Source organism: Mytilus edulis, chromosome 9, assembly GCF_963676685.1.
Source record: "Mytilus edulis chromosome 9, xbMytEdul2.2, whole genome shotgun sequence".
Classification (NCBI taxonomy): domain Eukaryota; kingdom Metazoa; phylum Mollusca; class Bivalvia; order Mytilida; family Mytilidae; genus Mytilus; species Mytilus edulis.
The window spans coordinates 81,271,241-81,343,329 of NC_092352.1; the positions used below are offsets into that span (position 1 = coordinate 81,271,241).

At 31.7% G+C, this 72,089-nt stretch overlaps 2 protein-coding genes across 2 annotated transcripts; both read right to left on the reverse strand.

Moving 5' to 3' along the window:
* Positions 1 to 499: 499 nt before the first annotated feature.
* On the reverse strand, positions 500 to 23,463 carry LOC139490213 (QRFP-like peptide receptor). The gene is made up of 4 exons (XM_071277062.1): positions 22,672 to 23,463; positions 1,897 to 1,997; positions 1,181 to 1,271; positions 500 to 850 (listed from the first exon to the last, which is right to left on the reverse strand). The coding sequence occupies exons 1-4, from the start codon at positions 23,461 to 23,463 to the stop codon at positions 626 to 628; spliced, it is 1,209 nt and encodes a 402-aa protein (XP_071133163.1). The 3' UTR covers positions 500 to 625.
* Positions 23,464 to 57,584: 34,121 nt separating this feature from the next.
* Positions 57,585 to 58,242, reverse strand: LOC139490214 (allatostatin-A receptor-like). Its single transcript, XM_071277063.1, has 2 exons — positions 57,942 to 58,242; positions 57,585 to 57,694 (listed from the first exon to the last, which is right to left on the reverse strand). The coding sequence occupies exons 1-2, from the start codon at positions 58,240 to 58,242 to the stop codon at positions 57,585 to 57,587; spliced, it is 411 nt and encodes a 136-aa protein (XP_071133164.1).
* Positions 58,243 to 72,089: the final 13,847 nt, after the last annotated feature.

Here is a 72,089-nt window from a genome sequence, read left to right on the forward strand (position 1 = left end):
TAATGCATATGTTATTTATTATTACATATATGTTATTTATTATTACATATATGTTATTTATTATTACATATATGTTATTTATTATTATATATACTAATCAGCTCATATATTTCTCGAAATCAAATGTTCATTCCCACGAAAGTGTTAACATGTATTAAAATGGTATCAAATGGAGTAAAAAAAAAAATTTACATAAGCAAAACCATTTACAGACTCAGATGAAAAAAAAATATGCTGGTACAAATAAAACAATGTGTTGGTGTGAATAAAATTATCATAGGCAAAATTGGAACTTATGTGAAAAGTAATGATAAAAATAATCGCAAATTTGTCAAAATTCTTTTTTAAAAATCTACTCGTCCAAAGTAATAAAAAATGATTCGTTGTATTCTAAAATATGTCCTAGTTTAATCCTTCTGACGATACATATTCTTAAGATTAAACAAATAATTCGAAAGAAATTTCCAGTTACGTCTGTACATGTATTACAGTATACATCGTGATATACATTGACAGTTCACCCATATGTTATTGTTCATGGACAAAGTTTTTTTTTCGAAAACCATAAATAACTATATTAAAATAACGATTTTGTGTAACGCTATTATCTTCTCTATAAGAAAGTCTATATTTTTGTTGATTGAATATAGGGTTTCGTAAAACCATTGCTTCGCTTCCGTTTCCTGGAATTTCTGAAAGCATTGCTACTATCACTGCCATTAAACAGGATACTTGTTTTATGATTTATATCCTCGGATGTCTCATAAAAGAAATAACTAACATACTTCCGTTTTCTGCCGCAACAGGTACAAAGTCGGCATAAGTTTTTGAATTCACGTTTAAATTTCTCCTGTAAAAAAATACAGAAAATCTAAATATGGAATTCAAAAATGTGGAGAAAAAAAATCATATAGATGTATGCATTTTTTTTTCGAAAACTTAAATCCGTATTTCAGATCTACTGAACTTTTGAGTTATACCAACCAAACACAAGTCAAATAAAGAATGATATCAATTAAAACAAAATTTAAAAAAAAATATAATTTGTTGATAACAACCCCTAAAAATACAAGTTTGTGAAAGGCGATAATGTAACACAAAATCCATCAAAAACAAAGGTTGAATTAATTTGCTGATCAACAGATTCTGGTTCACCTTTGAACATTCTAATAATACTTACATTCAAAAGTCCATATATGAAAGGATTGTAGCAGGAGTTGCTCATGGCCAACCAGTTTGAACAAAACCAAATTATATTTATATGTTGATATCTAAAAGAATTAGAAGACTGTAACATCACTTCACGTATGATCAATACATAATTGAGTGGACAAGTATGAAACATGATTACGTGTTTTCGTAGTTGTTATAATTTACAATAACAGAGAATGATTCGATTACCCTTCCTGGGCACCTTATTACCCACGTGTTTGTTGAGTTGTTCGAATAGTTCATTTTTAAGTGTCTTGTATACTCATTTTTACCTTTTTTACTCATGAGTATAAATATCGCGTTGGTACCTTTAGCATCTTCGTTGACACATATATTACATCATGACGAAATTCTAGAATACACAGTATATAACATGGTTTTGTATTGGTTCAGTCTTTCCGTCCAATGATCATTTCGACATGTAAAGTAGGGCGAAAACTTATTAAAAAGACATAAATTGGAACTTGCTTTGCAGAAAACAGACTTTGAAATTGATTTAAACGTTTTTCTAGTTGATATGTGTGTAACTCATAAATGCTGCGAATGCGAATTTTCAGGTGTTTAGTTTGTACATATAAAGGATCGTACCAATGCCATCTAGAAATGAAGGCGAACACGCCTTTTAACATTTGTGGAATATATATTGTCAGTATCATGTCAAACTGTATAGAAAACACTACTTACTCATTTATAATGGGATACACTGCTGATATGAAGTTATATAGCTGAAGTGGTAACCAGCAAAACGCAAACAGACTTACAACAATGATGAGCATTTTTACCACCTAAAAAATAAACAAAAAGCTGTTGGTAACAGACAAACTACATTTGCAAAAGATAAATTTAACAGTCATTATCATGTACAGCTCTGAGTCTGCGCTAGTATAGATATATCTAGAGTTGTATCACGGTGTTGTTTCAAAGCGAAAGAAACACGTCATATTAGAATTTTAAACAGCATGGGAACCAACAAATTCAAATGACTTACAACAAAAAAATCAGAATCTTCACTACTCAAAACAAAAGATAATGTGATTAAAAACATACACACTATAATGTTACTCTGATGTATTGGCTGGCTTCAGAATGTCTGATATCAGATTCCATAATAAACGTGGATTATAGAACAGCGAAATACTAACAGTCAATGATATGCAGCTAAACATTTTGAAGTACAGGACATGATCAACAGCTGATAAATCTATTCACAAATATAATTGCGTCCTTCATTTCTGAATTTTGACATGCCGAAATTAACATTTTATTTAGCGTAACTTTGTGACAAAGAATATGACTTTAGTTGTCCGCTGTAATTTCCTATATAAGTAAATTCCTGTGTCAATTCACGAATACGACAGTTGTTTTTTATTCGTTGTATGTGTCTGAGATTTAGATTTTGCCGTTTAGTAAAGCTCGTTTTCCTTTACCTCACCTCGGAGTTTGATATTAACATCCCAAAGCTAAACAGAGTGTTATCTCCAATAGCATTGGGTTACCTTGACGATTAAAGATTGTTTCCAAAATTGTTATATTACACATTGAGTTTTACTCGAATCTACAGTACTTTTCACACTGATAAAAACAGATACTGGATATTGCATAGCAAAACAAAATATCACTGTTCTCCTTCTTCGGTGCATGTAAGTAATAATTGTAACAACGTTTTATCAATTGACACAAAATTAAACAGTTGATAGTGCATGTAGTGTCATTGCATCTTCTCTCGTTCATCTATCTGACCATGATGATACTTTCTTTTATTAATAACCTTTAATTTCACACGGAGTAGATCTACTTCGTTTAGTTTTGACAATGTACGTAATATGTTAATTTCATTGGTAAAAACAGGAAAAAGGAAGCTTATTTTTTCAATGTATTTCTTTATTTAAATAATGTAAGAATTTCTTGACATTTACTACACCGATATAGATCAATTAAGTCTGCTACTCCGAGTTGCATGTTTTGGTTTTGTGACTTTTGTCAATTAGAGTGAAACATGCCACCGGGTGGGATTCGCAATTAAATAAAGGTGAGTTGATATATAACAAATATTTCAGATTTTTATGTTAATCTGTCAAATTGGATACAGAAAATGTAAAAACTATAGGACATTTGACTAGAAAGCAATCATTTATATGCGCAATCATTTCTAAATATTTAGTATAAGAATACACAGAAAGATGAAAACATAATTTAAGTATTTATCTCGCTCGCTCGAAAATATGACAACTCTTGAAATACATTGAAATAATGATATTCTATACAATCATGCCAGATTTTCTTTCATTGAATTCAAATTTATCTATTGCTTTCTGTAAATTATGTATAATTAAAATTTTATTTAGAATAATTCTTGCCATCAAAAAAGCCCTACCACCGTTTTGTGTTATAAAAACGATGGTTTAATTTGAAGTGTCATTGATAGTTAACTAAGCTGTACATATCAGTTAATATTGTTATCGAACTTGGATTGTCATATCAATTGACTGTTAAGTATAACTGTGTTTACAATGCATGTCTGACATACTTTTTTTCTTCTCTGAAAAGTCGTTTAATTGAAACAAAGTAATGATAAAACAAATGTGATAGACCAATGCCAGGACATTTCCCCCGGCATTTCAGTATCATTATCAGAACAAAACTAATTTGGGCAAATTTTCGGTTAATAGCTATTGAATAGATTTGTCCTTAATACCATTACCTTGTCATATAAATTTCAGCGCATTGATAGTGGTACAATTTATTCCTACTTTGATGTGATGTCTTTTATAATAATTGCTGTCTGGTCATTTCAGATTTTGACTAAATGGCAAATGACTTATATATTTCTCAGTGCTATTTGATAACACCGAATATATAGCAGAAAAAAGGAAAAGGTAAAACATTTATTTAATAAAAAGTTATTAGGAACCACAATAATAAAAGGAATTCATTACAATTTAATTATGATTTGCAGTCCTTATGGTGCAACAAAGAAATAAACAGATCACAATTGGAAATCTTAAGTAATCTTCTTTGTAACATAGTTGTGTTCTTAACCGACTGTTGCTTTAAATTTCTCGATACTATTCCTTAAAGTCATATGAAACGAGTGACTGGTGAAAAACATGTCTATCCAATTCTTGGACCAATGCATGTATATACCAGGAATTTAGTTTTCTGTGCACGATTTTTCAATTCTTACGCCAAACTATCGTTTAATCGTAAACTATTTTTAGTCTGTCTGTTATGATTGAACAAATATGGCAGCTCATTAATTGCCTTGTTTTAGAGCCGTAGTTTACCGAGTGTCACCTTAAAATAAACAATCAACAAAGAAGCATGGATACTGAGAACGTGTATAACATGAACAATCAGGTAATAGTTTTTTTCAATGACAGACCCATGCGTAGTGCGATCACCGGATTTTTATGATAAGGGTCACGCTTAGGTTACTTGCATACGGAACATATTTCGGCACAATGCTTCCTGGAAGTATTCAATTTAAAAAAAGTAAACGTCTTCTTAATGTGGACAAATTAAAAAAAATCTTCCAAAAAAGTTTATGTACATCAGTGTTATAATGAAAACTATCCATTTAGTTTTAAAAAAAACATATGCATCATTTTTTTTTTAAATTTGAGGTTTCATATGATTTTAATAATCCTGTTAATTAAGACTATGACCGATTTCAAGCTTGATTTGTTTTTATAGCAATTACTGTTGTAGACAATATATATACTGACATCAACATTGATAATTTTTATACCATTAACAGGAGAAGTCGTTATTGGCTTGGTAGGTATACTCAACACATGGTTTTATCCATATTTGTTAATACAAGGACTAGAACTACTTGACGAATTCTTTATCATAGAATAACAGCCCTATGTTAAAACGGAACGGAATAATTGTGACAAGCATAACATAAATATAAACATTTAACAGTTTGGAAACCCATTAAAAAAATACTAATACCAAAAAAAAAAAAAAACTCACCTCTAACAATTGTCAAGGAAATATGTAGAGAGCAAAAACATCGAGATGTCGAAAGATAATAAAAAATATATCAAAAAACCATCATGATCTCCATCAATAAGCAACATGAATCCATCCCTACAATAAAGTTACCTATAAGCACCGATATGAAAACAATTCAAGTTCAGCCAATCCCTGTCACACGCTTCTTGACCAGAATGAAGAAGTACTTACAAAGGCTAACAACATATAGTAAACATGGTCTTATATGTCAAAGACAAACCATGTAGTGAGTTTCAGCTTATCTTATGCGCAAACTAACTCTTCTACCTGTTGCATATCGGAACCATTTCGTGCATGATTCAAGTGAACAGACAAAACTTTGTCATAGATTACCTTGTACTAAACTTGAACAACGCAATGTAATGTAAATCAATATGTTTTTTTCTGTATAACTTTTTCAACTTTAGTGATATCAGAATAAAATGATATATATACAACAAGAAAGTAAACAAATAGCATTTAGATTGAAAAGCAGGTTTGAAATATATGTCTGAGATCTGTTAAACGAAGATAGCTAATGTAAGTTATATATATCTGTAGGTTAAATAATCTAGCTGAAGAAGCATTCAATTTACAACGCTCATTACGGGGTTTATCAAGTTTCATGCTTTAAACATGTTAAAGGACATTAGCAGTGTAAGTGAAACGCAACTCATTTATGTCAAATTGTTAGACTATTGGAATAGCATTTAAACGGAATGTGTTATGACCTATCAAGTAATAAGGTTTTGTTGTCGACATTTGATGTCGGAATAAAGATTTAAAACAAAATCGAAGTTGATTTCTATTTATGACTTTGTGATTGAGAGTTGCATATATATATATTATTCTTTAATGTTCTTATCAATGTAGACAATTACCGATTTCAAGCTAATGTATCAATATTGTTCAGAAGTAATATAAACATCTACATTTGTTTTGCTTTCATATGATTCATATTCGTTGTCGTCAAGATAGAGCGTGGATCGATATGGCTTTCTCTTCAAAAAAACAATAAACCAATCTACATTTAATTTGTAAGATCTTAGTTGAGTATTTAATAAATGTAATGTAAAATATTTCCGTGTATAGTATTCAAGTAAAACATTTGCATTTCAATGGGTAGATTCGCTTATCATCTATTTATTGACCGCACATTCTATATGTAAATTAAAATAACAAGCGAGTTTCCAAAATTCAGACAGGGGTTTTCAGAAATATCTGTTTGACAGGCGGAGAAAGATTATAGTGAACACAAAACACATAGAATTAAAAAAAAATTGTTAAGGAAGTAAATTACAGTCAAATATGACACCTGTCTGGACAGATAACTACGGAAGCCATTATTCTATATAATTATAACTACGGAAGCCATTATTCTATATAATTATGCTATTGAAAAATTGTTGACATATATTACATAACTATTACAGAGGAGTAACCATCTTCTAAAAAGATTCTGTCTGATCAACACTGCCATTTAACTGTTAAACATTCAATTATCAAAAACGAAATGTATACGGCTCTCCTTTAAAATACGGGAAGGTTTTTATCGTGCATAGAGCATGTAGAGATAAATGATTGTTTATGAAATCTGTCTTCATAACTATTTGTGTCATTCATTATTATAACTGCGTTCGGAAGATCAAGTACATGAGCGTGAGTTTTCTACTCGGAAGGATTTAATCATTGCTGACATTTCGATTGAAATTTACATTCGAATGGGTTTACATCGTTTGATATCATAAGATGAAAAAAATGAACTGTTAATCCTAAAAGCAAGACACATTAGCACTATAGCTACCTTTAACTGGTTAAATAATAGTCGGCTTACAGCTTATTTTTCATGTAGTTATTTATAAGAATGACCTTAAGCGATACTGTAAAGCCATCAGAGACGAATGCGTATCGTATAATGTCTGTTGAAAATATTTAGTTTAAGTACCATCAGGATATTACATGTAACTATATTTAATTAATATCTCGTAAAATACTATTTTTCGAGACCGAAAAAACAAAACGTACTATAAGAATTGTTCGGACAGAAAGATGATTTCGATTACAAATCCTGCCAATAGATATGAAGATGTGGTATGTGTGCCAATGAAAAATCTCTCCATTCAAGCAACAATTTATAAAAGTGAACCATTATAGGTCAAGGTACGGCCTCCAACACGGAGCATTGGCTTACGTCGAACACCAAGCTAATGCAGTATCAGGAAGAACGCACTGTGAACCTGAAAATGCGTTCTTTTGAAATTTTCTGTTCAAATTTTAACGTTCGATGGAATTATTTATAACAAAGTGATATTTAATTTAGAGATATATAAATTATAAGCTAATTTCTAATACAAAATAAGGCCATCCTAGGCTGAGGTGACCAACAACCAATAAATCAACATGATAGTTCTCCAACAAAGCAATTGTAATCATGTCAATATGTGCATGATGTTATAGTGCATCTGGATAGATTAAAGATATTGACTTATCAATCGTGCACAGAGCATTCGTAATCAAGTATGGCAAAAGTAGACCTCAGTTATGTAACATCACTGCTAAATGCACTCAGCCATTTAACTTTCATATACGCTCTGAGTTTACACATTGAGTATTGTACCAATGGGTAAAACGCATTTTTCACTCTCACTTAACGTCATATTGTTTTTTGTATATTAAATTGTTCAAGAAAACTTAACTACAGCCATGTGCATCAGTAATGCATAATGCAACAAAAATCCGTAGTAAAAAGTAAAATCTCAAAAAATCTGAATTCCGAGGAAAATTCAGAACGGAAAGTTCCCAATGAAAAGTTGAAAGCAAATGATAAAACACATCAAACGAATAGACAACAACTGTGATATTCCTGACTTGGTACAGGCACTTTTATATGTAGAAAATGGAGGATTGAACTTGGTTTTGTAGCACTCAACCTCGCACTTGTATGACTAATGCGTTAATGCTTAAACATTACTTAAAGCAAAGTACAAATTTACGTTAACTATAATTATACTAGTTCTATCGGAACGGTCGATGGTTTATTGATTGGAGACACGTAAGCATAAAAGCTAAGTAACAATTTGCATCAATCATTCGTATCTATTTCCGGGTATGTACCGTATTTACTCTTTAATATAGTTGTGTAAAACTAATAGATCAAGTGTACAAATTATTTCAATTTATTCATTAGAGTAACAATCTATATTCAATTTAAAGTGGATGTCCTACATAGAACACGTTGTATTTCAAACATGAATGCCAAATCAATCAGTTTGCTTCAATGAATCAGTCTTATGGGGGGCTAATGTGATTATGTCGTTGTCATCGTGGGAGCATCTGTCATTTAGGATCACCAGATTTGATAAAACGTTGCGAGTACATTTGTTAAATGTCCTTTAATCAGGTTTATAATTGTCATACATTCAGTTTAGGGAGACAACTAATTTGCACCTTGAGACATGATACATTTATGACAAAAGAATGCGCAATTTATCAAGTATATGAATTAGAACCGTATGATACTGACATTATGTGTTCTGTCTTATTCCAGACTGGTTCGCCTGTCTATAGTCGCCGCCAGCTGAAATTCGTAGCGATTGTCGGTAAAAATAATCTAAACTATCGATCGCGTTCACTCGATATATAGTTTATCACATTCCATTCACATGATTCATAAATTGTCAAAAAAAAAAACCACTACTGACCTACCCTTTAAAGAATTGCACTGTAATAATCCTGACCTTTACATTTTGCAGAGTGTTTTCCATCGTAATTCCGCCATCTTCGTTTCTATAAGGATCCTTTGTTTACATTTGACACACGTCACTTTCGGAGTTTCCTGTAATGGTCTTTTCATTGATGTGATCAAGTTTCCCGCGCTTTATTCAAATTTTATGAAATTGAAGTCCAAGAAAACACTCCCGGTAAAAACAATGGCGAATTCCATCATTCAAAATTGTCTTGGAAAATGTAAAGGTCGGGATTACAACAGTTCAATCACTTAAAAGGTAGGTCAGGAGTGGTTTCTTTTGGCGATTTATGAATGGAACGTGAAAAACTATATCACGAGTGAACGTGGTTGATAGTTTAGATTATTTTTACCGATAACTAATACGAATTTCAGCTGACGGCGACTATAGATCAATGTTCATATGACATATTTCATATATCAAGACAGGTAGGGTTCAACGCCATCTTTTTATTTGAAATCGAGGTTGTTTATACAAAATGTATAATTATCAGCCCTTTAAATGCCATTATTGAAGGGCAGACAAGAAAGCTGGATAGAAAGGCTGTTAACGTAAATGCAGCGTAACAAATAGTCTTGAAGGTATTTTTAATATTCATCTCCATTCTTAACCGCAGCGTCAATGAGAAACTTTTTAATTTTAGGTAACTAGAACAAGGTGATTATATACAGCGGGATCATAGTCTTTGTCTTTTTCTTTTGCATATTCATCAAATCACGGTCAAACGATAGTAATTGCGACCCGGTTGTGATTGTCAAGGGTAGGACGTTCGATATTAATTAGGTGTGAAATAACAAGAAAATATCTCAAAATTAGAAATGTAAAAATTGTCTGAAGTGCATTAGTTAGCAGCTTGATAATTGTGTAACGTAAGCAGTAAGGCTAATAGTGCAACATCCACAGTTCAATGACAAACTGTAATAATAGTTTGCATAACCCTTTGTGGAAAAACTTCAATTGTCAAACGAACGGTAGTAAACGATTTGAAATAATAACATCTTATTTTATTTAATATTTATTTCATTAATTATCGTTAATGGTGTATCTCCTAGGACAAACCCGATCAGTGTCATATAACCTCACATTTAAATGGAACACAACAGCTGTTGCTAATCAAGTATGGTATTCATTAAGATCCATTTTTTGAGAATGTATAAGGGTTTAATAGTCGGCGGCTATGAAACAAACTTGAAAAACAATATGCAAAGTTCTTCCTAATTGACTTCTTTTACCCTCACACTTTTTATCTTTTAATTAAAATGTTTTTTGTTGTTGGTTTTATTTGACAGTTTTTAATCTGCGTTGTTAGACGTTGTTAGGCGTATTTTATATAATATTGTATTCCTTTATGTGATTTTGTACTTGAACTAAGTTAGTTGTTAGGATGTCAGAGTCCATATGGGTACAAATGTACCTTAATGAAGACATATTTGTACTATGGCAAACGTGACCAGATTTGATTACTTCATTTATCTATAAAATAACTTTGAACTTAATAATAAAACATGACATTTCAGAATATCAAAATATAGGAATAACATGTAGTGCTTTGTTATATTAAATGTGTTACAGTTTTTGTTGACTTGTTGTTCTTATAAATAAATGTGAATCATAGAAAACTATAATTGCACAGTAATTATTCTGTATATAAAATGTAGTTTTAGCGGGAAAATGTACACAGATCCCTGATTCAAGATTATATAAAGTGAGTATGACAATGTAAATACAGTTTCAAAACTACTTAGACAAAAATCTACCCATTTATTTTAAAACAACAGTTTTGACATGTGGATGTGTTACAAAAAAGAGACGAAAGATACCAGAGGGACAGTCAAACTCATAAACCGAAATTAAACTGACAACGCCATGGCTACAAATGAAAAAGACAAACAGACAAAACTATAGTACACATGACACAACATAGGAAACTAAAGAATAAGTTACATGAACCCCACCGAAAACTAGGGGTGATCTCAGGTGCTCCGGAAGGGTAAGCAGATCCTGCTCCACATGTGGCACCCGTCGTGTTGCTTATGTGATAGCAAATCCGGTATATAGTCCAATTGGGTAGGTCACATTCATGAAATAATGATATTCTGTATGATATGTATAATGACAGATATCTAGCCAAAGTGAGTTCTTCTACAATGACCCAAGAGCACCACAACTACTGTTTTAGTTTTGACATTATATATTAATGGGAATAACAGGCGTATCAAAGTGTGATAACGAAGCATAAAGATATATAAAACCAAAAGCACTAATGGAAATTATAAGATACAAAAATAAATAAAACATAACATATTTAGAACCTGTTAATAATTTGTTGGTTAGTCTAAAAGTACAATATACATTTGTATGTACAACATGTTATTGGATCACAGTAAAAATATACTACATTTATTTTTACCTCAATGACATTTTCATTGCCTCTCTGTTTACAATATTAGTTTTTTTGTGAAATGATTATGCAGGAATGAAATCGACTATTGCGATACCAGTGTGTTTTTTTATATATATAAATGAGTATAGCATGTATAGTAAAATCAAAAGCTAAATAATAAAAAAGTTTAACAGATACCTAGGAGTACTGGTTTGACTGCTACTTTAAAAAGGCACTTTTTTTAACAAAAGGAAAATACCATTTCAAACTCTCATAAAAATTATGCATTTCAGTAATATGTTCAAATTAACAGACATGACTTGGCTGAAGTTAATCATTTGCTAAGGCATCAAATCTCGATATTCACATTAAAGAAAGATAATATACTTGTTAAAGAAAAATGGACATCTGTAGGTAAAGAATATTCAGCTAAAATATTAAATTTTCTATACATTGTCATTCAATTTCATTTTGTATATACTTTGTACTTTGAGACTTATCACTAAATTACATAAAATAGGTTTTAAATAGCTTATGGTCCTATATCTTTATGATCTATCAACAAATTATGATATGCTTGTTTCCTTTTTCATCGAGATATAATGCCTAAAATGGTTTTCTTTTACAATGTATGAATAGGATGGTGAGTTGTTTCATTGTCACTCATACCACATCTGTGTATATCTATGAAAAAGTATGTCACGTATTTAGTTCAACTGTGATGATTTAAGATGAAGAATGGTTTTATTGAAAGAAGAAAATGCACTGAGTTTCTGAAGGGAATTATTTTCTGTCTATACATTTTTGCAATTTGATATCACAGCTGCTTCTTTTACTCCATTTTGGTAATGACTACATAAGTGATTTCCAATTACACTACTCATTAATGTCACAACAGTCAATATATTCTGAGACTTGCTGATTCCTAAGAAGACTCTTCTAACATAAAACGATGTCCCACTGAGTGAAGAATACCACAAAACACATTATTAAAGGTAGGAATGACAACTGTTGAACTATAATTGTACAATTGTAAAATGATACATGGAACGGAAAAGATGACAAAGATTCGACATGATTAATATGATATTTTTGAAATAGATCTGCAAATAAACTCATTCAAAGTAAAATTCTTGAAATGTATGATAGTATATATGAATAGTTTGTTTGAATATTACGTAAATATGTGAATGTACGTGTCACTCGATTGCTCAATGTTTCGTTACGTTCCCGTAGTATTTCCGTAATGATCATACATTAAATAGTTATTTATCTATACATTCACATGTATAAACAAGCTTTTGTAAACGTTATCATCATTATTTGCAGTAAATGAGAATATTGTTAATATATATAGGAAGATGTGGTATGGATGCCAATGTCTGTTTTCTGTCTGTTGGTCGAGACGTTGCTTTCTTAACTTCAAAGACGTTCTACACTGTGAGCATGCCTTACAACGGTAATGTTGCACACACAACAAGATGATGATCGTTATGTTGAATGGTAGGTGAATGCTCCAATAGATGCACAAAAGTCACCCTCTCTATATGCAACAATGCCAGATGAACTTTGATGACTGATACCTGCACCGACTACTGTAACATCTTGAAATTCTTCATCTGGATTTCCTATACAAACATTGTATGTTGAAAGTTTACTCAGAAGCAATACTACATCTTTAGCAGAGGTGAAACTTGCTAGCATTTCTTCCCATATCTCGTGGTCATCTGACACTGTGATCTGATGTATACTTATATTGACTTTAAAGTTTCTACAAATGTTAATAGCAGATTTGATGACAGTTTTTCCAGAGTTGTTGTAAAATGATAGGATCTGAATATCACTTGTCGTAGAGTTCAATATATACGGTGCAGGTAGACTACATCTCAGTGATTCATAAAGTATATCATATGTACCTGGTGATGTTTCTATTTCACACTTTCCTCGCACTGTTGTCATTTGTAGATGTCAATCACTATGCTATACACATCACTTAAAATTATTCCACTTACATTAGAATACATGTTAACCTCATTGCTGCATAATGTCTGACCATTGTTTTCTGTGTCAATAGTGTTCAAAACTTCAGTCATTATCGAATGTTCATAATGTGCACTTGCAGCTGTAGCTTTTTCATCATCTGAATAGTCGTCAGATTCAGGGCTGGCACAATAGCTGTGGTCCAAATAAGGGTACTCTGTATCTGAATTAACATTTGATTTATGTCAATTTTTTTTATAGCCTTTCCTTTCTTGGCGATGGGTTTTTTTTTGGCATTCTGAAATTATATGAAAAAAAATGATTAAAGACTTAGTTCACAGAATTCAATTAACATCATCGCATGACACGTTTTTTTCTTCAAATGATCATAACTTGTATAAATCAGATATTCTGTAGATATGATACAATACATGTACATTGAATGTAAAACATTGTCTTATTCAAAATCTTCCTGGGCAATGCCATTTTTGTCATTACAGCATGGCAAAACATAGTCTTATGTACATAACTATATAACACTAATATCAAATCAATAGCTTTACGTTTGACGAAAAAAAGAGTGGAAAACTGATTATTAGAGTGCATTTTCTACTCAATGGACCATAACTCTTCACAAAAACATCAAAGAGAACAAAAGTCAAATTTGAACTGTAACTTATCCGGCTAAAAACTATATACCAAATAGAAAATCAATATCTTAAAGCATGAATAAATAAGTGTGGAGAACTGACTTGCAAGATGGACATACAGAGTGCAACCTGAAATTTCCCTTAGAATTGGGCAGTGAGTAACAAAGATATGGAAAGACTGCATGGATAAAATTTGAACGATTCTCTAAGTCATGAAAAATCCTAGTCCTCATAATTAGTCCAGGACCAAAGTACATGTCCTTTAAAAAATGTATTTAAGGTCCTGTCTATGCATGCTATGCTAATTTTGTAATACTTTTCTACGAAAAACTTTAAGAATCATCAATTCCGTCATGTAAATGCTAAACCCTTATTTCTATGACGGTTCCTAGCATAAGATAGTAATGGCCTGTCAGCTGAGCCTGTTAAGTCCCAAACTACATTGTAATACCTAAAACAGTTGAAGTAAAAAAAAACAATTAAAAAAAATAAGAGATTTTTTTAAAAACTGCAAGAAAGTTAAGCAAATGTATTATAGTTGATGTTATCAGTCAAATTTAAATCTTACTGCAGTAAACATGGTAAATGAGAATGATTATCATAAGTATTAAATTAAAATATGTGAAAATTGATTTTTCATTTATTGCAATGTCATGAATATCATACCAAACAGACATTATGTATGTATGTGCCTGTCCAAAGTAAGGAACCAGTAATTTTGTAGTTGTCGTCGGTTGATGGGTTACCATTTTTAGGTCATTTTTTAGTACACAAATTAGACCGTTAGTTTTCTTGTTTGAATTGTTTTACATTTGCCATTTGGGGTCCTTCAAGATATAGCAAACTATGCTGTATGAGCTTTTGCCCATTGTTGAAGACCGTTCAGTGACCTATAGTAGTTAATTTCTGTGTCATTCGGTCTCTTGTGGAGAGTTATCTCATTGGCACTCTTACCACATCTTCCTCTATTAAAAAAATGTTTTTACACATAGAACTGCCAAACTTTCACGCGAGTAGCAGTTACAAAAAATCTTAATGTTATAAGGTCTATAACAATATGGTCAATCTGATAAAAAGAAAATATCACTAACTTTGATCACCTGGCAAGCAGTTTTGTATTTAACAAGTTATATTTTAAATCTTCTATATGTGACCTGCTTTAAAAGGCAAGGGATGTGCATTTGTATGAATATAATAAAATTCTCGCTTTTAGTGTCCAGCGTTAAATTATGCATGCATGTTCAGGACAAAATCAAATTAAAAAGATACAATAGACAGGATCTGTAATAGAGCTCAAGAAGGATTGGAAATTTTGACAGATAATGTAAATTCATATTATCTGAGGGTAAAGATAGAAACGGAATTGCAACACGTGCATTTTTATTTTTTCTCTGTAACTCTATATATGATATGCAGTTTTGTGAGAACAGATATCTCTATTTTTCAATACTGATCCATAAGACATGTAAGACAAAAGTAGTAGTACAATGGACAAATTGAGCCTTGAAAAAATACTTTGCAATAAATATATGAATGTACCAAATTAAAAAAAAATATGTTACTAATAAAAGGAGGATTGAAGGGTTTCGACTTATTGAGCAACATCATGTTTAATAATATTTGTCTTAAATTTACATGTACTTACTTTAATATATATATCATATGTCTTATTTGCTACCCGTCTTAAATATTAAAATCCTGAAATACTTCGATGCTAGTATTAAGTCTTGTATGTAATAAAAAGATGTTGTATGTTTGGGAATCAGATAACTCTCCACCAGAGACCAAATGACTTAGCGATTGACAGCAAGTTGCCACATTGTCTTCAACACCGAGCACAACCCATGCTGATAAGCAAGGATGTATATAGAATTTTAGTAACAAACGATATGTCTGCAAGCTTGATAAGACAAACAATGACCAGTCCATAATTAATGCATCATTAAACATATTTATCTGCAAAATAATTAAACAGAAATACAAATATGTTATAAAGCGTGCATACCTCATATGAATATGGGATCTTAAAGCAATAGCAGATGTGGAAAAATAAAGGTGAATAAAAAGGAATTAAAGAACCATGATTTATATATTTAGAATAGACATATCTGTCTTTGTCACAATGTAAGATATCAAGAATCCTATATAAACAATGTTTTAAGGTGACATTTCAATCAGAATGAGAAATTTCAGTAGGACGACATTGTGCTAAATAGTGATCCCGAGAAGCCATTTTGAGACCATTCAAATCAGGTTTTTTATCCAACGATAATTTGATTTAGGATTATCCCAGTCTAAATATAACAGGAGAAACCGTTTTATAAACCTAATATGTCATTGTTCAAACAAGCACAACCTCGAAATATCGCTTAGTTTTATTTATTCCAAAAGTCGGGAGCCTTATCTAGTACTGAACCTAAAATTTGGGCTTCTTGAATTGGGATATAAATTCGCCTATAATTTGATTAAATATTTTTAAAGAAAGCTAAAAATAACAAATAAACTATGCCTCTACATAAATTTAAGTTATTCCTGAATTGTGTTGATACAGGTTGTATTTAATTATAATTTGGTTGTTTTCTGTACGTTAAAACTGTTTGTTTGCAATATAGCGGATAGTTTGGCGGATTTTCCACTCTCGAAAAATCTCGTGCACACGCGTGAAGTTGACTGCTGGGTAATAGCCATAACGATAAGTTTCCAATCTCTTTAGTATACATGTCTCTGACAAAACACACCAGCAAAAAATGAAAGATAATACAAACAAATTGACGGGATGTTTAAGTACCGAGCCACGTTAAATGGATATTACATAAAACAATCCAACAGTAAAAGTAATATCAATTACGTAACAAAGACAAATGAAAGAACAATATAACACGTTGTTAAGATGATAAACAACATCAGTACGCAGAATCTATACATCAAGACCATCATGTATTATTTGTGAAGTTGATACGGAATATTTATCAACAAGGTCTTGGTACCTTCCGATGAACTTTTTTTAGAAATAGGAGGAGACGTTCTTTGACATACCTGTAGTTCATCAACTTTCTACTCAACTACTGATGACGTTTTACAAAGTCTGAGTAGGAGCTGCAAGTTCTTGAATTTCGAATAAGTTGGGAAATATATATCCCATATGCAGATGAAGTTGGTATATTGCTACTAAGGTAACAGAACTGCTGTGGAGTCATTTATATTTGTTGGATACCAATTTTCGTAGATTTAGTGTGTAATGTGGAATGACACATTCTTATGATCAACGAATAACAAATATTCTAAAGGCTTTATCAAAACCACGAAATTACAAATCCACGAATATGCAAGTTTTCCTAAAACCAGGAAAGTTGGTACCCACGAAAATATATGAGTTCACAGTATAAGAATTAACGTCAGATGTTATGGTCGATGGAAGCTTTTTCTAACTTTTGGACACGAGAATCACTGAAGAGACATGTATTGTCGAAATGCGCATCTGGTGCAGGAAAATTGGTACCGTTAATGTTATTATAATATTACAAATAAACTGACTATCTTATTGATCAAGAAATACCGTAGGTCTAGTTTACAGTTTAATAGACCATTTGATTATTTCAAAAATACCCTGAACTTAAGGTGGTAGACCTTGGTTCAGGGAGATAACTCTTTAAATCAGTTATGTGTTTGTTAAAGTCAAGTTTCATCAATGTTTTTTTAAGCATTTACCTGAAACAGATTGGAAATAATCTATGTAACCTGGAAGCTTAGAATATATTTATAAAAATGGTTGACACAAACGTACTGATGATTTTAAGAATTATTTCCCTTAACTTAGGTCTACCTCCTTAATGTAACGTAAATGTTCGTCTTTTGACCTTCAAATTATTTGTTTTCGTATTATGTGGTTCTCGCTTGATTATTAATATCAGCAGCACAACTGTTATCTGGATTGGTGCCGGCAGTGTTACCCTTAAAAAACAAAAGCTTCGTTCAACAAATTTATTTACTTTTTGATTTTGAATCATGTCTGTCGAAAAGAGATCTAGAATAGTCAATTAAACAGTTATTTTCAAATGTTGTCAGAAAATAAATAAATACGAATGCACAATACATCAACTTTAATTAAATGTTCAATCATACTTCAACTCGTCTTTAGTATTTTACTATTTGTGATCTTGTATGATTTATTTATAGGTTTCAAGCATAAACATCCGTGAAATAAATGCCCAGCCGTCATTTACTGACACGTCTGTTTAATTGTATAAACGATATTGTTATATTTGTACATTTGTGCATGCCGGAAATCTTATTAAGTAAATTCAAGGCATTTAAGTGATGGATTTAACCGTTTTGATGAGTGTGTCAGGTATAGAATTATGATGTCAAAATATTGTTTTTTATGGCAGTGGTGTTATATCAAGTAAAATAAGTAAGATCAATGTGAAATCAATAATAATATAAGGAAATGTCACAATGACACTGGTGTAGAGTGTTTTTATTTATCGATAAGGAAGGCAAATTGTGTCTCTAAAGAGGGACAAGTGGAGGAAGCATTAACAAAAACTGTTTTTATTTTTAAACATAAGTTAAACAGGTTATATCATTGTGAGTCACATATGGTAATATGAGGATGTATTATGAGTGTTAATTAGATAACTCTTCATCTAAGTTACAATTTATAAAAGAAAAACAATAATAGGTAAAAGTACGGTTTCAACACAGAGTATTGATCACCCAGAACTGCAAACTATAAAGGGCCCCAAACATTACTAGTGTTAAACCATTCAAACGAGAAACAACAACGGTATAATCTATATAAAAATGAGAAATGAGAAACACTTATTGTAACCAATAGGTCAAATTACCACGAAAGAACGATTTGAGAGTATTCGCAGTTACTAAAAGCTAATTAAAAGCCAAAAACAATAAATAATATAAAAAATCCTGAATCACTGACTTAAATTAACTAAAACACTTACACATCCTACGGATTTAGTTTTTCAACGTGATGGACAACCAAAGAAGAGATGATTTGTGTAATGCCAAATTAAAGGTATCGACAGGCAGAAGGACAGTTCGGAGTAAACTTTTAACCAATAAGTATAATGCTATAGATAGATAGAGTAATCTCTGTAAAGAACATAAACGTTAATGTGTATTTTAATATCTAAAGACAAAACAAAAACAACAAAAAACCGCTTGAAAAGAATACATATTTAGTCATGTTTTAATTTGCTGATGACAAAATCGATGTTTGTGTCTATGTAAACTATATTCCAAGATCTAATTACAACAAGATAACCTCTATACGTATACGTGTGTTTAAAGGTTTGATGAGTTAACACCGGTCACATAGTGATTTCTGCTCTTTGAGTACTTATAAAAGTTCAGTGCTTACATATTATAATTAAATTTACACAGAAACAGGAAATCATTAAAATCTCATTTGTTTTTGTCATGATGAGTTTTTGTAAGTATTTCGAAGATGACCTTTTTCCCGCCAAGCTACCTAATCTTTATACTAACAAAGCAAATGAGTGGTATGCAAGAATAACTAATCAGACAACATAACGTGTTTGTCCTCAAAGGAAATCTACGTGCTTTCATGTACTGGTCGGCGGCAAACAAAGAAGGAGATTTAAAGCGGAAATTGCTCTAAAAATAACGGAACTAAGTATGTAACAAAAAAAAATACCAGGAATATTTGCAATGATATATCAAATATAATCATATTATTATTTTTTATTGACTGTTTAATCTTTAGTTTTGGAAGTTGTTGAAACTCATTGTGAATTTTCCTGACAGATTTATCAGCCAATACATTTTCCTATTCATCATGTCATTCACCGAATAATTCCTCCATTACCCATGGAAAATAGAACTGATAGTATTCGGTATGTTCTCACTATATTACTTAAGTCCAATTTCTTATCTGTCTGTTAATTTGTTCTGTCATACAAAACATGTCATACGTTTCTTAAATTATTTTTTTTCCGCACTATAATTTCTTTTATATCTCTTATCTGTGTCATGTTTGTCATTACAAAATGAAAAATTTTCGAGCTATGTTTTATTAAATCATACGTCAACAGTGTTTTGTATCGATTAAGGTTATACTTATAAATGTATTCACTTTAATGAACCATAAGAACGACTTTTACAATACTGTGTTTAAACCATTCTGGAATTAAGCATTATTTATAACTCAAACGGGAGAGATTGGTTTTGTCATGATATTCATTTGATGAAGACATACACTTTCAATCAGGTGAATTGAGGTCTAGGGCTAGCATGTCAGTAGGAGTTAGAAGTCCTTTGTTAATTTCTGTATCATTGTTATTTTGCTTAGTTTCTTTTGCTAACTTTCTGAGTTTAATTGTTCGTATTGCTGTGATTGTTTTTCTGCATTAGCTAGAGGTTTAGGGGAGGATTGAGATCTCACAAAACAAATATGGCTTCACCGCATGTTTGCGACTGTGCAAAGTCATGAGCTTCTGGCCTCTGTTAGTCTTGTATGATTTTTAATTCTAGATCATTTATACATTTTGCAATTTAGTATGATGTACATTATCATTGATTTAGTACACAATTTTGTTAAGGGGTCAGCTAAAACACGTCTCCGGGTGCGGTATTTTCTCACTGTATTGAAGACCACTTGGTGGCCTTTGGTGTTGGGTTTTTTTTTTTTTTTTCTTTTTTTTTCGAGGTGTTGTCTTTTTGACGCATTCCCCATTTCCTTTGCTAATTTTAATTTTATCTAAATAGAGCAAAATGTTTGTGTATATCTGATTTTCGGAATTATCGTGGAAAACATTTGACCGCGAAATTTACCGAATATCTAACTTATCATTTAAATGTATTGTATAATGGTATGACCTAAATATACTTTTTGGTGCATTTAGGAGTTGGGACTTAAGTTTCGCAGTTTTCGATTCATAACCGGAGAAATGTCTGAAAGGTACATGTAGTTCAGATTAAACCAGTAAAATGTAATGATTAAATTTGGGTGTGAATTGGATTAACAGAATATAGAAAAAAAGCTAAAATGCAGAAAAAAGGTAAATATGTACAAGGATAGAGAAAAAAAAAAAGGATACAAGAATTAAAGAAAAGAGAATAACAGTCAAAATTAAAAAAAGAAGAGAATATTTGTCTACCAGGTTTAAAGATTAAAGACATTAAGGACTACCCATGCATTACTAAGTGCCAAGACCAAAGTTACAGCCAATACCAATCCAACAGATTGAGTGTTACAAAATCATTAATTTTCTGAGAAAAGCATGAGCTTGTAAAATTCCGATTCTTTAGTACAAAATTTCGACAAGATGTTGGACCATTATTTTTTTTTTTTTTTTTTTTTTTTAATGTTTATAGATTATAACACATTTTTTTATGGTTAATTCATCAACCACAAAATCAATTTTGGTACGAGTCTGTTTTTTTTCCGATATCGGCCGTGAAAATGAAATATCTGATAATCCACGATAACATTATAAGTATAACAATATAAACGTACAATCATGTCGTAAACTTTCTTTCGTCCATATCAAATTTAACACTTATTAACTAGCAACATCCGTTTTTATGGTTCGGTTAATACAAATCAAATTTCATAACATAATCAATTGAATAAATCTAATGAATGAAGATCAAAGGTAAAGATTATACTTTGTAATTTATAACAGGCCTTTAGTGACTGCTTTAATGACTTCATTATTCTATATTAGTATCAGATTTTTCTTAAATCAAAGGTTTAAGAATTGTTCTAAAGACATTATGGCAGTTTCTTGAAAGGGAAGCGAATAAATTTGTTCGCATAATCATAAATCTTTACTGCTTGATTATAAAATAATCTTAACTAATTGATCCGTTCCGCTTGTTAGTTGGCAAGGAATATCAATTTTTTTTACGAAACGGCTCCAACGCGTATCACCAAATAAAAATGGCTCCATGAATAGTGATAATAGTTGCGTTAAACATCGATACCAATCAATCATCTACTCATGTTTGATAATTTAAAAAAAAACAAACATAAATAGACATTGTGAATACGTAATGCATTAGTTTTCTTTTAACTCAGCCGAAAACTAATCTATAATTATTAACCTGTATCTTTAACACTTTAAAATACTGTAATAGAAATAACCAGTGGTAAGTAAACTTTTCCTAACCTGCAGTAATTATCAAAAGACTGTGAACTGGTAATACTCATCTTATAAAACTAACAATATGGTCAAATGCAAATGTTTCACAAATGAACAAACATTTCAATTGAGCTCAGTTAAAATAATGGTACATCATTGCAGTCCATGTTTAAAAATTAAAGTCTAACAGCGGAAAAGAATTTAAAATATGTTAAGGTAGTACCTAACACTACAGGGAGATAACTCTGTAATATAAGCTAAACGTTTTAATAACGTTACCTTGTGAAGGCAGTATAAAGCTTCTCAATGATCAAAATTAGTGTTTGTCAAACTGCTTTATAACCAGTGTAATTTTTCTGATAAAACGCTTGGTTCAAATTTTTTGATTTTTTTTATATTTTTGTTAAAGGCTCAAAGTAAATACTTTATCAAAATTTTATGAAAATTAAACGAACCAAATTAATTTTAGTGAAAGTGTTGGGTACCACCGTAAAAAATGTAATAAATGTAAGACAGAAAATATACCAGGTGTATTTTGACGACATGTACTGAAAGCAAAACTAAATTCACCTTACCTTTTTCTTATGGACACTCCTTATGTGATCCCGTTTTTGTATTTCATATCCTGGGGCCTTACTCCCCCAAATCCTGTACGCTACACGAATATATGAAAAACTTATTATAGTCAAAGGTACCACATATTGCAAAAGAAGGAAATACGAAAAGTAAAATTTCGGAAATGCATCTGATGGCCACTGCACATCACAAAATGGTTTCTTTGCCCAGATTTCAATATCAAAGATAATGTTAACTTTATAGTAAAGTAAGTCTGGTACGCTGGATGATATGCTTAAAACCCATATGACAAGAAGAACAATAAATGCCACTTGATTTCGGAAACCTGCTTTCAAGGGATACATCACTGCTACGTATCGGTCAAAGGCGATTACGGTCAAGGTCAATATACTGACATTGACCGATAAGTTTTTGACAAACGGCGCCACTTTGCACATAAAATCAGCCACTACCCATCGCTGCATGATAGCCGCATGAAACTGGAATGGTATAGTGAATAAACCAAGTGCAACATCAGCTAGGGCCAAATTAGCAATAAAGACATTGGTGACCGTTTGCATATTCCTCTTGTACAACACTACAAAGATTACTAGAGCGTTACCAATGACGGCAATCACCGAAATTGACCCATACAATATTATCAAAATTGTCAATATCCCCGTTGAAACGGAAACAGGTTCGTATTTTTTCGACAAATTATACCGAAGATGTTCTAAATATTGTAGCTCCTCTTTAGTTAAGTTTTCTGGAAAGTCACTGAACATACTTTTTAACTCGGAGAAGTCGGACATTGTTTCTTTTGTATATAAAGATAACTTCATCTGTCAATATTTTTTGCGATAGTTTGTATTATCAAATAATATCCGTAAGATAAGCATGTATTGTATAATTACAAAACTCCCAAATCAAGTCCTCGGAAAATCACGTCAGAAAGTTGTATTAAATTTCTTTGCATTAGCATTATACTACAGATTTTTATTGTATTGTAAATTTTAAAATAGATACCAAAAATACAATCCAGTGTTGTTTAATGATTATTGACAACAGAAAACACAATAATTTATCAATATAAATAAATGGTTAGATTTTTCTAAGAAAAAAATAAATCAATAGAGGTTTTCTGTCAATCATTCCGATACGCCTTTCTATTGACATTTTCCAATACATTTCCCTGATTAACCTTCTCAACTTCAAGTTTACGTAATTATTAAATACCCTGAAACATGTTCAAAGTGTTAAAGTTAATAAAGAAAAAAGGCGTAAAGATTTAGAATGCTCGTCGTGATATCAATAACGTGTGTTCAGATCATGAAACGATATTATGGGTTATACATAATTAATACTATAGTTACTGATTTTTGTATTTTATGACATATGGTTGAGCTAATCAGTTTAGAATTAATTTAAAGTCCTTCAAATCGTTGATCCAACCAATACTTGACGAAAATCGTATTATTTTTAAGAGCAACATAAAGCACTGGAAACAATTCAAATACGACAAGCTAAACGTTTATTTCAAGAATTGAAATGATGAGGGATCAATTCATGCAATTATCAAGAAGGAAATGACAACTCGTAAAAATTAGGAATAATCTATTTCATAGTTGTAAAGTGCAACAATTGCGTATACAATGTCATGGACAGTATTGCTTGATGATAACAATAAAAGATATCCTAGAACTTGAAAAGGAGCTCCGTAAATCATACCTTTTTATTGTTATGTTTAAGAAACAAATATAATATAAACAAAATCATGGCCTTCATTTTTAGTATAGACGAAAAATTGCATAGTTTGATCTGACATTATTTAATATCAAACTTATATTTGATGAAGTACAGTAATTGAGACAATTTGCATGTCCTACACATTGTTGTCGCTTTGACACATTCCCCTTTCTCAATTTTATGCATGATAATCTAATGTTATTTTTTATATGAACGTGTATGAGTCTTCGTGCAGTAATGTTTACCGTGACCGTTAAACTTATCTGAATATTAGTTTACTAATATTTGTTATAACTTCTGTTATATGGCGTCTCTTTTTGAAACAAACGTCGAAAAACGCTTTTATCGAAAAGATTGCAGTTGTTTAATACTTTAGCAATATAGGATACACCCTATATTTTCTATAAGATGACTGAAGATATCTTTTTTCACTGGATATAATAAACAATATACAAGGATACCAGGTAGGGCGAACTACCATGAAAATGTGATATCATCTTATAAAAATAATTCATGATTTGAATGTTACAGAGACGGAAAACTATTCATCTTAATAAAATGCGTTAAAAATGTTTATAGAAAAATCTGACGTTACGGCTAATTACGTTTGTAAGTGATTAATATATCACATGATTTATAAATCGGTTAGAATGTAATAAAAACAGTCACCTAAATGTGCTTTTATCAGATATCTATTCATCCAATTGATTTGGGTGCAAATAGGTTTAAAATATTGTCGAAGTTAACTTTGACGAACTTCGACTGAAAAATTAAATATTAAAAGTGTTCAAATAAGCCGTATTTGACACAACTTTTTGAATTTTGGGCCCTCAATGCTCTTCAACTTTGTACTTGTTTAGATTTATAACTATTTTGATCTGAGCGTCACTGATGAGTCTTATGCTAAAATATTATCAAGATGCTTGACTTCTTGATTGACAACATATTTGTAACGTTCGGAGGACGTGTTTTTCAACAGACTGTCGGCATCCCAATGGGAACAAACTGTGCCCCGCTACTTGCCGACCTGTTTTTTTTTTTATTATTATGAGGCTCACTTCATGCAGGAACTTCTTTGGAAGAAAGATAAGAAGTTAGCAATATCCTTTAACTCTACTTTCCGCTATATAGATGACGTTCTTTCACTAAACAGTTCAAAATTTGGTGAATTTGTGGAACGCATTTAGCCCATCGAATTGGAGATAAGGGATACAACAGATACAGTTAAGTCGGCTTCATATCTTGACTTAGATCTAGAAATTGACATGAGGGTCGGTTGAAAACAAAACTTTACGACAAAAGAGATAATTTCAGCTTTCCAATTGTGAACTTTCCATTTCTAAGTAGCAACATTCCAGCAGCACCTGCATACGGGGTATATATCTTCCAATTGATACGATATTCCCATGCTTGCATTTCCTATCATGATTTTCTTGATAGAGGGTTACTGCATAAGGAAGCTATTAAACCAAGAGTTCCAAATGGTGAAGTTGAAATATGCGTTGGTTAAATCAATTCAATGTATGAAATATATATTTTTCATTAAGGCTTAATTACTGTAAATAAATTATGTCATAGATGCTTATAAAATTTTGCACCCGACGTTCGTGTTTGTTTAAACTTAAACCCTATCAGAATTGGGATATATGCAGTAATTTCTCTTTTGATTTAATTTGTTTCAAATTTTTTTCAAATTGTGTTATGCATTGACTGTTTAAATTTTTAAACTGTCAGACACCAAGATTATAAATGTTTAATCCATCTGAACGTTTCGTCTACATCCGACTATAAATGAAAGTAAACAAATTCAGAATTAAAAAAAAAAGATGCACATCAACATAAAATGAGTATATATAAATAAAGGCAACAGTAGTATACCGCTGTTCAAAACTCATAAATCCATGGACAAAAAACAAAATCTGGGTAACAAACTAAAACCGAGGGAAACGCATTAAATATAAGAGGAGAACAACGACACAACACTAAAATGTAACACACACAGAAACGGACCAAGTATCAGACAAAATCCCAAGAGAATAACAAATATAACAACAAAACCAAATACATGAATTTGGGATAGACAAGTTACGTGACACGTCTTATCGAAATGTGAAATTACACTCAAAAATAAGAGAAAACAAACGACGCAACGTTAAAATGTAACACACACACAAACAAACAATAATATAACAATGGCCATATTCCTGACTAGGTACAGGACATTTTTAAAGGAAAAAATGGTGGGTTGAACCTGGTTTTGTGGCATGCCAAACCTCGCACTTTAATGGCTATGTTAAATATAACATTGAAATGACAACATAATATTACAGGACTACAATACAAATATATAGGAGAACGTATTAGACAAAGAAACACATGATTAATGAATAACAAAAAGCATCAGGTTTAAAATTCAATACGTCTAAAACGCGCCTCGTCCACACAAGACTCACCAGTGACGCCCAGATATAAAAGATCGAAAGCGAAAAAAAGGACAAAGTTGTACTGCACTGAAGATCAAAAGTTGAAAAAGGCTGTGTCATATACGGCTATGTTTTTATGCTTGGGATAAGAACATCCTTATTATTTAGAACAATTAATGCTATTGCAAACAGTAAATTTTATCAAATGAATATAACAGATATACATAATGAAACTGAAGTATTAAATCATTACAGAAAACAAGCACGAATACATAATGCACAGACCAACACAGAATAGACACACCCGACTCAGTCCAGGCCTCAACGCAGTAAATCGTGAAAATGACGTCACATACGAGTGTGAAAAGGCATTAAAAATTACGTCACATTTGAATTTATGAAATTTCTGAAACAGCAGAAGAATGACGTCACATATAAAAAACTATATCTCAAAAGTAAGATAGAATTAGGATTGATTAAAGATTATAATAGAACTAAATACTGATATTGCATTTAAACACAATGCATATTGCAATACTTATTAATAGCAATTAACTATAATATATATATGTCCAGTTTGTTATGAATCCAACTTCAAACGTAAATTATCCGATATATATATGTCAGTACCTGTTAGTAGTCCTTTGTTTTAATATATAAAATGATAAATGGAAAAGAACTAATAAGAAGGATTTGAACTGCTACAACTCATCATACAACAATAAAAAAATGCAAAATGTGTCGACATGCATGCAAAGTCAGTGGAGGTCCAGGAGAGAGTATTCCGGAGCTTAGAATCCCTATTTTTACTATAAATGTTTTTGTATGGAGACTTATGGTCGGAACCCCCTATTGGATCCGCCTTTGTAAGCGTCTTTTGCTATGCATGTGAATATACCCCCTCCATATGAATCAACACTCACTCTTTAATACACAATCATAGGAAAGGACGATGTCGCGAACATGACACAAAATCATATATAAAACGACTGTTCTGCATTCTTATTATCAGGTCGTTAAAGATGGCATATATTTTCTTTAATATTGATTCACTTATAGGGTCTTTGCATCGGAAGTAAAAACAATTATTTTAACGGGAGTGATTGTGTTTGATATTCATATGATGAAGACATAATCTTTCAACCAGTTAAACTAAGGTCTGGATATGGCATGTCAGTACCTGCTAGTAGTCCTTTGTTGATTTATGTATCATTGTCATCTTGGTAAATTTATGTTGTTACTTATTTTGCCATCGGACTCGGACTTCTTTTTAACCAAGTTTTACTGTGAGATATAGAGTTAGAGGTGGCGGGTTGAGATTTCAAAAAATATTGTTCTACCCCGCCTTATTTTTGCGCGTATCATAAGTCAGGAGCCTTTTGCCTTTTTATTTTTGTTTCTTTTCTATATTTCGAAGTCAAGTATTACGTCCATTATCACTGAACCAGAAGTATATATTTATGTTTAGGGATAGACTGAAGCACGCCTACAGGTGCGTTTTAAAGACCCATTGATGGTCTCCGGGTGTTTTCTGCTCTTTGATCGGGTTGTTGTCTCTTAAGCATATTCCCCATTTGCATTCCCCATTTTACTATAAGATGGCGAAAACATGTCGATCGCGTGTCAGTTGTGTTACGTATCGGGCAACCAATTCCTATTCCTAACTTTTAACTTATGTTTTTCATTTTTCCTCATACCTCTGATGTAGACATACGGAGGTGGGATATTATTCCCAATGATATTAACTATGTACCAAAGTTCAAAAGAAGCGGACGTGGGCAATCATAAGTCACTGCAAGGATTTCATTTATGAGAAAAATCCGTATTATGTAGCCGATGATAAAAGGCCCGACATATAAAATATGAAATAATTGAACTGTGAAAACTAACGGCATCATTTGTATCAAATCAATTTACGAAAAACAAATATGACAGACATGAACTAAAGACAACCACTGCACTATACACTCCTGACTTGGGACAGGCTCATAAAGAATATGACAGGGTAAAACATTAATGATGACGTCAAACCTTTTCCTTACATGCGACAGTGGTGAAAAAGTATAACATTAGGAATACAAATCCGTTTAATAGGGCCTTACTCATCAGATCGATACAATCGTAAAAACATCTAACAAATACTCAGAGAACGAACGTAGCAGACAATTTATACTTCCTGCATGACAAAAAATACACAAAGAACAGCTAAAAGGGTACTCGCAATTACTGACGGCTAATTAGATGCCAATTCCAACTTATAAAAACAATCATACATAAAAAAAATAGTTGTTTATTTGTATAAGGATCATCCTTGATCATGAAGTCCGTAATTTGTTAACATGCATCAGCGTACAGTATCAACTAAGAAAAAAGTAAAATAAGACAAAAAAACAAAACAAACTGCAATGGAAATTAAAAATCGGGAAGTCTTTTACTAACAAATGAAAAACAACTGTCATGTTCCTTTCTTGATACAGGCATACCATTATGTATAGAACTGGTTCTATAGCTACATATAAATGTGTAAATGTCAATTAATAGGAGAGAAGGTTTGTGTCTGTATTGATGTTGGAATTGACGATTCATATAATAAAATTCTAGTTTGAAGTCGTATCTTTGTGTTGATATCGAAGAAAAGGTTCACAGGGAAATACAAGACAGGCACTTTTTCATGTTTTATTGCAAGAATTTATCCGCTTAAGCTCATGTGTTATGATTAATTACAAAGAGAAGAGTGTCGTATGTGTTTACTAACATAACCAACATATCTAATCAATGTTAAAGATCACTAGCAAACAATGGACGGAAAGTGGATAAAAAGCCACAATCCAGCTAAGATAATGTTTTGAACCTTCCAACATGGTTATCGTGAATGACGTTCCTTTTTTAACAAAATCATAAAGTATCTAAAACATGACACAATGTAACTGTCTTGTGTAAAAATCCGCATTGTCAAAAATGTCCATTTAAGACATACTGTATTGTACGTTATGACTACAAAACCTATGTGATAACAAGCAAGAAATTCCCTTATATATGCCGGGAATATAAAAACTGTCACTCTTTCGTCCTAATATGAGAGACCCGCGAAATGGAAAAACACAATGACCGGGCGAAAGGGTTAATAACAAGGTATTGACTTTGTATAAGTTTCAGTTCCAGCCGATGACTTTACTGGTCCATTAACTTCGAACATTAATTGTTTTTTTTATCTAAATGTGTCACTCCACTAAAGTAACCAGGTGACAATTGGTATGCTTTCAGCTGTTTTGTTATATCAATTTCCTTGATCATAAAACGCACGATACAATCTACATTTAAACAATTTAAAGATTAATACCTTTGAAATACGTTTGTTTTCATTTTATTGTCCATGTCCCAAAAGACTCATACATCAAAGAAATGTAAAGCTTTAAACAGATGTCTTCTTAAATTGAAAATGTTTAATTTATAATCTATGTATTATCACAGAATTGGGAATTGAAATTTGTATGTTTTCATCTATTAACATTCTTTTGAGGTCAACTCAACATTTACATAAATTTATTTATAAAATTGTTAAAATGACAATCAGTAATTTATTAATGCGTTGACTACAAATGTAACTAAAGCTGTGAGTTACGAACAAGGACTCGTGATTTTTTAATATTTACAAAACATAATCATGATAAAACATATATTTAAAACATAATACAAATTAGCAGTTCTTTTGTATATTTAAATGACCTCGCTTAATGACTACAAACAGTTGATTAATATTTCATAACCGCTAACATGTTGCAAGGTGTTTATCGTTAATGGTGATTATTCAAAATCATCGATGGCAGATGAATAAATGTCATTTCAAGTATTTATGTTTTTTCTGAATCCAACTGTTATTAATAAGAGTTGATATAAATCTACATCTAATTCTCACCAGTTGCATTTGTTACATTGAAAGACCGTTAATTTTTCAGAATTTTTTGTTCTTCATAATTATATGATTTAATTTTGGATGTAACGCGTCTTCTGATTGGCTAACGTTTCAGCGTGCCAGAATTGTTCGATTCTCATGATTCTGTCAGACGTTACCAGTTAGTTGGTGTCTTACAAAATCATGAGAATCATGTTAAATGGATAGAACTTTGCGTCACTGATGAGTCTTGTTTAGACAAAACGCGCATTTGACATATTAAATTATAATCCTGGTACCGTTGATAACTATTTCCTTAATTTTTTTTTATGCTACGTCAATTGGAAGTTAATTAAAAACCCGTAAAATATTAAGCTACTCTTTTATGTCTACAAATATATATTGACCAGCTTGATTTACAGCAATGAAGTATATATAATAGTCGTAATGAAAAAAACCTCAGAAATGGAAAGTCTTTAACCTTTAGAAAAAATACTATGTTTTTAGGTAAATATATATTTCAATATCCTCAATCGTTATTAAAAGAGGGACTTTTATTTACATGTTATCTTAATTAAATGCTTAGGGTTAAATACAATTTATCTAGTATAAAGCTAATGACAGACACACTATATAAGGAAAATGTCAATTAAATGCCAATAGAGTAATTGCATAATCTTACCATATTCATTCTCTCAATATTTAATCATATAAAAAATCTTACTTGTTAGCTTTTACATGTAACGCAATTATACTATTGTTACACTGCTTGAATAGGTGGGCACAGATGAGAAGTACATTTCAGGTAGGCGGTTGTGGTTACATTTTATTTAATTCAAATCGTAAGCTTGGATATGTAGGATTGCTCATTTCGATGCTCATTCACATAGGCATTGAAATTTTCAAAGTACGAAATGAGATTCAATTTCTCTTAAAGCAGCACACACCAAAACAGATTAATTTTCTCGTAAATTAGCACACCTCTTTAATTCATTCGTTTAGCGGTTCATCGAGGTAACCATGGTAACAAAAACCTTTTTTTAACAAAATAAGTTCCTTAAAAATTCAACTATTTGCAAACATTTGATACCCCATGGGTTTTACACATTAATTATATGGTCCTGAACTTTCCAAATCAGCACAAATGGTTATCTCAGTCAATGGTTAAGAATAGAAACATGTACAATGTCACTACATAGTATATCTCACCAGATAAATAGTAGCTGTAAAAGTAAAATCTACGGAAACGTCGCTATGCGGCATTCACAAAAGGTCATCTTTTTACAAATGAGCAAAAAGAAATATCACAAGCATCTTTTTCTGATGAAAATAATAATAAGCATGGTCATGTCAAATTGTTCTAATTATTTTTTGAAATACAATAAAACATCTGTTAACTTTGAAGGATGTGAATTTAGGCATGGATGGAATTTGAGTACTCCCCATTTCGGATTCATGGATCTTTTAGAGGTCGATTCAGACCCATTTTGCTATGATTCTATGATTCACTATGGATTCAAGATTCAATCGGTGTAACTATATAGTAAATGAGAATACATCTACTAAATGAATCCAGAATGGAAACGTTTGTATGGAGCATAAAGAAAAACGAAGATGAAAAAAAAAATGTCAAAATTTGGGTACCCTCACGTTACATGTTATACAGAAAATACTTTTTCTAAATAAGATGAGCCTTTTCGGCTCCGACAATTGAACTATATAAAATTCGTTTTATAGTAGTGTTACTATGACCATGTTAAAGGTTGCATTTCTGTAAATATTGACAATGCAATTTCCCATAGGAACTCCTTTTACGGCTAAAACTGTACCACTTTTACTATGAAGTTTTGAAAAAAATCTTATCCTAGAATTGAAAGTTCATATGCTATGAATATTCAATTACTCCCCAAAAGAGGCGTGTTTTGAGAAACAGCTGTATTTACAAAGTGCAACATAAACTGTTTAGAACCTGTATATTTTTATGATTCAATTGAGAATTTAAGCTGTATAAACGATTTTCTTAGTACAAAATATAACATCCAAGCTTCGTTTACAACAGTGGCTCATCTAATAAATTTTAATTGACCAAATCGACCAAGAAGTGTTCTGAGAGTGTACTTATATGAGGGTAATACTTCAAAAAAGAAATTCCATGCACACTTGATAAACACAATTGTTTTCTTACTTTTAATATTTTAATATCTGTATGATCTTATGCACCCAAAATAATGTGCGTATTTTCAGTGCATTTGATTAGACATGAATATATAGTTTAATATCTGATTGCACTCATGTTGTCTGAAGCAAATACACAACGTCCTGTTGGTATAAAATTAAAAGGATATGATTTGATTGCTTAGTAGCTAATTATCCGCTTGAGACAAAATTCTAAGCGCGTACAATGACATATAGTTGTTAATGTCTGTGTCAGTTGGTCCCTTGTGAAGAGTTGTCTCATTGTCAATCATGCCACATCTTCTTTTTTAGATGTAGTACCACATAAATGCATGTCACTGTACAGCCTTTAATAGTTGTTTGTCTCATGATTTTTAACTCAACACATATTGATTCAAATTCTTAAATTAGAGGGGTTTCGTTCCATTCTGTCAAGTTTCCGTTATGTCACAGTAAACGTCGGATATTTAAAAGACAACCTGATCATTAGCATTGAAAATAATGAGATTGATAAATTCAAAATATGAGTATGGGGTCGTTGTCTACCACTTATTTAATCTGTCGATATTGAGTTTTCTTTTATACCTGTGCTTAATTATTTGTGTTAGTAGCTAACCACTGTTTGTCGCAATGGGATATTCTTTAGACATCTTAATTTTCTTAAAACATAATTTATAACAATAGGCTTATTTGACAAACCCTGTCGGAATTGTTGGTCCCAAAATAATCTTCAACTTCGTTCTGAATTTGGCATTTTCATATCTTTGATTCAAACGTCACCGATGAGTCTTTTAAATGTGTGTCTGGTATCTTTCGCCCCTCTTTCGTGGCCAACACTCGTGTCTGGCGTCAATAATTTAAAATTTTTGTATCTATGATAAGTTTTCTTACAAACGCTAGGTCGATGTAACTGCTGGTAAAGTTTTTCATCAACGTAGAAAACTCTTTATTGACATGAATTATGATTTATATGGTGACAAATATAAATAAATTGCCTGCAAACCAAATTTTAAAACTATTTTTGAATACCAAAGTTGTCTTAAGCTAATAGGAAAAACGATTATCAGTATGTAAATAAGAAAGTATGGTTTGATTGCTTAATATCCATCAATGATGAACGAAGAGTTAGATATAGGAATATGTGGTATGAATGCCAATGAGACAACTCTCCATCCAAATAACAATTTATAAAAGTAAGCCATTACAGGTCAAGGTACGACCTTCAACACGGAGCCTTGGCTCATACCGAACAACAAGCTATAAAGGGCCTCAAAATTACTAGGTGTAAAAACATAGAAACGAGAAACACGTATAATAAATTACATAAACAAACGACAACTACTGTACTATTGTACATTAGCAGCTATTCATCTCACAGTAAGCCCTTCAACACTGTTTTGTCATGACTTGAAATTTCTGAAAGGCTGATTTTCAATCTTACATTTGAGGGTTTTCAGAATATTTTTTTTCAGTTTTCGTTATGTCACAATCCGCGTTCGGCTATTCAAAAGACAACCAGATCAATGATCTTGAAAATAACGAAATTGACGGATTTTAACATAAGGATTGGTTTGCTTCTAACCACTTATTTACATCTTTTCAATGTTAATTATATCTTTTCAGGAGTACTTAATTAGTATAGTTCGTGGTTAACCACTGTTTTAATGGTGTATTCTTTAAAAGTGTCAAGTTGCATAAAATCATTTTTCTAAAACGTTAACACATTCAGTATTGATATCTTGAAACGCATTTGTAATATCTTGTTCTTTTGCATCAACAAAATTTCTGCAATATTTTGTTAACAAAATATTTAGTCTGAAGGCATGGTATGGTGTTATTTATTTCAGTTGGAATTGATACAATACAACAGAAGGCACCATGTGTGGTACCTTTTTGGTAAGTCATTTGAATGCGTGCCTTGATATCAAAAGATCCATACCTATTATTTTACTCACATCATTATTTCTAAAATATTTTTACAAACTCAAACGGAAGCACGGTACTATCGTTTATTTTTCCTCAACAGAAAAGACAAAACTGTCAACGGAGTGCACCTCAGATTTATTTCTTACGTGTTCAACACAGTCCACAGTTAAAAATAATATATATTCTGATTTATCATGCATATTTATATATTAATTATTTTAATATCTATGAGAGGAAATACATTTACACTCTCTTTTGAAACTTATTCTGGTCACACCTGTATGATAATATAGATAGACTTCGTTGATTAATTCTGAACAACTATTTTGAATTAAATAATAATAAATGTTGCCTTTGAAATTGATTTCCAAAGAATTGCTTCTCATAAGGAAGCTATCAAATCGATGTTTCCTTATGATATAGATGTATATTGTACAATTTATCTAGATTTAATCGTGTTCATTCTTTAACTTAAAACATAACCAAATTAATGTTTTTATATAATGGAAAGACGGTGTATTCATGATAAAAGAACACAGAAAAGGCACGTTGAAAGACACACATTAGCAACAAAATAGCATAATGCAGTGAACTAAATCCTAATCATCATATTATAATATTAATATATTGCTTTGGAATGGCGGAAGTGCATATAATACTTGTAAATGTACTCTCCTAAAAAGGGTAAGTCATAAATGTTAAAAAAAGAAAACAAGATATCTGTATTTGATCATTGAAACATTCTCATGGTTTTCGAAAACACACTTTTACACATCTGTGCGCGGAATCATGGACTTCCATATGCTCATCAATATAATGTGTCAAGAATCTTACACTATATGTGTAATAAAAAACCATGGTACCGGTGTGATAATTACAATGTAGTAAAAAGTCTTTTTTTAACAATACACTCAAGGGACAACATAAAACTTAACATTAGACTAAGCAGTTTTTTCACATTTTTCCCTGTTTCTAGACCTGTATCAAATATTTTTTTATCCAAATATACTAGAATAGACTAAACAAAATGGCAAGGAGGAAATATCAAAAACAGGCATTATTACTGTACATGATCATTAGTTTGTCTTTTTATTCGTCCGGAAAAAGCTATTCTTCTTACTTTTTATAAGTATAACTTGTATAACATATACTTTCTACTTAATCATATTCCCATATTTACTACTGATGATCTGGGGATACGTTATAGTCCGTCCAATTGGTTTTCTTAAAATGCATCATTTCTGTTGACAACAATTGGGTTAAAAAATACTCTCTCTGCTTAAAGAAGCGAAACAATACAATAAACCACTACATTTTACCTTGCAATTAAAAGTTGTAACAATACGTTTTTTATATTGATAAAATAAATCACTGATTAAGTGATTCTTGTTTTTAAACCGGCATTTTCGATAAACGGATAAAAAGAGTGTAAAGAAATTTCTATATAGTTCATTTATCATGATAGACACATAAAAGAAAATGTAACAAGAATAGCTTATTAAGGACTAATAAAAAGACGAACTAATTATCATGTACAGTACTAAAGCCTGTCTTTGATATTTCCTACTTTTCTTTTTAGTTACATTCTATCAGACTTCTTGTCGGTTGCAATGAATATGGCTTACTTATCATGTATTGAAGTCTGTATGTTCTATATGATGGTGTGTGCGTCAGCTTAATTATGTGTTTCTTTCTACATGTTCTATGTGGCTTCATTTACTTAAACGAAACTTATTTGATTTGATTGAAAGGGAAGTCAACAATGTCTTCAATTATTACCACGAAAACACATATGTTTTAACAATAATTCCCTTTTTAGTCCAAAACAATTTCAAATACTAGTGAGAAAGCTATAGAAATCCATCCAAGCATTTTCAAAAGTATAAATCATTTATGTTCTATCGAATAATTTAATCACAAAATAAGGAAGTAAGCTTAATATTTTTTAATTTAAAGTGGCATCTATTTTAAATCTTTACCAATATAATATGAAACCATTAAAAAAAATCGTAGCTACAAATCATTTTTTTGGGTAAAATAAAATATCAAAAACAAATAACATGTGAGATACGGATGCAAATCAATATGACCAAATTAGTTCTATATACGTCATGATTTATATCTTAACAGAGGAGTGGGTATTTGAAAATATGTATTGTTAAAGTTTCTATTGACGGGTAAATGTGAGACATTTTTTTGATATCTGGCATCAGCTTTCCTTATTATTAAACAATTATATCATGCTTACCAGGGGTATTTGCTAAAAATACCGGTGTCGAAGTAATCAAATTTCCTTTGACTAACGGCTCTGGAAATTTGTACCTCTCAACGGATATTTTTGGCAAATACCCCTTGTAAGCATGATATATTTTACAAATATATCATGTTTACAAGGAGTATTTGCCAAAAATACAGGTTGAGAGGTACAAATTTCCAGAAAAAATTTGATTACCTCGAAACCGGTATTTTTGGCAAATACCTCTTGTAAGCATGATATAATTGTTTAATTCCACCGAATGTTCCACCTCAGAAAGTTTTATTATGATCAGGTATCATATGAAATTTAGACTTGAATGTAGAATTTGTGTATACACTGCAGCTGTGCTATTTGTGCAGTTAAATTGCATTGACCCGCCACCATATAATCATTTCTTATCTCTTTTTTTATGTACAGTCACGGACTGTATATATATCTCCCTTTTCGTGATAATAAGCTGGTTTTCAGCTGACTACAACACTTTGTTTATCAGTTTCAGTGAAGCGTAATACAAGTGAATTCCAGTTTTATGTGACAGGTTGACAATTAATTCGTTTCCGTTGAGTTTTATTTATGACGTCGATCTTGGAATTTTTACGTCATTCGGTTCAAATTCAATAACGATGCTTTTTATCTTAAATATTTCATCTGGAACCATATATTTAGAATGACCATGAATTTGTCTTATGAGAATAGAAATGATTCATTGAGTTATTTTTAGACATGGTATTCCCAATCTGCCATGGTATTTGCTAGGGTATTTCGCATCTGCCATGGTATTCTCTAGCAAATACTCTGGCACTTGGAATTCCCTAATGGAAAATACCCCGGCAGAGAAAAAAAAATCTCAATATATAGAAATTTGTGAAAAACACCATGTTTCTCATCCATTCAAAATACAGCATTATTACATAAGGTGGAATTATTGTATATAAATTATACATCTGTACCAACACCATATTGCAGAATATCAAGACTATTCAGGTCATCGACTTTTCTCTTTGTATCATTATGTATGCTATTATGCTTGGGTTTTTTTCTGACTTTCTGTTCTACTATTATAGTTTTTTTTTGGATTAAAATGTATTTCTTTTTTATTATCAATTCTTTTGGTATTTTTTTTCCTAATTAATTATAACAAAAATGTTATAACAGTGTTGGTCGGAAACCCTAAAAAGATGTGCATTTGTCAGATTTTGTTAGCTTTATTCTTCAAAAAATCAGTTTGAATAGTATTTGATATTTAATGAGAACAACATCAAGTACGTTTTACCATGTTCTACTTTTCAATTACTTTATATTAAGTCAGTGTATGAAATTTCTGCAAGCGGTATGTTCATACTTTTTGCTGTTAAGCTAAACATGTTTTATCATTAACTTGCAAAAGTAAGGTTGCATTCGTAATTAGTCATTTAGATTCATTGGAAAAGGTTTCGATTTCAATTAAGTTTTCGTCGACACAGATTGTGAAATATGCACTAGTGATCTAAATTTAGAAGCTAATAATGATAAGGCTAAAAGGATTTAGTTTGTGAAATAATAGGATAAACCTCTGCATATAAAGCTTAATTGCATTGATTTTTTAGTGCGTATTTCTTGATTTATTTGCGTTGTGCTGAATATTCGCGCGTTGTGAATAAGTCACGTGGGATATGTAGTTCGTATCAATTTCACAAATAATACACGATGGTCTTGAACATGTTGAACTATAGATTCTGGGTACTAATGTGTTTGTCGTCCAGATAACGTGTTATAGTTTTGTTATATTTGTCTCTAATAATATTACTTTGAATTTTAATAGATATAGGAAGATGTGGTGTGAGTGCCAATGAGACAACTCTCCATACAAATAACAATTTAAAAAGTAAACCATTATAGGTTAAAGTACGGCCTTCAACACGGAGCCTTGGCTCACACCGAACAACAAGCTATAAAGGGCCCCAAAATTACTACTGTAAAACCATTCAAACGGGAAAACCAACGGTCTAATCTATATAAACAAAACGAGAAACGAGAAACACGTATATATTACATAAACAAACGACAACTACTGTACATCAGATTCCTGACTTAGGACAGGTGCAAACATTTGCAGCGGGATTAAACGTTTTAATGGATCCAAACTTTAAGTCTATTTACTGTTGTTCTGTTGTTTTCCTCTTAAAGTTGATGTGTTTCTCTCGATTTTGTTTGTTATCCGCGTTTGTTTTCTCTCAACCGATGTATTGCCTTTATTCATAGTCTTTCATGGCCAGTAAATATCAGTTTCGTTAAGTACAAAATCTGATATATTCTGGGTTTTTTTCTTATTTGTTTTTAATGAGACTTCCACACATAAACCCACTAAAGCAACTGTTTTTATCACATGTTCGTGGCCAGAATTATGTAATTTTCTCATTCAATATTTATTTTATATTCCGTTTTTGGAAAGCATTTACAAACTGTGTTATCAAGTTCAAAATTAACTGCTGTTTTTGCAGACAAATGGATGAGTTACCGTTAACTAATGCTTATTTTGTTGTATGTAATTTCGGTTCTCATTTAAAACAATTTAATCTTCTTATACATCGTTTCTATTGAATGTCGCAATGAAGATTTATCTGTCAATTTCCTATGGATTTTGTCACATCTACATTGTACCATGATCTTTACGCTTGCACAGATAAGTCGTTTAAGTTACATTCATAACAGTAAGTTTTTTTAATAATTGTAAAGACCACTGACCGTAATGTGTCTAGACCGTTTAGGTTGAAGACCAAAGTGCTGTAGGATAAGGATTTGGTAAGTAATGCAATGTAGTATGAAAAAAATTAAAATAGTGACATATTTATTAAAGAATCAAAGAAACTAGGATTTTAATGTAGTACAGATTTTTGCCTACACAAGGAGCGCTCGATATAAAACAGTTTGAAGACAATTTCGACGAAGTGAAGAGCATTGGAAACAATTAAATAAAAAAAAACTAAACACTTCTCATTCTGGCTAATATGAAAAAGAAGATGTGGTATGATTACCAATGAGACAACTGTCCACAAGAGACCAAATGACACGGACATTAAAAACTATAGGTCATCATTCAGCCTTCAACAATGAGCACAGCCCATACCGCATAGTCAGCTACAAAAGGCCCCGATATGACAATGTAAAACAATTCAAACGAGAAAACTGACGGCCTTACTTATATGAAAAAAATGAACTAAAAACAAATATGTAACACACTAACCATCGACAACCCCGCCGCTTTTTTTACGCTTATCCCAAGTCAGAAGCCTCTGGCCTTTGTTAGTCTTGTATTTTTTTTAATTTTAGTTTCTTGTGTACAATTGAAGTTTAGTATGGCGTTCATTATCACTGAACTAGTATATATTTGTTTAGAAGCCAGCTGAAGGACGCCTCCGGGTACGGGAATTTCTCGCTGCATTGAAGACGTGTTGATGACCTTCTGCTGTTGTCTGTTATATGCCTTTGGTATGGTTGTTGTCGCTTTGACTCATTCCCTATTTCCATTCTCAATTTTATCCACTGAATTACATGCTCCTTGTATATTTAGAAAATTATTTTTTAAACGAAAATGTTCAATGCGTTACAAGCGCAATTATCTTCTTGAGAAATAGGTGAAAATGCACAATCAGTCTTCGGTCGTTGTGATACTTGTAAAAACAAATCAAGTTAATTCAAACTTATGGTCCTTGTTATTCTACGATCCTTATGTTGAGGTAATTATACTATAAAAATATTAATTTTTGCGTGTCACTGTGCTGAATGTTCCTGTGTTGTTGATAAGTATTTCGTATCAATTTTACGAATAATACACAATGGTCTTGAAGTATATATTCTTGGTATTATTGTGTTTCTAATCCTAATAACGTGTTATATTTCTGTTATATTTGTCTTTACAAATATTACTTTTACTTTTGAGTCTGTTAACTGTTGTTCCGTTGTTCTCCTCTTATAGTTGATGTGTTTCCCTCGATTTAGTTTGTTATCCACATTTGTTTTCTCTCAATCGATGTATTGCTTTTATTCATAGTTTGTCATGCCCAGTAAACATCAGTGTCGTTAAGTACAAAATCTGCTATATTCTGGTTCTTTTTAATTTGTCAGTAATGAGAGTTTCACACATAAACCAGCTGAAGCAAAAAATTTTAACACATGTCCATGCCAGAATTATATAATTATCTCATTTAATATTCATTGCATATTCCGTTTTGAAAAGAATTTACGAACTGTATAATTAAGTTCCAATTTAACCGCTGTTTTTGCAGACAAATGGATGTGTTACCGTTAACTAATGCTTATTTTGTTGTATGTAATTTAGGTTCTCATTAAGAACAATTCAATCTTTTTATACATCGTTTCCATTGAACGTCGCAATGAAGATTTATCTGTCAATTTCCTATGGATTTTGTCAAATCTACATTGTCATGATTGTACTATGATCTATACGCTTTCACAGATAAGTCGTTTTAGTTACATTCATAACAGTAAGTTTTTTTTTTATAATTGTAAAGACCACTGACCGTAATGTGTCTAGACCATTTAGGTTGAAGACCAAAGTGCTGTAGGATACGGATTTTGCAAGTAGTATGAGAGAATAAAGATAGTGACATATTTTTTAAAGAATCAAAGAAACTAGGATGTTAATGTAGTACAGATTTTCGCCTACACAAGGAGCGCTCGAATTAAAACAGTTTGAAGCCAATTGCGACGAAGTTGAAGAGCATTGGAAACAATTAAACTAAACAAAAGTTCTCAATCTGGCTAAGGTCATTTATTGATTAGTTATAGATGGAGAATGTATATCATGATATTACGTTAAATATCTTTGTTGTTGTTATTTTAAGATTAAAACATTTATTCTCTTGTGAGCTTAAGTGACATGAATGAAATAACAAGCTTTAAGAATATAAACAATTCATCATTTGATTTCAATTTAATCACAAAGACGTACATATTTACCCTCAAATAAAACAAAATGTTAACTGCGTATTTTTTAACTAGTTCCTTACAATTTCTTATCAGATGGCTAATATAAAGGGCAGAGATATCAACATAAAGTCATAAATGTCTCACTTCAATTGACTTATTGGTACTGGAGAACATTTCAAAAGTCTCCTAACGACTATCAATCTTTCAAACTAAAAACAATTTTTCCATCTCATGTATCTATTTAAAAAGCATCATATACAATTGATGCATCCGAACGCTGATCTGAATTCATCTTTAACTTGAAGGCTATTTGACCAATTGGTGGCATTGGACTGTTGTCTACTCTTTGGTCGGGTCGATGTCCCCTTCACATATTCCCTATTTCCATTCTCATATTGTTCTTAGTTTATGACGAGGGCCTACTAGCGCGTAAATGTTTTAGAATAAACAAAGAATAACCTTCATAAACAAATAAAAGTACTAATTACAAAGAGATCTCGTTTTTATATTCAATTTGTAATAACCTTTCACCATAATTACTGGCGACCATAAGGTACAACGGCTATTGGTGATAAGCCTAATCTGATACATTCTTTAGCGAGAAATAGACATATGTCATTCTATAATTATGAGGTAAAATATCAAATACAATAGCCCATGGTAATTTGGAGAAAAACAATTAGGTTTTTTCCAGACGCTCCGGTCTATTTTTGTTTTGTCATATCTGTGCTTTCCGAGAAAATCAAAAACTTCTAAGTTTGCAATTTTTCTCATCAAGATAATTATTCAGCAGAAAATTGTACCGTTAATGTTATTGGTATGAATTTTTATTCTCTTTTTCGTCAAATACAGATAAAAAGGTTTTAGCTATTTTCAAAAGTATAACATCATGCTCGATATTCGTTTTTTTTACAACAGCTGTGTATGTATCTAACAAGGAGCCAGAATATACAAAGCGGAATATTCCACAACCGCAAGTCACAAAAGTCACTGACAACGCCAATACATTTTATAGCTGCCTATGCGATATGGGCTTTGCTCATTGGTGAAAGATGTATGGTGACATATGGTTGTAAACTTACGTGCCAGTTGGTCTCTTGTGGAGTGTTGTCTCGTTACCACATCTTCTTTTTTTATGAAGACTGAAAAACACGAACCACATAGAAGATGGAGATTAACTCAGATATTTTGTTCAATGGCTTATTTTGATCACATATATTTAAAAACAAAAGCACACAATAACTGACACAATAAAACGTTATCATTCACCGGTACGACTAAAAAAACAACTGTCATATTCCGTACTTGGTAAAGGAGCAACAAAAGTTGGTGTTGCTTAGGTTGCTCGTATATTGACAAAGGTTACAATGAACAGTTTAAAAAAAACATGAAAAAGAACGATACGTTCATGGTCATATATTTATTATGCTTTACAAAGTCAGTCTGAATAGCAGCTGCAAATCTCGGATATGTAGTTGAATGTATACTATAAACATGTCATCATCAATTCAAGAACCACTTGTAGGAAAACATATTTTATTGTGCGTATTGTTGTGTTGTTGTTTGTTTTTTTCCACATTGTATAGGGGTAGTGTTGGCATCCCAAAAACCTTCGTATTGTTGCGCCTGTCCCAAGACAGAAGCCTCTGACCTTGTGTTTGTTATTCTGGTATGATTTTTAATTCTAATTTCTTTATGTGTATATTTCGGAGTTTAGTATGAAGTCCATTATCAATGAACTAGTATACATTTTTGTTTAGGGACCAGCTTAAGCACGTTTCCATGTGCTGGAGTTTCTCAATGCATTGAAGACTCATTGGTGGACTTCAGTCGTTGTCTTCTTTTTGGTCGGCTTGTTGTCTCTTTGACACATCTCCTATTTCCATTCTCAATTCTATATCAGTACATAAAGATAATAATCTTAAAACAACCCTTATACCAGGTATATGGCTACATGTATAGACAAATTTAAATGAGTTGTATTTGATAACATCAAGAAACGAAAAACACGTTAGCCAAAATTAGATCTTCTTTTCCTAAATTGTATTATAACTTAGCCTGTATATGATGAATAAAAGTAACTAAAAACGACTTAAACCGGTCATCAATTTCTAACTCTAACAACCGTTTGTATCGTATAATGTTATCAAAGTAAAAACAGATCCATCCACGTGCACCTTAATATTCTATTTTTTTCTTGCATAATTGAGCCATACAACACATGTATGCATCTCATTAGATCCCCGGCTTCCATTCTTTAGTATTTGTTATCTTTGGTAGAATGCCTTTCTAAAATACTTCCAAATAATGAGATATCCCAAATAGAACAGGTAAATATTATTGTGAACATATATATATCTTTGAATTGATATAATTTTCCATATACAAATGTTTTACCAACAAATACTTTTCATAAGCCCTAGAACGTTACACGCTAAATTAAAACTGACGTGGAAAGGTAACACTTGGTCACCGAAAGCTTCATTTTAATGAAGCCCAGGCGGTCGTGTGGTCTAGCGGGACGGTTACAGTGCAGGCGATTTGTTGTCATTTGGTAGCATTTATTTGATAAATTTAACAGTGTTAAACCATAGATAGAAACAGTTTTCTTAAATAAACAGCTGTGAAACTTGATAAATAACGAGACACTTGTTGAAAAAGATATTATATTAGGGAGTCTGTACAGGCAATTCTAAGAACGCAATTGGTAACGCAATAATATTTAATTTTAAATTGGCGTTTTGAAAAATATGCTATGAATACAAATTCAAAAACTAAACTGAACCTACTAGAGTCTGTACAGGTTTCCCTTAAATTGCATCTAAAATAGAATTTAAACTTTCTAAGCTGGGATATAAAGTACATATGCATTATGCAAGCAAAACATATGTTTTTTATCGAAAAATATAGGACAAAATACTTTGTCTCAATTGATTTATGACTTTCGAACAGAGTTATACTACTGCCTTTATTTAGAGTAAACTTGGTGGAAACTGTTAAGATACTTTTTGCAGAAAGGAAATTGTAATCGATATTTGAAATTATATCTTTCCATATGTGATGTCTTATGTATATTAGTAAAAAGTAAAATCACAAAAATACTGAATTTAGAGGAAAATCAATTCGGAAAGTCCATAATCACATGGCAAAATCAAATAACAAAACGCATCAAAAACTAATGGACAAGAACTGCCATATTCCTCACTTGGTACAGGCATTTTCAATTGTAGAAAATGGTGGATTAAACCTGGTTCTATAGCACAAACCCTCTCACTTTGATGACAGTCTCATCAAATTCCGTTATCTTTACATTGATGCGTTAACTAATTAACAGACACAATAAATAATATAGTCAAAATATGGGTACATCAGTCATCTTCGTATAACAATTTTAAAAGGAACAATTTAACAGAACACAAAAACATCTATCTACAAACACATTCATTGATTTGTGTGGCTGACGTCAGACAATTTTATACGTCACATACATTTGTCGTTCAATGTGCATACAAACAATCTTAAAATTTACATAGGCAACGTTAGCATATTATCTCATATAATTATTATTCGTCATACAACTTTAATTCAAATAATTTGAATTGTGTCAATCACATTACTGATATCCTATTCAGAAGACTATAGCATTTTTTTTTTATCAATCAAATTAAATAATTATTTTAATAAACAAATGGTAGTCAGTAAAACGGATATACTATAATGATTTTGTATTACAATGATATCCAATTAATTTCATTTATGTAAAAGTATCTTATCTCCTACATATATATGGAGATATAATTGGTTAAAGGACTACACGTTGTGACTTCATATATTTTATATATACTGAAGCTGTGCTATTTACGCAGTCACATTGCAATGACCGTATATTCATATGTGATATACAGTCACTGACTGTATATCGTCTTGTTTATGGCGTTGACAATGGGTTTCCGTAGAGTTTTATTTAATAAAACATACAGGTTAGCGGAAATTTTACGTCGTCCGCTCGAATTCAAAAATGATGCTTTTTACCCTAAATACTTCATTTAGAACAGTTAAGAGATGCAGTATATAAAGAATAGCCATACATTGTCTCGATATATTTGTACTCGGCTCAAAATAGGCAGAAATGCTCGCAACATCCCCACTTTCAAATTTTACATTTTTCTAAGCTTTGTTCAAATAGCATTGATGTATCGAGACAATATATGGTTAGATAATTTATGATAAAAGGGATGATTTTTCATTTCCTATCGTTAATTATCCGTTTTTAGATGGTGACGTTCCTTTTTTGTCTTCATTTTCCTTGGTTCCTCCATATCATTTGACTAACTTATATAGTACCTATCTACATCAATTTAACTTAACAAAAAATACAAAATATGCATGTCGATCAAACAATCAATTGATTGGTTAAATGCTTTAAAGTATTTGGCACAACTTTTTGGAATTTTGGATCCTTAATGCTCTTCAACTTTGTAATTGTTTGGCTTTATAAATATTTTGATATGAGCGTCACTGGTGAGTCTTATGTAGACGAAACGCGCGTCTGGCATACTAAATTATAATCCTGTTACCTTTGATAACTATTAAAACTAAATAATTAACTTGTCATAACAAAAATGGACACAGATTTTTCAAACGTTTTATCAAAACATCATGTTTTTGAGTTTAGCGTTATAAGTCCTTAAACATGTCTGAAATAATATAATGTGTGTATGCATTGACATAGTAATAAATTCTGAAAATAGTTTACAAAATGTGTTTAAATAACAATTTTGAAATAGCCCCATCTATCGAAAGTGCTGATTTCCTTCTGAGAAGTCGGCTTTCAACAGTTTTTTTACTAGTCTACGCCTGTTCAGACCTGATTGTTATTGATTTTTTACGTAATTTCGGCTTTCAAAAGCTTCGAAATAACTCTTTATACATATGTTGAAGCGAAGAAAAATTGTATTTACATGTATAATGTACATTTTAAAACTGCTGGATCGGTTCTTCTTTCGATAAAAAATATTATGCGGTACCAAGCTGAGCTTAAATTTTTCTAGAAAATTTTCATTTGTCATGTAGGGTAAAACAGCCGAATAATTTGCTGAGATTTGAATACTTAAGAATTACAGAGAAATAGGAAAATAGGAGTATCTATGATAATGTGTTACTATCTACTATCAGGCATGGGTTAATCGTAATCAGTAATCGTAATCAGTTGTAATCGATTACATTTTGAAGTGTAATCATATGTAATCAGTAATCATGCCATTTCTGATTACCAGAAATTATAATGTTATCGATTACATTGCAAAAAACAGGTGTAATCATGATTACTTTTAGATTACTTTAAGATTACATTCATATGATAACTTACTGATTACAAATCTTGTATATATATGAACATAGTTTTTGATAGACAAGTAAAATACGCGTCGCCAGTAAAACTGCATTTGCGACCGTCAAATCTACAATTGACGGTGGGAACTCTTCAACTACAGTACTGTTATTCCTTATTAATTAGATCAAGTATTAAAAATTTTCTAAAAAATATTGAAAATCACCCATTTCTAACTTTATTGATATTGTTATTAAGACAATAACATTTTAATACCCAAGCTCACTTATTGTTTGTGAAAAAGATATGGAAGTAGTGATTAACACCTGTAAAAACATTAATGGATGTGTCAATTATGTCCCTACAGACAATAAAACTATATATAATTAATTATTTTTTCCTTATTTGTTCAGCTTTTTTGTTTATTAGGCTAATTTGTAGAAAAAAATAAAGTTATATCTTTTACATAGAGAAAGGACATGTCTATAGCTATTTTTATCAAGTTGCACATCTTACACTGTTTTTGTCTATTAATTCTTTTTTAAAAATGATTTTTTAATAAATTAAGGCTTTTTAAAGAAATCACCTAAGTTAGATTTTTTGTTAGGATAAAAAGTTATAAAAAAACCTTAAATATTGCAATATACAATGTAATCATAAGTAATCTAAAGCAATCATGATTACTTTAATGAAAAGTAATCTAATGTAATCGATAACATATGAAAAAGGGTGTAATTGTAATGTAATTGATTACATTTAATTAGCAAAGTAATTGTAATTCAATCGATTACATTTTAAAGTAATCGACCCCATCCCTGGTTACTGTCACGGATGGGTTAACTAAAAGTCTGGACAGGCAGTAAAACAACGTCTGGTTAGTAACATGATACATAACAATAGAACAACGTTAACAGAAGATATGATGACGTTAACAATGTGAATGGAAACGGCGTTAAAAGTAGTGTTAACGTTTGACGCGTAATGTAAACCGTCTCTAAATCACCGACATACTCGGGGCCACCAGATGCAATGTCCATTAGCTGTGATATATAGTGGCATGCGGAAAGAACAAAAATAGATTGCTCTCACAAATAATTAAAAAAAAATTAAATTATTAGATTAAGTAAAAAACTCTTTGACTTTGACAGTCTTTTCACCAATAAGAAAAATCAACACGTTAGTTTCTTCGTTCACTTCGTCTCAGATAACATTCCATGCTGTTGACTTCTAATGGGTAGAGATTCGTCACGGGTCGATTTGCAACTCCTGAATTGGTACGCATCATAGCAACGCGAACTAAACCGTCCTTGCTTTTAATAGTGTCCTGCACAACTCCAAGTCTACAATGCACGCGCTTCGATTTGTCGTGCATCTGAACGACATCTCCTTCTTTAATCTTCCGAACGTCGAATCCAGCTCTTTGGTGATATTCTCGCAATGAAATAAGGTTTTCTCCTTTCCATCTTTTCCAGAAGTTCTCAATCAGTTGTCTCTGTCGTATCGCTTAATAGTTCAAGCTTGTGTGCGTTAATTCCCAAACATTAAGATTGTCAATAGTACTATTTGACGATACATACAGTAAAGTTGTTATTCTTCGACCATGTATAAAATGGGATGGTGTAAGCGGTTCCGGATCTCTGATATCTGTTGAAATATACGTCACTGGTCGATCGTTAAGTGTGGCTTCAATCTCTGTTAATACAGTCCTTAGAGTCTCATCGTTGACATTTGCACGTTCTTATACTTTCTTAAGTGATGTTTTTGTTAAGCCAATCATTCTTTCCCACATGCCCCCGAACCATGGAGCTCTATTCGGGATGAATTTTCATTCAATTCCATAATTCTGAATATTTTCTTCAACTTTTCTAGAATTGTAAAGTCGTGAAATTTCGTTTAAAGCAGCTTTAAATGTTAGCGCATTGTCTGACATCATTATTTTCGGCACTGATCGTCGACTTGCAAATCTCCAGAAACACAATAAATAAAATTCTTCGCTGAGATCGTAAACTAATTCCAAATGTACTGCTCGAGTGACAGCACATGTAAATAGGCAAATGTAAGCCTTCGATTCTTCGTTGTGTCTGTCCCTCATCGTTAGCGCTCCTGTGAAGTCTACACCGGTTATGCTAAAGGGTGTAGCATCTTGAACTCTCGCCTTTGGTAATGATGGAATTTCTGGTGCGGGATAAGATTTTCCGATTACTTTTCGGCACGGTCATTTGCCGGTAACAAATATGGAAACTTGACTGTTTCTCCTACTGTCGCATTGCCTATTCGGCGGCCACCACATCGTAATAATTGATTTTCGCTTTAATTGTCGCCCAAGTGCTTTACGTTTTGTAGAATTATCTATACAATTTATTTCGTCACTAAATATTTTACCTTGTGTATATCCTATCCATAGGAATTTTGCCTTTTCAATTTCATCAATACGTAACAAATCTTTCTTTCGTTCAGTTTCCGTTGCTCTGCAGTTTGTTGTGAATCTCATTACATAATATGCGATAATGCGGGATAATTTTCTATAAGAATTGTACCGTTCGATATCTATGATTTCTCCTATACCAATACATACATTTTGATTATTCTCCATTGTTTCAATTTTATCATTGTTTTTCGACATTGTTGTACATACACTAGACGTTACATTGTTTCCGTTCCATGTCGGCCAGTCTTCTTTGGTGTTTAACCATTTAGGTCCACTAAACCATATTTCATTCTGTTGCAGTTCATCAGACGTTATACCACGTGTAAGCAGATCTGCGGGATTGTCTTTCGTAGGGCAGTATCTCCATACATTATCTCCACACAAACTTTTAATTTCTTCAATTCTATTTTTGATAAATCGTCTCTGTGGTTTTACGGATGCAAGCCAAATCAGTACGAGTTTACTATCACTCCAAAATTATATTTCACTGAAAGTTTCCGGAAAGTTTTTGCAAATATGATCAGCAAGTCTTGCTCCAGTTACAGCCCCCATGAGGTCTAGTTTTGGTAAAGTTATAGTCTTGATAGGCGCAACTCGATTCTTTGCCATTACTATTGTTGGTTTTCTGTCATATATGATGTTCGCGCATGCGCCGTACGCATGAGTTGAAGCATCGGTAAATACATGAAGAGTTGGTAAATTTCTGTTATTCTCGTTTTGTGTTTGAGTACTTCGATGAATCTCTGTTTCTAAGCTCGTGAAATTAATATCCATTTTGATTGGATATCTTCCGGTAATATTTCGTCATACTCCAAATTTAGCTTCCAAAGTGATTGCATAATGATTTTTGCTTTTACAGTAACTGGGCTTAATAGTCCTAACGGATCGAAAATCTTGGATGATTGCCGTAAAATATATCGTCTAGTCAGTTTACCTTTTTTGTCCATCTCGAACGTGTTACTTCAAAGCTTTTTGAAAGAGGAAATATAAATATCAAATAACAATATAACAAAGTCCAAATGACAAGTACTTATATCCTTCAGTATTGCCGTGTCATTTGTAAATTGATATATATATATATGTGATGTATATGTATGCATATTGAATGTAAGGTTACATGTAAAAGTTGTTTCAGAAATGATGACATTCGAAACTTAAAGAGACGTAGAAATAGGTTTTCATATTGATAGTGGCAAATATTACATATCGCTGTTCGTATAACATAAGGCATGGATTGGTTGATGTTTAACGAATAGTGGCAAATATTTAATGTCACTGTTTGTTTAATATAAGGCATGATGGATATATTGAAATTCAACGTATAGTGGCAAATATTACATGTTATCGATCTTCTGGTATAGAGAGTATATGCATATAATATACTTATACCACATCTACCTACTATATCTATATAATATACATTTTATCTATATAAACACCGTCATTTGGTCTCTTGTAGCTAGTTGTGTCATTTTTTGCAAAATTTTGAATCCAGATTTTACTATTATTTTAAAGTGTTACTTTTATTGATTGCTTCAAATAAGGTATCGCTCTTAGCGCTTACAACATTTTTTGCCTCCAACAAAAACACATTCCCCCATTCTGAAGTTAAATGCTTGCTTTCTTATAATTAAATAATATGAAGACACGTACAAACAATATTAAATAATTATGAATTGTACAATATCACAGCTATAGAAAAACCACAAATACCCCCCCCCCCCCCCCCCCTAAAAAAAAACCCAACAAACAAAAACAGTCGTTCATTTTATATGGTTATATTCATATTAAAAAAGTCATTATTAGTTATAGATGAACTTAGATGTCAGGGTGTTATTAAAGTAACGTTTACAATACTTTCTCAAAAAGTGTGTGTCTCCATTTCAATCTTTGTCTTTTACACATAACCCTTTTTAATGCACATATCACGTATATATGCGTTTAATGAACAGAGCCCGAAGTTTTTCCACGCGTCTCTTAAATCAGAAAATAACCGATGGCATTGGAATTATTACTTCAAATCTTTTTTCAGCGCCTTGGACGAAAAGATGCACAGACTCGAACGCATTGTGTCCTTTGTCTGTCCAAGGCTAGGCATTTAACATAGTTACACGCAATCATCTATAAATAAACACCATTTTTTGTTTACAAATTACCACTCGAACCTCAAACCATTCTGAATTTGCCAAACAAAGTTATCACTTTGATATGATTTGAGTTACTTCTCTTTGGTCTTAGACCATCAATATTGATGACTTCATTCTAACCAGAAAACCCCTAAACATATTTCGCACTGCAAATAAAGCGAGGTGAAATCAACACTAATATACATATTTGTTTAGGGACCAGCTGAAGGACTCCCCCGGTGCGGGAGTTTCTTGCTGCATTGAAGACCCATACGTGGCCTTTGGCTGTTGTCTGCTCTATGGTCGGGTTGTTGTCTCTTTGACATATTCCCCATTTCTATTCTCAAATTTACATAACAAGGAAAATAAACTTATCAAAAAGAGTAAAAGATTTCGACGATGAATGATAACGTATTGTTTTACGTTCAGTGACAAATATATCATGCATATCAGGACAAGAACATGTTAATTTGATATGAAAATATTGACTGCTTTGTTCTAGACCAACATGCAAGTCCAAGTCAGGAACCTGTACTTCAGTGTTTGTCTTTTGTTAATGCGTTACATATTTGTTGTTGGTTAATTTTTTTGTACATAAATTATGTCGTTAGATTTCTCGTTTGAAGGCCGTACGGTAACTTATAATTTTTAATTTCTGTGTCATTTTGTCTCTTGTTGAGAGTTGTCTCATCGTCAATCATACTGCATCTTCTTTTTTTTTATATTTATACAACATGCAACATGCCGTAGTTTCAAGGCCATACTTTTTTTCTGAAGAAGTAAATTAAATGGCACTTTATTTTAATCGAATCCCGAATTTGCGATAATGTTAAGTTTTCAACAGATGGGAACAAGCTATATGTTATATACCCCAAGAGGACAATGCATGTACTTATCCTTATCTGACCACAAAACAGGTATCAAAACATTGCACTTAACGCATTTCCGTTGACGTCTCATTGTACCCATGTACATCGTGTTCATGTCAGAAAAGCACCAAGTACAATTTTACGTTGTTTGTTGGAAACCGACTTCATTTTTTTTTATATAAATAAGGCCATTAGTTTTCTCGTTTGGATTGTTTCAAATTGTCTTATCGGGGCCTTTTAAAGCTGACTATGCTGTATGGGCTTTGCTCATTGTTGAAGGTCGACCTATAGTTGTTAATGTCTGTGTCATTTTGATCTCTTGTGGACAGTTGTCTCATTGGCAATCATACCAAATCTTCTTGTGTTATATTAGGGTATAGCCTACAACCTCTGGGGTCTAACATTCAACAACTCCTTAATCATGAACTTATTTTTGAGTGGTTGTTGCTTATTGTTGAATCTCATATTATATAATTTTTAGTCGATGTTTTTCTAATAAATGGTGAATAGTGTTTTCTTCTGTTTTGCCGTTACACCACAGTCCCAGGTGAGAGTAAAGCTGGCATATTCAAACCTGTGTAAATCAACCAAATTGTATATGTAACTGTCCCAAGACAGGACCCTGTAGGTCAGTGGTTGTCGTTGGTTCATGTCTGTTATTTATGTTTTTGTAAATTGTTTTGTTATAAAAAAAATTTGGCCGTACATTTTCACAATTGAATTGTTTTGTAAATTGTTTTGTTATAAATAATTTTTGGCCGTACATTTTCTCAATTAAATTGTTTTGTACTTTTCATGTTTGGGACAGCCAAACGGTATGAGTTTTTCTCATTCATGATGACCGTAAATAATATAATGGTTCTCGCTTGCCATTCATGTTTTTTTTAATCATACGCATACTAATGTATTGTTTAACTACAAAGTCACTAAAGAATAACATTGATTAAATACTTTAATAGTTTCTACTTTAAAACAACACGCTACAATTACTGTTATTACCGTTAGGAAAACATTCTAGTAAAATAACAAGGATACATCTTTCTAATTGCTACTTATGTTGAGGGCTTTATGAAGATGTAACACATGCCCTAGGCGACATCTATTTATTCTTACTGTGCTATAATTCTAGATACTACAAGCACCACAGCTTAAGTATGTGTTAATTACCACAGATGTTCTGAACTCTGTTGTCTCATTGGTACACTTTACTTATTTATATCTAATTGTACAATAACGACAAACATTAAGCGTTCCAAGACAAAACCCTGGTTCAGTGTTTGTCGTTTTTACATGCCATATTAAATTTTGTTTTTCATCAATTGTTTTGTTAATCATAATCTGTAAGTTTTCGCAATTGCATTGTTTCTTTTTTAATGGCCGTGAGTGTTAATGTGAGGGCCTTTGGGTGTCGATGGTTCATATCTTTTATATTTATTGTTTCATTTTTGTTTTATATCGGGGCATTTTAGAACCGACTATAGGTATGGATAATTCTCAAAATTGAAAGCCGTTCGGTGGCCTATAATTACTTACATCAACTTCATTCACAGGGGCGTAGCTAGGTATTATGTGAACTATAGGTACAAATCGGCAGGGGTTCTGGGTGCCACTTAGTAAGGCTCCCATGCAGGGCAGACCCCCCCCCCTCCCCGACGAAAAAAGGATTCTAGCATTTTAGTTCCATAATTTTGGATGAAGGTCTGAATAATTGAAAATGTCATTGGATAAATGAGGGTTCATTAGATAGGGACATATATTTTTACCATCAGACCCCTAAAAGAGTTGTTTCAAGTCTATTTAGCACGAGAGAGTGAGGCGAGCATTTGTTTGGACTATTTTAAGCTTAAGGCCCACAGAGGGTTAAGGGAAACGATTTTCAAGTTTTTTAACAAATGTTTCAACTCAATTTGGGCAAAAATTGGTTAAACAAATCTAAAATGTCTGAACTTTTATGAATAACTTTCAGACCCAGTTTCATACACAAAGTTAATGATACATTTATTCAAAGTCAAGTCGACGTTTTTTCTTGTCAATAAAATCAGTTATACTCGCATCATCATTGAAGTGTCGGTTGAAGAACAAATAGATTAGAGAGTTGCTCGTCTCCCATTGTCAATCTCAGGTAGGAATTGATGCGGCCTAGCATCGCGCTGAAGGATCTTTCACTTGTTGCTGATGAAACGGGCATTGTCAATAAAATCCAAATAATCCTACCGAGGGTACGGTACTGATCGGTGTTTGTAACATAAGTAGATAATAATACGCTTTAGAATTAAAATGTGTATTTTTAACCTTTTTTTTTATTCCAAAGGGGTACTAGTATATGATTGGCAAATTTATGTATGTCGAGCCTTAGGTAGCTACGCCCCTGATTCACACTGTGGAGTATAGTGTATATCTTTGGCAATCAATTACATGTAGCCACGCCCCTTATTCACACTATGAAGTATAGTGTATATCTGTGGCAATCTAGGTACATGTAGCCACGCCACTGATTCACACTATGGAGTATAGTGTATATCTTTGGCAATCATACCACATTTCCTTATTTTGATATTTGTTATTTTAGAAAATATACAAGAAACAAAAATAAAATATAATCTAGTTTGACATGGAGACAATGGTTATATATTTTAATATTATATCAAAACTCCCATGTTTATCGAGAAACACTTGATTTATGAACTTTATTTCATTTCACATTTTGAAAAGATGAATTTTGTTTAACTTTGTTAATCATGTTTAATGGTTAATAATGTCGAACATTGTACGATTAGAGTACATTTGAAATGGCTATCTGAGATAGTGAAAGAACACTTTAGCTTAGTAGTATCTAGACTAAAGCCCAGTAAGAACAAAGTGGTTTGTTTAATGGCATGTGTTAAATCTCGATTAAGCCCTCAACATAAGTATAACAATTATGAGACATATATTTTTGTTAATATATTAAGAATCTTTAGTTCGCCATAGCACTAGTGGATCCACGTGTGTTTAGTAGAAACTGTTAAAATATTTACTTATGTAATAAAACATGAAGTGATTGTGGAGTTAAACGATAATTTTATAGGGTTACTATATGGTTATTATGATATTTGACGTACAAAAATTAACGCGATGACATAATTTATTGATTGGCGACCGTGAATGCATTATCAGTCGTCAACTTAAAATGAAATCCATGTTTCATTCACACATGAGTTTTCAGATCAGTACGTTAGAAGACAAGATTTAAATATTAGACGGTAATTTTGTTCTAATAATTGCTATCTTCTGCTGATTCTTATTATATGCAAAAAGTCGACTCGACTTACATGTATTTTGAATGTTTAAAAATAAAAACATTCAAATGGTTTGTAAAACAACCCGAAAGTACAGAGACTAATTCAATACACATAATACATAGTATGATAGAGGTAGGGCAACATTTGGGCATAGGACATATGCGCTTTTAAAAATGATATTTGCGCTTTTTACATAGGACATTTGCGCTTTTCCAATATTTGGTTTTTATTACTATCCTCCTCTTTTATTCGGGCTTTGGACCGACAGGTTTGTCCTGGCAAAGTTTAACGTTTAAAAAGCAATGCATAGCACATTTTATAACACATTGATACATGTATAAGAGTTTATATACAGCTAAAACTAGTATAAGTAAACATTCCAAAAAGACATAAAATAAGCACGTACAGTCATCACAGGTCATTTTCGCTTGATATCTGCCCAAGAACTGAACAAATTAAGCTCTTGTTATTTTCTCCGACTGGTATTTTGCCCATATTTTAAATCAATAATCAAGTTCTCTTTCTCAATTCTGGAGTGCATGTTCATCAATATAACGAATCGTAATGTAATTCACCAACTGTTGTTAAATGAAACTCTTCAAAAAGAAAAAAATAGCAGAATGAGTGAGTATAATTGGACCATTTGTCGTAATAATGACAAATATATGTTAAATTCAACTACGTAATTTTACTTCTCATTTAAATTACAGGTGGATAACTACAGGTAAAAAGCGCAAATGTCCGGTCAATTTAATACAGGTGAATCAAAAGTTAAAGCGCAAATGTCCATAGTGTTTGAAGCGCAAATGTCCTATCGTTTTACAGGTAAGAAAGCGCAAACGTCCTGTACCCGTGAAGTATAAAGTAAAATCACAAAAATACTGAACTTAAAGGAAAATCTAATTGGAAAGTCCATAACCACATGGCAAAATCAAATAACAACACACGAAAAGGTCCTACCCGTTTTATTAATTATTAAGTAGAACTAAAACAATACGAGAGAAAACAATAGTCTAATGCTTTTGTTTTTCTTACATAAAAAATATGTACCAATGAGTCAAACATACAGTAAAAATATAATTTAGATATATTACGCGATTATATAATTATAAATGTCTTATCAAAATGTGTTTTGTTTGTTTAGCTAAGATGGTGGGTCGCTGTCTAATCGATATATACTTTAAGTAAAAAAATCCAAATTTAAAAGTCATTATCGAGATAAAGTAGTGTACTTAAACCACACACAATTTGTTTCCAAATGAATGCTTGAAGTATAAATCTTTACACAAAATCAATTGAAAATGCATAAAGATCATACTTATCTTTTATCAGATATTCATATACAATATTTCGCCGCCAATTTAATAACAAATTTACAAATGAAGCATTCGCTTACACAAAAGTCATTCCATGTTTATGATTTCTGTGTACTACTATTAACTGTTACACAACCCTTTTAAACATCTGTTTATTGTTCTGTATCATTCGTTCCATGCGATAAAATGCCTTATCTAACTGTTTCAATTATTTGGTCGTTGATGTGTACAACACATCAGTTTACGAAAACTTTGTATTTTGTCGATAGGAAGGTATACAAAATAGGATTTGTACAACTGTTGGCATACGCTAAGAGCTCCGAAGCTGCTAGAATAGTACTATATGCTAAAATGTTGTTATAATAATCTCCAAATACCATACACATATTTATGAGATGAAGCGGCAACCAACGCATAGCAAATACAATCACTATAACGAGTACCCTCTTTGCTACTCTCTTCATTTATTTCATACTTGTAGCAACTCCGTACAAAATGTGTTTAAGTATTACACCATATCGTAATCAATGGCAACACATATCCAAAAACAAGAAAACAAGAAAGCAATCTTCTGCCAAAGGTTATGGATATACTGCATTCTGACGTTTCTGATACGTCAAACTCATTTGTTTCAAAAATTACCGGAAGATAAGAACCAGATACAACAAGCCAAATGAGAAAAACGATCAGGTTAACAATTTGTCTAGTTCTGAATTTCTTTGATGTGATTGGATGAACTATTGCTTGATAGCGGTCTAGAGACATCATAACTAAGATATACACGCTAATCGTTCCGAAAACATATAACAGATAGTGTGATAGTTTGCACACTATTTCACCAAATACCCAGCTGCCTATGACGCGTGTTGTTACTATGAAAGGAACATATACCATAATAAATAAAAAATCAACAACGACTACGCTAACAATTAAAATGTCTTTTGTATTCCGTTTCTGCCTTTGTGAACAAACGACAATGACCACGGAAAGGTTCCCTAAACAGTCAACTGGAATGGTCAGTCCGTAAATAATAAGTAGGATAAGTTAAAGAATGCGTTTAATTTCAACTTGAGTTTCAATTAGTGCAAGCTCTTCTGCAATTTCTGCAGCAGATATGTTAAATGACATTGTGAGGTTGGTCATGTTTTATTGGTCTAATAGTTTGGTTAAATGTTCCTTCAACCTTTGAAACTAACCCTGAAAATAACAAGGATGTATTATTAACAAGTCAAATAATTAAAGGAAACTCGCTTCTTTCTCTGTCGATAGACATCTGGCAAATAGTCAGTATAGAATTACATTTCTCAATTATCAAACCATATAAAGTGGTTAGACATACAAGGCTTATAATAAACTACCAATGTAAAATAGAGCGGCGGAAGTTAGCAAAGGAAAATTTAATCTTGTAAGTCGATGACATAAAAAGAAAAAAATTAAACGGCAATACAATACAAATAACAGAGTAAATACGCCTGTGTTTAACTTTGAAATGATTCTAATTGAAGGAATTTATCTCCGTCTTGCAAAACTGTGATTCCTTGTCGTGATTTGGTTATGAGGACGTTTGTATAACACAACCAGGTTCAACCCACCATTTTATTTTAAACTGCACTGTACCAAGTCAGGGAGATGGCCATTGTTATATTATAGTTCGTTTCTATGTGTGCTTCATTTTAATGTTGTGTTCCTGTTGTGTCGTAGTTCTCTTATATTTAATACGTCTCTCAGTTTTAATTTGTAACCCGGATTTGTTTTTTCTCTATCGATTTATGAATTTCGAACAGCAGCATACTACTGTTGCCTTTATGTATAAGGCTTTTGAATTTCAAATATTTAAGTGTCGGAAAAAATGTAACTGCCTGTTAGGCCTCATGAGTTTCGTAAATTAACAAAATAACATATATAAATTCAAATCTGTACTTTGGCGTTACATAATCCAGCTATATCTAGGTATAATACCACCAAATCATGGTACGTCACATCCGGTTGTATACGAAAATAGGTCGAAAAAATATATTCCCTTGAATTTGACAGTTGTAGGTAATGAATCCTACATTTTATTGCAGTAAATAAAGGCAACAGTAGTATACCGCTGTTCAAACTCATAAATCCATGGACAAAAAACAAAATCGGGGTAACAAACTAAAACTGACGGAAACGCATACATATAAGAGAAGAACAACGACACAACACTACAATGTTACTAATACACACAGAAACGGACCAAGCATAAGACAAAATCCCACGAAAATAACAAATATAACATCAAAACCAAATACATGAATTTGGGATAGACAAGTACCATGACACGTCTTATCGCAATGTCAATTTACACTCAAAAATAAGAGAAAACAAACGACGCAACGTTAAACTGTAACACATACAGAAACTAACTATAATATTACAATGGCCATATTCCTGACTTGGTACAGGACATCTTTAAAGAAACAAATGGTGGGTTGAACCTGGTTTTGTGGTATGCCAAACCTCGCACTTTAATGGCAATGTTAAATATAACATAGAAATGACAACATAATATTACAGGACTACAATACAAATAAAGAGGAAAACGTATTAGACAAAGAAACACATGATTAATGAATAACAAAACGCATCAGGTTTAAAATTTAATACGCCAAAAACGCGCCTCGTCCACACAAGACTCACCAGTGACGCCCAGATATAAAAGATCGAAAGCGAAAAAAAGCACAAAGTTGTACAGCACTGAAGATCAAAAGTTGAAAAAGGTTGTGTCAAATACGGCTAAGTTTGTATGCTTGGGATAAGAACATCCTAATTATTTAGAACAATTAATGCTACTGCAAACAGTAAATTTTATCAAATGAATATAACAGATATACATAATGAAACTGAAGTATTAACTCATTACATAAAACAAACACGAATACATAATGAATGACCAACACAGAATAGACACACTCGACTCAGTCCAGGCCTCAACGCAGTAAATTATGAAAATGACGTCACATACGACGGTGAAAAGGCATTACAAATTACGTCACATACGATGGTGAAAAGGCATTAAAAATTTGAACATATGAAATTTCTGAAACAGCAGAAAAATTACGTCACATATGAAAAACTATATCTCAAAAGTAAGATAGAATTAGAATTGATTAAAAATTAAAATAGAAATAAATACTGATATTGCATTTAAACACAATGCATATTGCAATACTTATTAATAGCAATTAACTATAATATGTATATGTGCAGTTTGTTATGAATCCAACTTCAAACTTAAATTATCGTACAGATTATGTTGACCAAAATTAAATCTAATAAATGACGGCGGTGATTAATTTTTGTTTCCATAACACATAAATATAATAGACAAGACGTCAACACATTTGACAAAATCCGATGAGAATTACAAATATAACATTAAACATTTAAACTAAATACATGAGTTTGGGATAGACAAGTACCGTAACACGTCTTATAGTAATGCGAATTCCCACTCAGCAAAACAGTCACAATCGGGAATAACTCACGTTTGGTAATTAAAAGATTAGACGACATAATGACAAACCACAATCTACCATGTGGTAAAAATGTCCTTAGCTAGTTTGGTTAAACACACATCATATGGATCCACCAATTCGTGATGGTTTCCATAAAATTTATGGAGTGTCAATTTTAATCTGTCCTCCTCATAACTTTGTTGGAGAAGTTTCTGCGTAAGTAGCACACTCCTGTATATGAAGTCCGTATAGTGTGAACAAGCACGTGAATAACGTATCAATTGTGATATGTAAAAGATTTCTGTGTCTTAAACATATGTCTTGGGTATTTCAAAGCACCGTTATTTTTTTATTTGGGATTTCTTTAGAATATTTTGTAATCTTGAAGTTACATGGTGACTAAACCTTGTACACAGATAAAATAAGGGGATAAATTTGATTGGTTAACTTATATTATTTTTTCTTATATGCAATCAAATGTTATGTGAATTTTTTTCTATAGTACTGGACAAGATAAACCTTTACTCATGCCAAGTATTTCTTTATTTGAAACAAAGATAAATTCTACAGATTTTTTTGAAAAGTGCAAATTTAACAAAGACTAATATGGGAAAATCAATGGTGGTATTACACTTCTAAGGGAGGGGGTTTCTTACCCAGGTTAAGGGGGTCCATCTATATTCCCTTATTCATATGCATTGATCGTAAAAAAAAGATGGTTCCAATACCCAGAGCCCCCTTTGGATTCGCCACTTAGCACAATAGATAGTTGTTACTTGGATTATAACACATAGGATCAAATTGAAACTAGTTGGTTTTTATAATTTCTTAATTATGCTTTCTTTTATATAGTTGCCTCAAAAGAAAACATGTTTTGTTAAAGAAAAATGCATTTATATATTTTTTAATATTTAATGTTATACTTTAATAATACCTTCTGCTGACAGTTATAAATGAGATTTACAAACTGGTTTAGCCATCTAACCTTAATGTGTAAAATATGTAGATATGTTTTATCTGTTTTCAATCTTAATTCCATACAGAATGCATATGAACTGAGCTTAATACTTAGAACTTTAATCTTAAACTAAGGCAGATTGAACAATCTAATGAGTTTAGTAATGACAATACCTTGAACACTTTTCCACCATTGTGTTACCAAACTGCATGCAGATACTGAAAAAAGGATGTCCAAATTCATGTGTTAACAAACTGTAAATACTATGGCCGAATACGAAAAATTATCAAACGATAACTAGCCATGAGAGTTAAAATAAAATAAAAGTAAGCTATTAAAAGCAACCATACAGCCTTCAACAATGAATCCACCCACGTCGTAAAATCAGCTTTAAAGGGAAACCACACTATATATACTACTAAAAATAATTTATTGAAACTTTGCATTTTGACAGATCATACTTATTACAATATTTTAGGCGGAAACAAAATTGGGTCACCGATGTTGTTTTCGAGATATGACGTCATCAAAAAGTAAAGAATCGCGTTATACCGAAACATAGAAATAGCGCTCTAAGTAATTAATTGAAGGCAAAATTATTGAAAAACGATGTTTTACTGGTATAACAAAAACAGTCAATTTTAACGTTTACCTTATACACATTAATTTTTCTCAGTTTTCCATATTTTTCAAGGCCTTTGGATATTTCCCACCAACTTTTAGTTTCTATTCATTATAGATTTTTCTTGAAATAAAACGATTCTACTGATGTTTTTTCCTTCAAACTTCTGCATGAGTTGCAGTTTCAGGGAAGATTTTAAAAGCATAAATAAAAATAAGGGGTCCCGATGTTTTAAATTTTCTAAAACGGTAATAATCTTATTATCGACCTTTGGCTGGAACTATAACTCGAAGTCAAAAAGGAGAAACATTCCGGACCAGAAAACAAACACTGACATCAATGAATTCGAACCGACCATAAACTCTGAATCAAATGCACATACATTACCATGTACACACTATTGCGCGGTTAGATATGTTTGTTATCGCTTAACCATTCCTAACCTCGGACAGTTATGTTACAGTGCAATGTTAGACAAACTGTAAATGAAGTTGCTATAAGGGTAAATAATAGAAAAGAAACGATATCAGGCAATAACAAAATACCCCTAAAACAAACAAATTAACAACGATTTATATAAGATTCCAGTTACTTAAATACTAAAACTACATCAAAGTCAAATACAATTATGTGTTATAAAAAGATAATTTTCGTCTCGACTAAAGTATCAATCAGTACACATCACCAGATTTAGTGAATAGACGTCAACAACAGTCCGAAATATGCTTTGACCTGGTGCAATAGCAAATTATAGTAAAACAGTATCGAGTCTGTTTATAAGATATGTAGGGTATGTCCAAAGTATTAACAACGAATATAAATGGATGTCGTGTTATAATGTTCATTTTGTCTATAAAGTAGATATAAGAAGATATGAAACACGAATGAGTACACGTGCCAATGAGACAACTCTCCAAAAAGTACACGATAAAGCCAGTTATATATATAGTATATATCTCAATAGAAATAGTCATTTGTTATAACATTTATTTATGAGTACTAGTGCCAGTGGGACAACGCTCCGTAAAAGTACATAATAAAGCCACCTATATATGCCAACCTAATTAACAGAAGTATTCATCTGTTAGAACATTTATTTATGTGTTAATGTGTTTTTAATCTTTCCTCATGAGCATTTAATCTGGTTTTCATGGTATAATGATGAGAGTGTTAGGACTATGATAAACAATCCATCGTAGATGTTCTATATAGTCTATGATCATATAGATTTTCTTGATACTAAAACTAACACGTATTTTGACAATTTATCAATTAATTGTAAATTGTATAATATATAACTCTCAAGATAATTGTCAAGTTTCTTTGTCAATTATGTTCTTTTATTTATTTATATTGTAGTCCTGTAATGTTGTGTTGTCATTTTAATGTTATATTTCACATGTCCATAAAAGAGGGAGTTTTGGCATGCCACAAAACCTGGTACAACCAACCATTTTTTCCTTTAAAAATGTCATGTACCAAGTCAGGAATATTGTCATTGTTATATTATAGTTCTTTTCTCTGTGTGTTATATTTTAACGTTGTGTTTCCTTTGTGTCGTTTTTTTTCTCTTATTTTTTAGTGTGAATTCACATTACTATAAGACGTGTCACGGTACTTATCTATCCCAAATTCATGTATTTGGTTTTGATGTTATATTTGTTATTCTCATAGGATTTTGTCTAATGCTTAGTCCATGTCTGTGTGTGTTACATTTTAATGTTGTGTCGTTGTTCTCCTCTTATATTTAATGCGTTTCCCTCAGTTTTAGTTTGTTACCCCGATTTTGTTTTTTGTCCATGGATTTATGAGTTTTGTACAGCGGTATACTACTGTTGCCTTTATTTATTATGACATTCAAGTATATGAATTTTAGAATGTAGTAGTCTGCATATCAATAATATATGCAGTTTAATTTGAGGAAGGCGAATAGTAAGTTAAGAACACGTGAAATTCAAGGTGACATATAAGTTTAAAATATTACCGGAAACAAAAAAACTAATTGAGTTATTGTTGCATTTTTACCTTATTTAATGCCTTTGTCTGATGTCAGACTGTTTATGACAGTCTTTATCCATGTAACGTTTTGCATCTTAATGAAATGTTAATGCTAATCAACTGCAAATGACCTTCTCTAAGGAAAAGTTATGTCGTGAAATTTGGTTACATATTGCCCACACTGTCAATTCAAATATTCTTTGAAAATCCAGCGAATTAAACGATTTTTTTCTCGAAGATCGACAGCAAATTTTAACAATTAGTTTGTTTTGTCCGCACGTTTATCGAAAGATGATATATGACGTTGATAGATAGCTTGTCGTATTTTTTTAACATTCAAAGTATAGCTCTTAACTTTTTTCTGGTGACGTCTTATTGTACGTACTCAAGCACATGCACAATAGTTCTTTGTTTCGATAGATGTTTGTTCTATGTTAAAATAATATCCGGGCTGGGTTAAACCAAAAACCATGCGTTCAGAAAAATTAGAAATATAAATTCGTGTGTATTAATTTACGTGAAATTATACCTTAGTATCGAGGAATTCTAAATCATAAATAAACAACCAAAATAAGCACATAAACAGTATCGTCCTTTATCAAAGCTCTTACGCCTTGTCGAGATTTGACTAATAGTTATATATAAATCAAGGTCTTATTTTGGTTTCAGCAGCTTTTTAAAGTTTTTATTAGGTTTTGGGTTTTCAGATATTATGATATAAAAAATCTTATTATAGATGCACATCTGGTGCAGTACAATTTGTACTGTTTATGTTATTACTTTCATACGTTCGATACCTCTGCTAGAAAACTCTAGGGTATCACCAATTAGTAGTTCGGGAACTGGCATCAAGATAACGTGAACATTGGGTTTTGTTTCATTGCATTTAGAATTGAGAATGGAAACGGGTCTTAATCACAGCGAGATAATCCTGCACCGGATGCAGGCTACAGCTGGCTCCTACACAGTGTACTAATTCATTAAAAAATGGACGTAGTTAGCTTTTTTATACTTAAGTATGCTTTCAATTACTTGGCTGCATCAAAAGAAACATGGTTTGTTCAAATCGAATTAAATGCATTTATATGTTTTAACGTTTAATGTTAATATGCTTCAATAATACCTTCTGCTGGCAATTATTAATGAGATATTTTTTTTACTGATATAAAATGAACTCGTCGTTGGACTGCATCTAAACATTACAAAAACTGGGCTGTGTACCATATAACCCTTAATGTATATAATATGAAGATATGTGTTATTTTTTTTCACTTTTAATTCCATACAGAGTACATATGCATCCGAACGAACTGAGCTCAGTACTTATAATTTTAATGTAAAAGTAAATTAGAGTGCTCAAACAAATGATTTTAGTAATAGACATACTTTTAATACTTTTCGACCATATTGTTACCATGCTGCATGCAGACTTAGATATGAATCAGTACACATCCAACAGATTTAGTGAAGACTTTATAAATAGTCTGATGAATACACGTGACCTTGGGCAATGTCAAATTATATTAAAACATTACCGAGTCTGTTTATTAGATACTAGTTGTAGATAGAGTTGTCTAAAGTATCAACAAAATATTTGCATGGATGTCGTGTATTCTGAATAAAATTAAAATCAAGTTTTTCATTTGTCTATAAAATAGATATAAGAAGATGTGGAACATGTATGTGTGCCATTGAAATAAATCTCCGTAAAAGTACAAAATAGAGCCACCTAAATATGCTAACCTTACTAAAAGAAGTAGTCAATGTGTTACATGTAATGTGTTTTTAATCTATTTTCATGAACATTTAATCTGGTGTACGTGGTATAACGATGAAAATGTTTTGATCGTGATCCCCTCGTTGATGTTCCGTAATAGTCTACGATCATATATTTTTTTATTTGTACTAAACCTACCTAATATTCTGTCAGTTTATCAATTTATTGTAAATTGTTTATAGCTCTAGTATTACTGTAACTATACGTTAATGTTACATTAGCCTGATGTGAGCACGCTTTACCCTTTAAATTTTCAGTTTATACGTATACATCTAATTCTACCAAGATAAAATATAGATGTCTAGAGCTAAACAGCAAAGCAACGGATTTCTAATTTTATGTTTTTTTTATTCTTTCTGATCACACTCGACACACTCATGCAACAAAAAAAAAGAAAAAGAAAAAAGAAAAAGAAACGGTCCACAAATTTACATCACCATGATATATTGAATATTAAATAGCACATTATAAGTTAGAGTTGAACTTAGATGTGTTGTGAACGTTACATTTACTTTACTTTCTCAAAATTGTGTGTCTCCATTTTAAACATATAACATTTTGTAATACACGTATCCCGTATATAGGTTTAGAGAACGGAGCCTCGAACTCAGAGTCGTATTTTTCACACGTCCCTTAAACTAAAAAAAAAGTTGACATTGAAATTATTTTTGGCTTCGCACCGTTACGTGAGCGCCTCACGTTCGCATACTTCAAATCTGTGATCTGTGCCTTGGACGAAAAGACGTATAGACCAAAAACACATTGTGCATTTTGTCTGTCTAAGTTTATACAATGAACACAGTTAACAAGCAAACATCAATAAAGTAATACCGTATCAAAGAAATTCTGCAGTTACTGAAGAAAGTTCAAAGCTCGGTCCTGTCCTTCTGTCTGAAATGCAATGTATGCTGAGTTGAATGAAGTTGTACAAAATATAACACATTACTGGTCTACAAAACACAACTTGAAACTCAAACCTTTCGGGATCTTACAAAAAAGTTATAACTTTGATATAATATGAGTTACTTCTCTTTGGTTATAGATCATAATATAGATAACTTCGTTCTGACATGAAAGCCTCATCATAAATTTTTCACGAACAGCAGAGAAAATATACTTATCCAAGATTGTAAAATAGATATGCTGTGATGATAGCATGTTGCTTTACGTTCAGTGACAAATATATCATGCATATCAGGACGAAAACATGTTAATTTGATATGAATAAATTGCATGACTGATTTGTACTAGACAAACGCGCAACATGCTATAGTTTATAGGGTAACAAGCCTTGATATTTTTCGAAGAAGTAATGGCAAGATATTTTAATCTACTTCTTAAATTGCGATACATTTATGTCAATAGATGGAATGTGACCTACCGAATTAGACTATTTACCTGGTTTGTAATAACATAAGTAACACGACGGGTGCCTCATTTGGAGCAGGATCTGAATACCCTTCCGGAGCACCTTAGATCACCTCCAGTTTATGTTGGGGTTAGTGTTGCTTAGTCTTTAGTTTTCTATGTTGTGTCTTGTGTATCATTTTTTGTCTGTTTGTCTTTTCATTTATTGTCATGGCGTTATCAGTTTATTTTCAATCTATGACTTTCTCTTATAGCTCTTAATGTATTTCAGGTGACGTATTGTACTCAAGCACATGCATAATATTTCTTTTTTTAAATAGAGGTTTGTTCTTTGTTAGAATGATATCCAGGACGTTTTCAATGTTTTGATTAGAACAACGGTATTGTTTGCTACCTGTTAAACAGTTGTTTTCGTCTGTAATTTGTTTTAGTTGTAAACATGAGCATAGTGTTTTCATGTCAACGTCACATGTTAAGTTTTTTTTAGTGTGACCTTAGGGTTTACCATACTTCCTTGTAATATTGTTCAGAGCGACAGAAAAATTCGTGCTCAAAAGGTAGTTCATTTGAGGGATGTATGAATTCTGAGTTACATCTCGTCGAAGTTAATAGAAAGCACACAATTTCTTACCCCTCTTTTAGAATGCACTTATTTCACCGAGACAGGTCCAAACTAATCGCTAACTCATGAGTCATTTTGTCTTTTCGAGAATAATAAATCTGTTGAAGGGGCACTAACTACGAGATATATAAAAATCAAAAGTATGATTTTGTTTTGTTCAATCATTAATGAAAGTGAAATAGTGAAATAATAATTTGCTTTTATCAGCTAAAATGGTTCAATTTTGTCAAATTATGCTCATAAACATTGATAATGAATTATCCTCTTGCAAGTGAATAATTCGACCTCATTAAATCCTTATTCATGTGAACTCCAATTTAACCCCGTAGAAAGAGATAGAATAACGCATGCATTGTCTGTGAACGGGTATTTAAAGGAAAAGAATGTCAAAATTGAAAGTGAAACGAAGGTAAATAATTTGATTAACTGATTTGATCCACACAAAATCATTCTCATGAAGGTAAAAACAAAGATAAACATATTTTATTTTATATCTATAATACAAAATTTAACAGACCTATAAAAATCCAATTGCACGAGTTGCTTTATCTATTTATATCCATGTTTATGTTTACATCGCTTATATGGTCATATCAGGTCAACTCCATAGTTAATTATATGGCGTCTTGGCTAACATTCATACGAAACGAATATACTCTCATAGTGAGACCATGTCCTGTAAATTGTTTATTGTTTTACATTGTTATAAATAAAATATGAGAATTTGAGTCAAATTGGTGACCATGATTTTGGCAGCTAGTGCCCCTTTAAAATAAAGTTTCGCATAAGAATATTGAAAATGTCAACATTGTATGAGCTATTGGTCATTATAAGTGACTTTGCAGTTAAACAATATACATGATTTTTGTTTGTTCTTTTCTTATTTTTTTTAAACCACAATCCCAGGATAGGGAGGACTAGCGCCTTCAAACCAATTTAACTCCACCAAATTTCATATTTGTCTATACCGAGTCAGGAGCCTGTAGTTCAATGATTATCTTTGGGTCATGGGAAATTTGGAGTGCTCATCCTGGGATTGTGGTTTAACGGAATAACAAAAGAACAAACATTAAACAAATATGATGTATATTGTTCAACTGCAAAGTCCCTTATAGTATTATATTAAGTACATATAAATACTTTGATAGATTCTATTAAAAATTAACACGCTACCGTGAGGAAAACATTCTTATACAATAACAGGCATATATCTTTTATAATTGCTACTTATGTTGAAGGCTTTATCAAGATGTAAGATATGCCGAAGGTAGTACCTCTTTAATCTTACTGTGATATAATCTAGATGCTACAAACAGCACATCTAAAGTGTGCATGCAGTACCCAGATATTCTGAACCGATTGAAATGTACTCTATTGTCTCATTGGCACGGATACCACATCTACTTATTTATATCTAATTGTATAATTAAGACACAGTAGAACAAAATTCCTGTTTCCAAAATAATATTAAATCTTTACATAATGGTTGTAACAGTTGCATGGATAGAAGAAAAATTCCTTCCTAAAACAATCAGATACTCTTTTTATATTATTTATACGATGTTATTAATAGTCAGTGACTCCAATTCAAACTAATTTGATGGGTAAAGAAAATCTAATTGTTTTTTAAAAATTTGGCCGTGTTAAACTCCACATGTAGGATGTAGTCTATGGTAAGCATGAGCAGACAGCTTCGTAGTGACCTCCCCCAACAACCCCCCCCCCCCAAACAAAAAAACCAGAAAAAATCGAAAAATGAAAATAGAAAAAAGACCAATGTAAGCAAGCATAAGATTTTATTTTATATGTTTCAAAAAATAACGGATTGCACGGAAAACTATCATAAGATAGGAGCATTCATTTTTTTTAAAGGTTTTATCAATTTGTAATCGACTAACGAGTTTAAATGTCCCGTTTTTATCTAACGCCTCTTTTGTTCAATATCAAGAAGAGGTGAATATATACCAGACAAATTGTATGTTACGAGTAAAGTGGGTGATTTTTGTCAAGAAACGTGTAGTGGAGGGTTTGCACCTTGATCTAAATAAGAAGACGAGGTATGAGTACCGTAAACAATACTAGGTCAAAGCGTTCCAAGAGATAAAGCTTGTAGGTCTGTAGTGTTCTCTATTTTAATTGTTCCATTATTTTTCATATCGGGCTTACTTTGAAATTCGAAGGTTCATGTCTTTTATGTCATTTTTTCGTAAATTATTTTGATATCATTTATTCCTTTAGTTTTCGCAATTGGAATGTTTTAATTTTTTTCCTGTCGGGCATATGCAAGTCGATGGATCATGCCTGTCATATTTATTTGTTGTAAATTGTTTTTGGTATAATTTAGGCCTTTAATTTTTGCAATTGAATTGTTTCGTTTTTTCATGTCGGGGGCTCTTAGAGCCGGCTATATGTATGAATTGTTCACATTGTGGAATGCCGTTTAACTGCTTACATCCAATTCTTTTGAACTTTGGTAGATAGCTGTCTCATCATACCACATCTCCTTATTTTCATAAGCGTTATTTAAAAAAAAAAATGTAAAAACCTGTAGACAATGGTTGGGTTACTTATATTAATATCGTATCAAGAATATTATATTGCCATGTTTAAGAATGAGCTTTGATTCATAAACTTAATTTTATTTCATATTTTGAAAAGATGAATTTTATTCAACTTTATTGTAATTGATCATGTTTAATTGTCAACTTTGTCGGAAATTGTATGAGTAAAGTACATTTGAACTGGCTATCTGAGATAGTCAAAGAAAACTTTAGCTTAGTAGTATCTCGATTAAAGCTCAGTAAGAACAAAGATGTTTTGCGAATGGCATGTGTAAAATATCGATTAAGTCCTCAACATATTAAGTATACCAATTATGAGAAACATGTATTTTTGTTAATATATCAAGAATCTTTAGTTCGCCATAGTACTAGTGGTTGCCATGTGTGTTTAAGTAGAAACTTTTAAAGTATTTACTTATGTAATAAAATATTTAGTGACTTTGCAGTTAAACGATAATTGAAGACTCACTATATGGTTATTATGCATATTCAAGGTACAAAAATATGACTAGCAATTACCTCATTTATTAAACAATTATATATTTACGGCGTTATGATACATTTATAATCGTTCTTTATAGATATGCACCATTAATCAATCTTTTACTTTACTTTAAAGTCGTAAATGCATTAATTGACGAACTTGAATGCGTTAACAGTCTTCAACTTATAATAGACTCGGCGTTTCATGCACACATGAGTACAGATCAGTACCTAAGAAGATAAATTACTATTAGATATTGACGATTGATTTTTTTTAACTTTTAACAATTCCTATCTTCTGCTAATTGTTATCATCTGAAAAAAGTAGATGGTAATTATATTTTTCTAAAATTTTCTAAATTCGGATCGGTAGCAGTATTAATTTCAACTTGACACAGTTCTTCCTATTTTTTGATGTTGTATGTTGAGGTCTTAAGGTCCTACACGTTTTATAAGTCTTTAAATAGAAATAAAACAATGCGAGAGAAAACAATAATCTAATGTTCAAACATATTAGAGCAAGTACCAATAAGACACAATTGAAACATCCAGTAAAAATATATTTTTTTTATAATTTAGTTATAGATGTCTATCAAAATGTTTTTTAATTGTTAAGCTGAGATGGTGGGTCGATATATACTTTGAGTCTAAAAATCCACAATTTTAACCAAGTCATCATCGCAGTAAACATAATAAGTTCATGAAGTATACGTGGACCATAAATCATTTTTCCATAGAAATAGTCAGAAATGGTTGAAGTCTATAGAGAAAAATTCCATAAGAGTGATTTATTATTGATAACTGAATGTTTTGTGACAAACATTTTTCTTCGTAAAGGACTTAAACATTTGAAAAGTGCATTCAGAT

Excerpts from the sequence above, each read along its gene's own strand:
- LOC139490213 (XM_071277062.1), bottom strand. The coding sequence starts at position 23,463 with ATGTCCGACTTCTCCGAGTTAAAAAGTATGTTCAGTGACTTTCCAGAA. Across the intron at positions 1,272-1,896 it reads GTGTATCCCATTATAAATGA|ATATCAACATATAAATATAA; the intron begins GTAAGTAGTGTT and ends TAATTCTTTTAG. Across the intron at positions 851-1,180 it reads TCATATATGGACTTTTGAAT|GAGAAATTTAAACGTGAATT; the intron begins GTAAGTATTATT and ends ATTTTTTTACAG.
- LOC139490214 (XM_071277063.1), bottom strand. The coding sequence starts at position 58,242 with ATGGTATATGTTCCTTTCATAGTAACAACACGCGTCATAGGCAGCTGG. Across the intron at positions 57,695-57,941 it reads ATCAGAAACGTCAGAATGCA|CATATAGTACTATTCTAGCA; the intron begins GTATATCCATAA and ends ACAACATTTTAG.